General features: G+C 44.6%; 1 protein-coding gene across 1 annotated transcript; it reads left to right on the top strand.

The window, feature by feature from the left end:
- The first annotated feature begins 4,154 nt into the window (after nucleotides 1-4,154).
- On the top strand, nucleotides 4,155-27,339 carry LOC146174180 (phosphatidylinositol phosphatase PTPRQ-like). The gene is made up of 5 exons (XM_084584285.1): nucleotides 4,155-4,580; nucleotides 11,034-11,337; nucleotides 13,644-13,955; nucleotides 19,784-20,077; nucleotides 25,613-27,339. Exons 1-5 carry the CDS (start codon nucleotides 4,377-4,379, stop codon nucleotides 25,726-25,728), a joined length of 1,230 nt encoding a protein of 409 aa, XP_084440411.1. The 5' UTR covers nucleotides 4,155-4,376; the 3' UTR covers nucleotides 25,729-27,339.
- The last annotated feature ends 33,609 nt before the right edge of the window (nucleotides 27,340-60,948 follow it).

The following is a 60,948-nucleotide window of genomic DNA, read 5'->3' as shown; positions in this document are numbered from 1 at the left end:
TAGAACTTGGAAGTAGGTTTGGATTCCGTTCGGGAGCTCAACATAATAGAAACCGTCTTTTGTTAAGTGAAGTAATCGTTTACCAAAGGTCGAACAATGTCAAGCCTTGAAACATGATGATCCATTCTAGTAGTCAGGTGGTTTAGTTAACAAGAGCCAAACATATTCTTCCTTCGATAAATTACCCCTCTAAAGTGCAGTAGGAATAATGTACGATAAAAATGCGAGGACTCAGGCTCTGAGAGACGTCCTTTGAAACAGTCTATTGTGACATTCGGTAAACGACAAACTATTCTTTCCGATAGCTTATTTTGACAGGTAACAAAACGTGCTACAGCACTTTATTCAAGAGGCGGGCAATAATGTGCACCGTGCACAGAATCTGTTATGTGGCGCTCGTCAAAATCAATGCTGCTGAAACTTTTTATAATGCCCTACTAGTGCCGATCTCAAGGAAAGAATGGATAGCCTATGACAATCGCAGGAGTTCATTTCTGTATAAAAATACAGGACGACCGAATGAGGACTGCAGTGGATAAATAGTTGTAACACAATGACTTCCTGGAGTCACACGTGATATGAACTCCTTAGCCATCTTTCGGTAGCCCTCACGGCCATAACATGCGCACGAACTTAGAATGTCGGATTATAGCTAAAACATTGTTTGGGCTCTAGAGATGGGTAATTGAAATCTTCTGTTTTGCTCACTTTTTCATTCATTTCTGCAAGACCCACAGGAAGTTATTCCTTTTAATCATTTTACAAATCATGGCTGTTATGAATTTCTTAATGAGCCGCGTACTGTGGGAATGATATTTACACCATTTTGCAATTTACTTTTTGTGACTGCCATAAGCTATACATTACAACCTATTCAGGCTTTCTCATTGCAGCTGAAAGGTGATACACACTAAATTCATCATGCTTCTGCGGACCCTAACATCATGTTCTGAGTCGTGTCCGATTTGTACAAAACAAATTGTGTAAGAGGTGTTATGAGATATTACTATTTCCTGCTCTCTAGGAGGGCAGTAAAACAATCAGCGCAGGGTGCTAGCTAGTAAAGCTGACCATGTGGCATGTTTAGACATCGTACTGAGATGATGCCATCTTGTAATTGAAGGGCCGCGTACTTTGAATATGCTCTCTGTTTGACATTTTGCGCATAATATTTTGGTTCATATGTGGTTAAGTATTTAGGAGTTCATGCGTTTATGATCTATTTATGCTGAGTTGCAGATGCAGGTGCGAATGCGGTATTTCTGTATCTGTAGAATCTCACACTAATTAAGGTTGGCCCTGCTGTGTCAATTTTATGGGCATAATTAAGTATACCCCGCAAACGTTATGTATGCCCTCTCGGTAAGCAGTGCAGGGACAAGATGTGCTTAACCCGTTTAACTTTGGAGGATAGAATTGTTATCAATGGTGGTGGGGCATCCCATCTTTTTAGACATCTTTTCATGCATGGCATGGAGAAAAAAAGAGTACGGCCTCCCCTCAGATATATATATAATCACTTATCTCCCTATACTGAAATTCTGGGGCAAGCGCACTTAGAGCTAAGGTAGGTTTAACATAGCTGAAGTAAAAGTATAAGGTAGAGATTTTTATGCCATTTTTGGGTGGAAGACAGCCGCAAAAGGTCAAAGGACCGAGGAACCCAGAAAGCACACAGATCTCAGTATTTCTTTCTTATGCGTGGATATCTACAAAAAAATGGTTTACTATCACTGAAACCTACCTATAGATATGTGCGTATCAAGGCCTTCTGAAATTTCAAAAATTTCTTCGAATTATCCAAAAAGTTTGCACTGCCCGGTTAAAAAACACCTGGTTACAGCCTTCACAGTATGTTTTCCTGTTCTAAAAAATGTGTGAATATAGTTTCGAGTCCTCAGGCAGTCACAGCGGAGCACTTCAAACGAAATGATTGCTAAAATTCCAATAGGTTTTAACACAGACCATACAACTAGGTTTAAATGGATTTGAGGGTAAAATACGATGGGTGCTAGCAAAATCTATAACACAGTGCTAATTATGCCATATCCTTGCTTCATTAGCTTTGTTGTTTGGACGTTGCTTGCTAGCTCCTGTTAGAATATAATTCGTTGCCAGAGGGGTGAACTTGTGAAACTGCATGGAGAAATACAGAGGGCATTGTTAGCCATGCCGTGTGCATCATCTTATTTCAGTTTTCACGGTCTTGTAAAGGCGCAAATTTTTCGTTTGGTTTATAGTCTACGTTTTCAAAACGATACTACGGCTATGAGAGATGGCGTAATGTAGGTTTCGGAAATTTAGGCCACCTAAGGCTTTATAACATATAATGATATTGCACAGTACATACTTTTCGCCGCAGGCGAAACACGGTCGTGGTGGCGGGTTTTGATCCTGCGACCTTTGGCGGAAGAGTCGAGCGCTATAACGACTGAACCACCGCGATAACGGGCCCATGTTCTGAGTCACCTGTCCACCATAGTATTGCTAACAGCCGAGCTATCTCGTTGCGTGAAATGGGCTCTTTCAATGATACCAGGCACTTGTGCTCTGCTCTAGACGTGGCTGCTTTAGCCCAGCCAAGGTTGCTATTTTACACGTCCCTCAACGCTTTTAGTCATGTCTTCATTTTCTACGTGCCAGAAGTAACATGTAAGACATGTCACTTCATTTCCGTAAAGCATGCAATAAGACAAATAGTCAACCAATAGAGTGCAGAGACAAGGGTGGCCATACAAGATGCTAATGCTGATCTCGCGATATACGGTTTCTTTCGGAATTCATCGAAAGTACAGTACTTCGTTTTCCCTTGCGTTACTCTTTGCAGGCTAATAGATTTCCCGTACCAGCCTCATCTTATAAGAATGCCAGTTTCCCTAATTACACAGAAATCGACGAATTGGGAATGCTGATAACTACTAAAAAAGAAAATTATAGTTTTTTTTTTGGTAATTGCTGTGGCGACGAAAAGAACGTGCAACGTTCGAGTTCTCTGATTTTGGCTCAGACATTCTTTTGAAGCCATATGTGAATATAATACAATGATATGCAGAGCTCAGTGCACAGGTAAATGATTGCTTGACATGTTTTACCTGAATGCATTTTTATAATAATGCTATAAAATGGTGGGCGTCTAAACCCACACTTACTTCCACATTTTAGTCGTATTTGGTAAGTCATGCCGTTGGTGCTTTCAAATTTTTATTTGCCAAACTTACCCCCTATATACCATCATGATATGTACGTCCTCTTCTTGTTTCAGGGATTGACATGTTGTATTTTGGTTGATTTCGATGGTTGTTTAGCGCTCTTATGCACTAGTGTTCAGTTGCGATCACTGTCATGACAGTAATACAAAGCTCCACTCGCTTGAAGATCCTTTACTACACTAATGTTGCTTGGAATCAAGTGTTATTCATACTGACATATTGTTGTCTTTTCCTTGCCATCGTGCACACTCAGCTAGCGCTGCAGTTCAAAGAACAAATGTGCTTCTTCGTTACAGGGATGCTTCAACAGCTGTGCCAAAACATATGAACACATACACACGCCCAGTATGTTTTTCTAATATGGCGGAAGATCACAAAGCGAGCAGGTACTAAAACTTGAATAAAGGTAGTAGTGGAATAGCTGCAACGAGACCGAGGAGTACTCACCGCGATCCACATCACGAACATGCTAGGATACATAATATTTTCTAAGTTCCTTGTGAACTCAGCTCAAATTAATTTAGCAGATTCTGTCCTTTAATTTATATTTGTTTCAGTAGAGGCCGAATTACCAGGTGAATTCTAAGCAATTTTAAAGTTGTATAGTATAGACGTAGTTCTTTTATGCAACAAGGTTTATGACATGATAGATAATAGGTAGAAAGAATTTAAGGCAATGCGACACGGTTTATTGGAATTCGTATACTTCCGGTCCATATGCAAGGGGTCACATTTGTCGCTTGCGAAAAGCGACCGCTACGGCTCTAGTGGAATATCTCTGGTTTGAGGAGGCAGCGAATAAGGAGTTGCTGTGAGAATCGAAGCAATGTCTGCGCACGCGGCTTGTGGCGCCCCTGCAGAAGCAGATGTTACTTTACACCTACCATGCCTTGCGCAGTTATCCCCATACCAGCGAGTTTTTCCCCTCCGTTGTGCACTCTCTCCCTTGCCCCGATTGCACCACGAGTCTGTGCGAGCGCTGCGCGCTCTACGGCAGCAGTTCCGCACTCATTCATTCCTTTAGGCAGAATCGTCGCCGACGCACTGAACACGGTGGCTGCCCCGTCAAGACGGCTCCAGAGCACTGTCTTGTTGATTGGTGACCTTTTTGTGTAGTGCTTTTACTCAACTTGTCTGTAACATTGGTTTGTAAATTTGATTGCATCAATGGCAGCGAGAAGAGACTATGAGCGTCCCATTTCACTGGCTAAACGTCGCACGGGCAACGAAGACACAGAACAGGCGTCTGATTCTTCAAATGGAAGTTGTATTGAATATTGTGTAACTTGCAAGTGCTTCTGGATAACTTCGTTGATTATCATCGTGGTGGTTGTTCTCGCTATATGTCTATATTTGTGGCTCACTGCAAAGGTAAGTTGAACTTTACTCCTCATTACCACAACCTGAGAAATAACCTATGGTCCCTTTTTCACTCCTCAAACCACAGTGTTAGTTGTAAGTGTCTAAGCAATGCAGGCCAAGCTTTCGCTGATAGCAAACCTTTCGCGGGTACTTTTCGCGCCTTTTCCACTGTGATTCATCTGTAGCCTCGCCTAGTGTTTTCTATGTCAGTGCACAGATGGCAGCACTACATTGCAGCTCAGTTGCACGTTTTTATGGCGCCTCGTGAGATGGCGGCACAAGTCCATCGCATCCCGCATGAAAGCCGGAAATCTACAGGATCAGCTCACGAGAGAGGTCTTTCTTGCCGTAGGGTTTGTCGCCTGGTTGCACACTTATAACGTTATGTGAACGTTCATTGAATTAAAAAATGTATTTTGTGTGAATGCACAAGTGAGGCCTTGTTCCTGGCTCTTAGCATCACACTACAGCCGCCGTTTCTTGCAGGATGTGTTTACTTTTCGAAAGCCAAGGGTATGCACATCGGAACGTGTCGTAACTACCAGGACTCGGTTTGACTGTCTCCAATCAACAGCGTAGGGCGCGAACTTCATAGCAGGATTTCTCTCAATAATTTGAGTGCGCGCGAACAAACTTTTCTATTGTGAGTGACCAGTTATAGGATCGTATGCATAACGAATTTCTATGATGTCCTGTGGATGGTGCATTAGCCGGTCGAGTATTTGTCACCATGCATATAAAGCCTGATGGCCAAGGATAAATATATCTACAGAGTTCAATTCCAGCAGTAATTTGTTAGCTTATCTCAAATGCGTTGCCGCCGGTTTGAATTGTTTTTGTGGCTCCGTTAACAATAAGTAGTGTACACTCTTACTACAATGACGTCGCTTGACGTGACACATATATTCTTGTTCAGCTGTCGTTCGTTTCCGGTCGCAATTAGAAACATGAAGGCTCCAAAAAATACATGAAAACATATTGCCGTCGCCTTTTCATTTATGTAATATGCAAAAGAAGACGTGCTCAGCATAATGCCCATGTGCAACAGTGCAACACCCTACGGAATTGATCTATGTATGCAGTATATTCATGCCTTCTTCACGCGCATAATCTAATCCTGTTCAGAAGGCATAGGTCAGTCCCGTAAACCATATTTTTCCCTCTTCGCTGAATGGTTGTGTGGACAGGGGTATTGAGATGGAAAGCGCGTGAAACTTGTTATTCACCAATGAATGCGGCGCTCTAGTGAATATATGTTTCCATTTACGAGCAGTAACTGCTTTGGATACGCGCCAACCTGTCGCTGTCTGCCAAATTAATGTTGGGCTGTGTATGGGTTCCGTGTGTGCAGAAACCGTTTTGCTGCGAGACACGTTTTAGGCGATAGCGAATTGAGCTCGTTCAGCGTAAACGTCGTCGCCGTACCCTATAAATTGGGATCGCACTCCTGAAACGTGTTTGAAAAATGCGCGAAAAACACCAGTGAACTTGTTTCCATTGAGTTTCGAAACCAGACCCTTCGCATGAAAGCGAAGCATCCAACTCAGAGGCCATGAAAGGGCGTTGGTACCAGGCGTTTTATATGGACTCCTAGGGAACTCGTTAAGGTGCATATGGTTGTGTTTTGTTTCTATACTTATGGAAAATTTTAATATTACTAAATATAGAAACTATTTACACAAGGAGAATAAAGAATTTGGTATGAAAATTCAGGGTGTAAGGGACTACTGGGTATGCTTTTCTGGCCAAGCTTCCCTACCCTTCTTTTTTTTTAGCTTTCTTTTTTGGTGAAAGCTGCAAAAATCTAATTTGCATTAGGCCGCCAGTCCGTCTCGGCAATAAATAGAACTAGCGTCATTAAGGTCCCCTAGTTACAATAGAGCTTGATTCTGTATGTCATATGGTCTCTGTAAATCTGGGTTCTACGGCTAACGACACAAAATATGGCAACTATACTTGAGATGACATCCCTAGACTTCAATCAAATCCAAAAGTACAATTTCCTTCCGGTATTTACTGGCGTTAGTCCCATAACAATACGGTATTGAGTGACTGTTGTTGGCGCATTGTCAACTTAACCCATTAGATGCATTTAATGCTGAAGAGTTGTTAAAACATGATTTGACCGTGGAAATTAAATCAGTGAAATATATTATGCAACTGATCAAGCTTGAAACCTCCTGATTGCGTGTTTATATTTTCGTCGTTCAACTATTTATGCTGTGGTACCTACATCCGATTTGCTGCTTAAGCTTGCTGGACAAATTATTTCTCGCTAACGCCGTCGCGATGAGCCTGAGGCCCGCGCACTGCACAAGCGTAACAAACTTCGAGAACCATCCGAATACCCCTGTCCAGTGTTAGCTGCTGAGACTTCTCCGTCAGCGTTACGAATTTCCTCCATTCACACAATATTCTGCCGCCGACTGGCATGCTTCCCACGTCAACGAGTCCAGTAGACCACCTTCTGCCATCATGGGTTATCTTACCTTCTCATTACGTGCCCTGGCCATGCCAATGCCTTGACAATTTCAAAAAAGAATGTCATTAACACGCGCTTGCTCCCTAACCTACTGTGACTTCTTCCAGTCTCTTAACAATACATCCATTAGTATGTTTGCATAGCTCTCTCGGAAATTTCTTCAATTCAGAGCGAACCCTTTTCTTCAGTGTCTAGGTCCTTTCCCCTAGAATTGTAGCAGTTTCCTGCCCCAGAGGTGAGTACTGTTTAAGACACTTTCTCGTAGCTACGCTATCACATTGCCATTCATTCACTGGAAAGGGGTGCCAAATGCACACCGCCATTTTATTATTGTTTTTATTTTACTGCTCATTTGCGGTCACTATGCACAGTATGTACAGGTATCGTTTTGTCGATTCCTCCTTATCGTTGGGGTATTTTTAAGGACTAATATCTAATACATTTCATCGTTTCTCAGTACATTGGCACAATAGTTTGCCTACAATGGCCGCCTGTAGTCTGATAACTAGTTAAAACCATTTCACTGGAGGGGCTTCTAAGACTGTCGTTCGCAGTTGGACATTAGCACAAGACGCGACATGGGCTGTATTAGAATTGTAGGTTTAGAGGTGCTTCGTTTGTCAAATTGCGCTCGAAGCTTCGTGAGAGCAGGCGATGCGCATCGTGTTTAAGATTGTTAGGAGCCATGGTTATCGCTTTCAAGGCAAAGGGATCTCCAAATAATGCAGAACTGTCTGTGTTTTGCGAACGCCGCGGATACTCTTCGAAAGCAAACTTCATTGCATGTTGCTGCGGTTGACTGTCGGCGGCAATAAATGCCTTCTTCTCTGTATCGGCCCAAGAAAACAATTTGTTGGCTTGTAAAGCATTCCGATACACTCTGCTACAGGTGAACATTTCTTCTGCCGAGATCTGCCAAGACATTTTCGAGTCGCTAGTAATGTGCAGCGATTTTCTATTCTGTGATTTTATTGCGATAGCATACTACGCCAGGTTTCGGCCCGTCGCGTAGTCCCGGAAAAGGACCACATTTGACCTTGAACAGCCGCGAAGAAGACGAAGAAGACTTAAGTGTCCCCAATAATGTAGCACCTTGCACTGATAGGGCGTGCTAGGGGATAATGTACGAGGCAAAAGAAGCTTCCGCCGTTGCTATCGCAATTCAACTAGGGTTAATCAGTGTTAAACCATAATTTTTAGAAAGTTCACGGTCGTCAACGAATCAAATTACTATATGGCATTTTTCATTATTTTTAGAAAGTTCACGGTCGTCAACGAATCAAATTACTATATGGCATTTTTCATTACGCTTCCATGGAGGTGGGCCTAGGAAAATTGTCTGAGTGCTCTTTCTCCCACTCCATGGTCACAGGTGCAAATATGGCAATGGCTTTAGTTTCATCTGATTTATCTCATCAATCTAGGTTGCATTTAATGAAGGTCGTAGGAAATTAACTGAACGATGACTGATAACTGTCGACACAGGGTCAAAATCACTGGTTGCACATGGTGAATGTACACGCGTCCTACAGCTCAAAATTATAGAACACTTAAGCCTCGCTTTAAGTGTATGATATCGCCTTCAACAGAGACTCTGGTCGAATATTTAGGGGAATCCCTCAAGATTGAGTAGATTTGTAATAGGGGAGTAATTACTCACTGACATCCAAAACCATTCTAAATTCGAATTACTGATCACCTTGCTCTCGCCCTACCATCTGATCAGCAGACCATCCTGGTTAGCTCAGTGGATGGAGAGACTGCCCCGGAGAGGCGATGATCCCGGGTTCGATCCCTGGACCAGGACAAATTCTTCTTTAACTACTAAGCTTCTGAGAAAGCTTTACAGCTTTCCTTTTAGCCATATGGCTGCGCTTAGGTGGATGTCAATGAGTAAATACTCCCTTATTACTAACAGAGCTTTTGTACTAAAGGCACTATCGCAAACCTTTTAAGCGCCTTAGTGTTACACGGCTTAACTAGCTTTCGCCTTTGGGAAAAGTAAGGCCCAGCGTCCGTTTCAATTATCGTTTAGTACCTACGCTTAGAACGAACTACATACAATTGGAGGTACCAACGTCGCCGTTAGGAACCCCAATCTCGAACTATCAGCTTCAAACTTGAATACAGTATGGATGCTAATGGGAATCGAAATGTTAGAAGACCAGCCGAACGCTGAGCAAAGAACGGCTGCATCAAAATGTTGATACCACCAAGGTTGACATTTTATCCGGTCCGTTCTTCTCATAACTATAGTATGGCGACAGCGGTGGTGGCGGCAACGCATTTGCGACAGGACGAGTAAGCACCCTTCGCGTAAAATGACCGTTCCATAGAGCAGGAGATGACTAGACGTAAACGGATCGTATCTAAAGAAGCAAGGGGATTTCTTTGTGGATTTGTAGATGTTGTTTCTTTGCAAGGTCAAGTAAACAACAACAGCGTTTCTCAGCGCCTTTTACTGGTGGTCGTCTACGGCAGGCACCCTACGAAGCCGACCTACCCTGCCAAACAGACATCAGCCAATCACCTTGAAGTTCAATCCACGAGAATTTTGAGCGATTTCGGCAAATAATCCTTTCTTGTCGCGTCCCAAACACAATTGAGGAAAACGTTTCTCAGAATCATTGTTTTTCTTGTTATGCCTTTGATGATGTGGGATAAATGCCGTAACACTCCCGGCCACTGAGACCCGTGATTATGCAAGAGAATTTGAAAGCGTTTTAAAATGTTTATGCCCCCTTTTATTAATTTACTGACGGCGGCCATATTAAACGTCCCAAAGGAAGAAGGGTGGGCCATTTCATCCTTATAACAAAGTATCGCAGTTGCCGGAAAGAAACGAATATCTATTTCGCGAAGGTTTAGTGCGCCCATAAGAAGTGTTATCATTTTGCGCCGTAATGTTTTATTGTAACGCTTGGGAGCTGCGTTTTAGTGGCAAAAATAAATTATAATAACAAGGAAAATATTTATTCGAGCACGAACGTAGGTTTTTCTAATGACAAGAGGTGGTTCAGATCAGTTCCCTGACCGAGGCTGTGTGGAGCATACGAAAATTGTTGAACGTTTTTAAGCTCTAGCGGCCCTCTTCCATACCGTGAGTTCGCAGCCGCAATATGAACTGTGCCTGACTGCGCCATACCTAGATTGCGCCCTGGCCATGCGAAACGCACACCAACCACGCAGACAGAAACCTGCTCGGGTGTCTTTCCTTCTCTCTGTTCCTCGCGGGCTCTTCGCCGCTCTCAGCTCTCACCGAACGCGGTGAATGAACAAATCCAGCGCATGCACGCCTCCAGTGTCTCCTCCTGACTCGGGGATCACACTGAGCCGTACAGAGCAATTGGTGTTATTTTTCGTCAAACAGAGTGTTCCATATGCATCCTCAATTTTCTCTATCTTTTGCCTTCTAATGCGTGTGTAAAAACGATGAAAATGTATTTGAGTCTTTATAGCTGCCTGGTATGAATTTCTATAGAATATCACTGCTGGTAGTGAATACTGGCCAGCAATATCACTTTTATTCTCCTTTCGTGACATACAGAGAAAAGATCAGTGCGACGGGGCTTTTATCACAGTGGACCTTTTTCTGAAAAGCTGATTGTTTTGAATTCCCAAATTGCTCCGACTACCCAGTTGAAATAAACTGCAGAAACGTGTCAAAATTTCGACAAAAGTTTGTGTAGTTCTGTTGTATCCGCTAGTGGTACTCTTAACGTTTTCGTTAGTACCCTTTGTAGTCTGCACTTCCATAGTACTGTTCTATTTTAGCTACAGAAAACTATGATGTTCCTACAAAAATTCCTGTTATAACTACAGTTTAACTCTAAAAACCACGCAGGAATGTTATCTTGAGAGTACAAAAGTTTCTGTAGTTTTTTCCGACTGGGTAAAGTTTTCATTATGATACGCAAGGCGCGACGTCACGATAGCAACGCGACTTCAAATGTAGACTCGACTTTTGCCTTTTTTTGCAGACACCCGCAGAAGTGGATCGCTTAACCATAGTTAACATATCAGATCACTCCGTCACATACAACTGGATGAAGCCAGTCAGCGACATCGACGGATACGAGGTGGAATTGAAAATACGTCGACCGAACGCCGGCGGAGCGATCACGCTTTACTCGAGAAGCCTTTCAGCGGAGGAAACAGAATATTCATTCGCACGCTTGGAGCCTTGTTCATACATCACTCTGACTATCAAGACGCATACTGGGGGAGTTTTCCGTAGAACTTCAAAGGGAGTGACGGCCAAAGAAGTTTTCATCCCTTTCCGAGGTATATATGTTGTTTGCATGCATTTGAGGCAGTGTGTTATGGTGTTTGCCTATTTCTATTGAATGCTGGAGAAATGTATCATGACTGCGGTTGTTGAAGGCATCCGTCTTAGGTTAGACGAGAGTTAAGCCCATTGGAAAATAATGGCTCAGTGTGATACACGGTCCGAATATGAGTGAGAATATGCGCACAATATATACAACCTATTTGTATATCTTCGACTGACAACCACAAATATATAATTGAGGGGAAGTATCAGAGGTCGTACAGGTGTTACATTATCAGGGTGCTGAAGAGTCATGTAATTTAAAATTACAGGAAGATACCATCGGGGTTATTTTTAGTGCTTTCAAATTTGCGTTTTTAGAAAACAGGCGACCTCTTTCCAACTTGACTGGCAACCTTGGCTAACATCATGTACATGATAGGGCCTGTGATTGCACAAGGAATAATATAAATAAATGCTGTTGCTGTTAGGAATAAAGAAAGCACACTGGGAAATGAAGACCGTCAACGTCAAAGCTTAACATTGTTTTTCATTTTCTTAGTTATATGTGGTGTGATATTTGGATTGTCAATGTTATTTAAATACAGGTGTGATGCCTTTTTAGCGATATATAGGTGTGAGGGTAAAGATGACATTTACCTGCTTTAGGAATGCGAGCATGATAACGTGCTTCTCGCGGTAACTTAATGTGCACCGAGACCATTTTATACATTTTCCAAGTGGAAACGCACATTCAAAAAACTTCTAAATGGGCATAATGGCGTTCGGTATTTTTCTCTGCCCAACCGTTAAGAATATAAAAGTTCGAATTAGTTTCAGTGCTGATGACCTTAAATTTCGCACATATACTTGTCGATTATGAAAAGAGAATTTGATTTTGCAATTGATATTGTATATTGTATAATGTATAATTGTATTCTATATTGTATATTGTATAATTGTATATTGTATATTGCATTGTATATTGTATAATTGTATAAGTTATGTATATCATGCATATATGATGTCCGCTTCGCTATACAATCCACCTACACTCACCGTAGCGACATATCTATCAGGGTTTCGAATTAAGTTTTTTGAACCCCTACAAGCGCTGCGCAAGCCCTTCATAAATGCAGCAACATATCTTCACTAAGAAAGGACTTCAGACCGGGAGATGGGATCTCTGCGAATACGTTCATAGTGTGTCTACGAGAGGTATTCACAGATATAGACTGCGAAGGGTTAGAGATTTGAGAGAACAAAGAATAGGAATTTAAGATAACCTGCGGGTACACCATTGCTTGCCTTGTAACTCATCAGAACGGGTCGGAAGCGGCAGCTCAATGTCGACTTATGCATCAAAACATGCACAAAAATGCAGAGAAACCGCCAGAATGAACAGGAAAGTTTTGAACAACGTATAAATTGCTGTACGGTATTAGGTATGCTGTAACGACTAGCTGCACAGTATTGTCGAATATATGCCCTGATATATTCTATGTTAAAAAGCCATCAATTCTGGCAGGGCTATATTGACCAACATACGCTGCAATAGATGACATGGTGGGAAGGTAACGCAACAGGTTTGAGAGTCTGAACAAGCCCCGGCGGCAATGTGTAATATTTTGGCAAGCCACCGCGGCTCACAGGATAATTCTCAGTAATTACTTAGCCCAGAAATCAATACCAACGCACCGTATTGACCAAAGTGTGCCATGACAGATGTATGTGGCAAGACACCGCGACTGAAGGGGAAGTCTCGAAGAATGTATTCCAGGTCTATTCGATGTTGCGAGGTCGTCAATACTTACGGAACAATGTTGCCCAATGCAGCTGTAATGACTTCAAAGTTAGCAAGCCATTTCACCCACCTTGGAATGGGCACTGGAACAAAGAACCTTTGTTCGAGCTATTTGGTAGCAGTGTTTGAAAACCTATCGTCTACATATCGTCTACACCTGTGTGATGCGTGTGCATATCTTCCGTGTGATTTCGAACGATTCGTCATTGAGATGTGTCGTATGTATGCCAGTGCTCATTTTCAAAACCTGTATAGACCTGCTTTTAAAAGGACAGAAAGCAGAAAGCAATAGTTTATATCTATTTCAAACAAGGGCGGAATGTGAAGACCATAACAAAAAACGAAGAAGGTGCCGTTAAATACTGGGGTAATATTATTGCTTTTTTAATGGGTAGCGGTATAATCGTAGGCGATAATGAATTTCCTGCGCTCTTAGTGTGTTGTCAATTTTTTTTCCGCCCTCTGAAGCTTTTCTAGAGGAGCTGAGCTTATTTACATCTCTTTCTAATAACTCAGAGCCAGACCCGCCAAGAGACATATCGATTTTGATGAAGTCTGCTTCGCGGACGCTTCTTCAGTGGAAGCCGCCAGCAGTCGCCCATGGAGCTCTCAGCGGATACTCCGTGAGAGTATGCCAGTCCTCAGGTCCTTGTATTGAGAATGCGGAAGCAGACGTTTGCACTGAATTCAACGTGTCCACGACACGGTTAGAGATCCCTACTACTGTGGACACTGGCTACTGCATCACGGTTGAAGCCAAGGAGCTGTGTGGCAACGACGTCTTGTCTAGCCAACATGTGACTCGTCACTTCACAACGCCCGTTTTCGGCAAGTAGAACCTGTTCTTTATTTACAGGGAGGGAGCAAATTTGAAATATTTGAACTTGTATGATCTCTTCGATAGAGAAGGAGGTATAGCAAAGGGGATTTTTCGTTTCTGTAGTTGTACCCTGTAGCTGATCGGGTTTAAAAAGAGCGGGAGCGTTTTAACGGCTGTAAAGCGAACATAGTCATGCGGGTTTGTATCCCATCTGTAACGAAACCGTTCTTTGCACAGGATTGACAGTAGTCTCATAATACTTTGCCTCCGTTTAGCTTCCATCTCCTAGTTAATTTAGAGGTTAGTCCATAATAGTGATTCGAACCTAGACCATACGCATCTTGTATGTCGTTTATCGTAATGATAGGTATCCATCGAAAAGTAGAACAGGTACTGAGTCTTCATTTTCCCAAAAACTCAGTTAAGCAAAACTTTAAAATAATACTGAATGATACGGTAACAGACGCATCGCGTCTACTTAGAATGCGAAGGTTCAGCATCCACTTAATTTTCGTTTAAGGGTATTGGAGATAGGTTTTTTATCTCGCTAGGTGCGTGAATATTAGGAATTATGTTCTTCTGAACCTGTGCAACATCATTACACATTTGCGAAATCAGACTTTCACGAATGGCTTTATTATTTGAGCCTTAATAAGCCGGTCAGTTTGGCCTGAGTGGCTTCATATTTACTTGAAAACGGAAGAGGTTTGAACCACAAAGGAGGTGTGGAAGCTTGTCTGTACAAAGGGATGTTGATTGAAACGGCGCCATGTAATGAACCGGGTGAGAGCGTGTTGCAATCGGCACGTGGTGCGACCGGATGCGACCATATCTAAGACGTCCCGTACTCGCTTCTAAGAAGGAATTCTCGGTCTCCAATTTGGTCCGTTCAACATCTTTTTTTTTTCATCCGTGCTCGGCATATGCAAACCACAAACGTATTGGCTGGGTTTGAGAGTGTGATATAATACATTCGTAGGTAGTTTGCCTGGTTACACAGATGATACAGTGCAAGATAATTGTTTTAAATACCTGCGTCCGAACACGTAGAACATAATTTCGCGAACTGCCAGGCCAATTAGGAGTGAGGCACAACACCATTTGACAAGATTCTTGCTGAGCTCTGCATTCTGTGCGCGTGATTTCTATCTGGTATCAAAGGGTATAGCTCTGTGGCATCTTCGCAAATGCACCCATTTCATTAATAACTCTTCCCCTTTGGCTGGGATGAAAATATTGTGCATTCTTACACTCAATAAACTTTCATTACCGGCTTCTCTCTTTAGGCCTCTATGTCACACGGGACTTTTCGGCGATAAATATTAAATTAATAGTGAACTGTGTAGAGCATTTTGTTTCCATCCGCATTTTCTGGTCAATATTACCCTATATCTTTTCCCTTGTTTTCTTCACTTGCTATCGGTGCTGACACCTTCCGGAGAAAATCATGCAAAGCGAAGTAAATTTTGCTCTCAGTTGTTTCTTACTGACGTTTACACATGCGCTGCTATACGGCTACAAATAAAACTGTACTGCTTCCTCTTAAACTTCTTTTAAGATTCATCCTGTTGCTGGTTTATTTATTAGGGTAATAATTATGTTCTTAGTAAACTTTCTTCTCTAGCCTGAGGCTACCCATGAGCAATATATGTTAATTACTGCAAGCTGAAGAAGCCGAGTGGTCGACATTATCCGGTGCCCTTCAGTACGGCGTCTTCAGAGGATCAGTCACATTTTCATGTTAGCCTTCATAAACCATCGCCACGCCAAAAGCTACTTTGTACAGAAATAACTATCACCCTAATTGTAGAACACGGCTTTAAGGAGATAGCGTTAAAGATACTGTTTACCGAAAATCGGGCTTCGAGAATGTGAGCGAAAAATCAGCAGCATGGTGCTGACAGGCGGAAGTCGCAGCTGACGTGTCCGCGCCATTACTGAATGTAGGGTTGTTGCACGTTACGTTTGGTAGGAGCTGCAAACTAGGGCCTCTTCTTTCACATGAGTGGGTGATATCTGAATCAGCCGGCCGGGACTCTTCAATTCATGCTACCTGTAAGGCCGCACTGGTCCTATATGAAATATTTCGGCACCATCTCCATAGATAGAGGCGCGAACGGAAAGGTCGATAAACGTCCAAAAGCAACCTTAGCTGCTGCATATAGCTGCTGCTTCGCCCCATCGCCACAGGCGAAGAGGCATGGTGGTTTACGCATTTATCCAACTGCATATCCCGGCCTCTTCCCTTAGTGGGAACGTGACGAGGCAGCGTATATTAACCGAGTTTCAAGAAAGTTCCGGTGCTTTCTAGAAGACCGAGGAGGCGGGCCATAGCAGATAGGCGCCGCTGTGTTTGCGCTCCTTCTACACGTCTCGAAGTATCGCTCACGGTTATTTGCGAGCGCACCGTGCAGCAATCGTCATTCCTCGACGAAGCCACGGTAGCTCTAGCAGGCAGGCCCCGGCTAAGACAAAGTCATGAAATGAGAGATATGATATCAAGTGCTACGTAGCTTGGTCGCTTGCGGAGCTGAGCTTAGTTATCAGTCAGCCACTCTTATAATATAGCCGCCTGTCTTTCTTTTGTAAATACTTCTCTGTACTTCGTGTTCTTATTGTCATATAAAGTTCAGCTTCCTGTGGTTGCATCAAGTCATCCTTCGCCTGCTCTGTGCGTGAAGCACACGTCGCCTGCCAAATCAGGGAGCACCGGGATAAGTGGCAGGCGAATTGCGGAACTCAATGAACCTTAACCCTCAGGCCACGCACGAATGTTTATATGGCTTGGTTAAAGCTGGGCCGGCTTGCACGATAAAGTCCGAGCTAAGTCCAGACTTAAATGGTGTCTTTAGAAAGACCAAGCTTATTTAAGACGGCTCGTGTTCTGAACGTCGAACGCTTCGGGTTCATGTTCCCCAGAGTGGCTTCCCAGAACGGCCTCAGCAACCACTTGGGGCATTTTTCCTCGTAACACAATCTTAAGCCGCAAAAAGCAATGGCACGGATTTTACATAACGCAAAATTGACGGAATGTGTACATCTTACAGCAGGGACAGTGCCAGCGCATCCCTGTATTTCCCTAATTTCTCTACTTAGACACCTGGCGTCCTTGTGTCTTAACCAAGACAGCACTAGAGTCGTAATTATACAAGCGACTTATTCAAGTCAGGACTGAAGCCCAGTCTTGACTCCAGTCTTAAGCGGCCGTGCTAGTGGCCTATTCTTTAGACTCCAGTTAAGTCTGGACTTAGCTAAGACAGTCTTAAGATTGTTTTGTGCAAGCGGGCCCTGGTTTTATATGTGCCCAGGTAGCTAACGCCATCGCGGCATACTCTTAAGAGCGGAGCTTAAGCCTATCCAATTATTTTGGTCACCACGTGCATGTTATAGCCATATATTATCAATTACTTTGTAAATTAGCACGTTTGTGTTTTTCCTTAAATTTCTATTTTCGCCTGTCTGACTTATATTGTCCGCGACTACCTCAGATCAAATTCTAGGAAACTTCTTGGAAAGCGGGACTGCACATACTAAGTGCCTAAGTCTCAAAACGCAGACACAGCTTGCCTATATTTCCTCTATCAGTTCATTCTGAGATGTATCCTAATATTACCGTGGCGGCAGCTCTAAAGGCACTCTTTTGTGCCCGTCGTATAGTAGGTATATTGCAATATTAGTGTGCGAAGAGAAATGTTAGAGTGCCAAGCGTAATGCGCTCCCGATCAGTGCTTCTTCCTGAACTCACGTTAGCGTGTTGCGTCTGTACTTTCTCGCGCACAATCCCTCCTCCCTGTGACAGTCCCATGTTTAGCTTAGTAAGGACGATTACAGATAATTCGGTTGAATGAGCACAATGGGGCTGATTAATTACGAAAAGAAAGGTCGTGTTAGTGTGTTTGAAAGTGCTGGGCTACAATGCAAATGTGGCTCGGTGCTCGTTTCTTGAAGTTCCAGTATACAGGCACAAGAAAAAAGACGGAAATGGTACATTTATGCTCCCGGGCGGAGTACGGTATATATCGGTTTATCGCTTATGCGCTGCTTTACCACGCTTTACAGAATGCGGCGTTGCCTATCTCACCGCGTGTAAAATTACGTTTAGCTTTTTTTTCTTTCATCTTTTGAGGTAATCTGAGCTGAGTATGTGGGAAAAGTGCCCTGGTTGAAATGCACTTAAGCAGGCGGTTGCACTAGAAGGAAAATAGGGACAAAAGGGGTTTTGCTGCCTATAGATGACTGATATGCAAACATGGAAACGCAGAGGTCAATCGCTGACAGCTTGGCATGCATTATTTGCGGCAGGATGGCAACAAATTCCAAAGAGTAATAATAACTTTTCCTGTAATGCAGTATCTGATAAAGCCGTATTCAAAATATTCATTGCACATTGAAACCAGTCGTTCTTCGCTTCGAACAAATTACACACTCCATTCATGCATTAAAGCTGCGTTTCAATCTAAAAAAAATGGTTCGGCTTGGCTGCTTCTGTGACCCAAGTTTTTCGCACAATAATTGTTCCAGCATATGTATCTGCGAATATATATCGGACATTTTAGATCTCATCTCTTTTGTTCTACCGAAAAGAATTTGATTTCTGTAAATGTGGGCCTGCAAGCTCTACCTCTAGATGCACCAGATGTGTTAAAGCCAGGCACACATTTATGCATTGACCTAAGCTTCTCTGTAGTTGCGTCCGCTAAATTTTTCGCACCAATTTTCTGCTATAGCGAGCCGATTTGCTGCTGCTGCAGGCATCAATACATGACATTACGTCGCTAAAGAGTTATCTGCCGCGGATATGACCCAATTTAGAACACAACGCATTATAACGTCTAAATCTGTACTTATTAAATCTGTATAAGTGAACTGATTTGCACAGCCTCCAAAGACGCAGTCAATACTTGCCTTTTACATATGAAGCAGGGGTTCGCAGGCTACTAACATTGCTAAAAGTAGCAACTGCTCCACCTCAAAGCTTCCGTTTTGCCCGTGTAGTCTCCACCATTAACCAAGAAGTCCATTGCAGTGGGATGTCTGCAGCGCCATCAAAGCTAGGCTAGCCTTTAAGATGATAATTCAACAGAAGGCGACAAGAAACCAAGTAAATGACAGTTACGGCAGGCGTAGTTCAGTATGTGCCTACTCAAGGGAAGGCATCAATGTCTCTACACATATGCTGTGTTGCTTTGCTCCCTTAAAAAAATATTATATATTGCGACACAAATATGCCCCACATGTGTACATTTTCGCTGAATAGGCCACTTGAGTCATTATAGCTATTCGAAAGTGCACCAAGCCATTATTGCTCAGGCTCATATGACTGTGACGTGATGTGATGTGACATGTCTGTGATCTGACTGTACTAACTTCACCCATCCCTCTCTCACAACTTTTATATCCACTCACCCCTTTCCCCTTGCGCAGAGTAGCAAACCGATTTCTTTTACGGGTTAACCTCCCTGCCTTTGCGCCTCATCTTTCTCCTCCTCCTCGTCACATGTCGCGCGAACTCCATGTGAAAATTATCTGAAAGATGACATCGCAACAGCCCAAGCAGCAGAATCCATTGACAGAATTTTGGTTGTGTGTTGACATTGTACGGTTCAACATAGGATGAATACAACAACAATGCAGTACCAATATTGGGCCATTGGTTTGCGCCGCTTGGTAGTGTCGTTCCCATTGGCGTGGTAGCTCACCCCACTAGAATCTTTACACTGATTTTTACTTGAATCCTTTAATCATTACAATTCATAAAAAGTAATGCACTCATGTAGTTTGTGTGATCAATACTTTGTTGTATTTTCTCTTATTTTTTGGTCGCTCATGTTCACAGCCCCCGGCCCCTTCAAGGTGGATTCTTATCTTATCAACTCTACGTCTGTGGAGATAGTGGTGTTTGCTCCAGAAGAGAAGAATGGACCTCTTGATGTTTGCACCGGCATACTCTGGGGCCTTGATTCCGCACGAACCTTCGATTGCAGCAACCACGAAGATGGGAATTCCACAGTATCCTTAAGAGGTCTTCAGCCTGCGACCAAGTATAATGGCATCGTTGCATTTGCCAATGTGCGGATGGATGGTCAGAACTTGGCCAGCGTTCAGCAAATATCGGTTAAAACTCCCAAAGGTGAGTCTATTTGCGTAATGACTTCTAGCTATAAGAGGTAGGGCACGTCACTCATAATACATGTATCCCTCCTAAATAAGTCCACGGCTGATTTAGATGGTTGATGGTCACCTATTAGCTGTATAAAGGGTACTTTAGATGAGTTGTTTAAAAAAAATTTAAAGAAGGAAAATTTAACTTTGTTAACTTAACAGTGCTTTGTCCTTTTTTCCACGATGAGGTCTTCGGTATATTCTTTACTTCAGATCGGCTCAGCGCTCTGTAGAGCCATCGTTGGTGAAAGAGTTGTGAGTACAATGAACTGCTGCCTTTTAAGAACATGAAGGTGATGCGGGTCCTAAACGAAATTAGCTGGTTGCCTTGTCAGATTCTAGGCACAGTTGATATTTGCAGCTGTCAGCTGTTTTATATTTCGTTTCTGATGACATTAATGTATGTTCAATAATTATACCAGTGTATTGGAGTCACCAGAGTTTGTTCCAGGATTTAAATCAGCATAATTTATAGGAAAATGAGAGCTCATGGAAGCTGAAACTGGCATAACCCCGAACAATGACAGCGAGATATGATGATTATAATTTAAGGCCTGCGCAGCGTGCTTTGTGTACAATGTAGTCGACCTAGAAGGAATAGCTATTTGAAATTATTGTTTCGTTTAATGTACCCAAGCCCACCGCCCGCTCGTTTGTAACAGAAAAGGAATAAATTACGTAACATCTGAATTGCTAGGTGATGCTTGCAAGTGATGATACTTGTTATTCGTCTTTTTTAAAATCTGCAAACCTAACAATCCTAAACTTTACAATAGTGAGCTGCAAGGGGGGTGCATAATCTAATCGTGAGACGGTGCATGTTTGTGTGATCTCCTTAATTTTTCCGCAGTGATGGCTTCTTAGCACACTTCCTTTCGCCCTGCTTAACTAAAAAATAGTTCGGTTGCAGCCTTGCTAACTTCAAAATGCATCTTATTTTTCGCATTCGTGCTGATACATAGGCCCTGGCAATACTAAACGCCCCAGTGTTATGAGCTGTGGAATGCTTGGAGGTAGCCTGTCTGAATGTTTCCTTTTTGGCTGTATGGCTGCGCGTACGTAGATGCAAATGAGTAATTACAACCTACATAAGTACATAAAACAGGTGTTGGCCACCCTGGTGCAGTAATTGGCCACAATCTCTCATTAGTTCCATAAAACCTCGACCCTCAGTCACCAGCGGCTGCGGAACAACTGACCACGGCGGCGGTCAGACCTGTGATGCAGCAGGGGGTGCTAAGAATTCCTGGCTCCACTGGATAGGCCGCCATTGGAAACTGACCCTGGCAACGTTTAGCGCTAGAACCCTAGCTAGTGAAGGTAGTTTAGCAGTGCTGTTAGAGGAACTAGAGGGTATGAAACGGGATGTTATAGAGAGTAGTGAGGTTAGGAGGCCGAATGAGGCATATACTGTACTGAAGGAGGAACATGTACTGTGTTATCAAGGTTTACCGGAGAGGCGAGAATTAGGAGTAGGTTTTCTTGTCAATAAGTATATAGCGGGTAATATAGATGAATTCTTTAGTATTGATGAGAGGGCGGCAGACATCGTAATTAGGCTGAATAAGTGGTATAAACTGAAGGTTGTACAGGCCTATGCACCTTCTTGTAGTTATGATGACCAGGCAGTTGGAAGCTTCTACGAAGATGTAGAATCAGCCATACGAAAAGTAAAGACGCCGTATACTGTACTAATGGGCGACTTCAGTGCCGAGGTAGGGAAAAAGCAGACAAGAGACCAGGCAGTAGGTGACTATGGCATTGTTTCTAGGAATAGCTGGGGGGAATTACTAGTTGAGTTTGCAGAGCGTAATAAGTTAAGAATCATGAATATCTTCTTCAGCAAACGAAAGAACCGGAAATGGACATGGAAAAGTGCTGACGGGGAGACTAAAAATGAAATTGACTTCATACTGTGCTCAACCCCCACCATTATTCATGATGTAGAGGTAATCGGGAAAGTGCGATGCAGTGACCACAGGATGGTGAGGTCCCAAGTTAGCCTAAATCTGAAGAAGGAACTCAACAGATTAGTGAGAAAGACATCCATCAGCGAATTAGAGGTGAGGGGGAGGGCAGAAGAGTTCAGGATCTCACTACAGAATAGATATTCAGCTCTAACCGAGGAAGGCGACATTGCCCTAGAATCAATGAACAATAGTTTCAGAGATATCATTACTGAGTGCGCTGTAGAAGTAGGCGATATGATGGTTGGAGAGGATACCGGTAAGCTGTCTAAGGAGACGAAAGATTTGATGAAGAAACGCCAGAGTATGAAAGCTTCCAATCGAACAGACCAGATAGAATTGGCCGAGATATCAAAGCTCATCAGTAAGCGCAAGGTTGCCGATATAAGGAAGTATAACATGGAGAAACCTGAGCATGCATTAAAACCCGGGATAGCCTTAAAGCGGTAAAGAAGAAATTGGGCATAGGCAAAAACCATATGTATGCGCTAAGGGACAAGGCGGGCACCGTCATCATGAATATGGACAAGATAGTCAAAGTGGCCGAGGAGTTCTATACAGGCCTCTACAGTAGCCAAAGTTGTCAGGACCGTAATGAGATTGGCGGTAGGGAAAACCAGTCAGACGTTCCACCAGTGACGAAGGACGAGGTCAAGAAAGAATTAGAAACTATGAAAAGGGGGAAATCAGCTGGAGAGGATCAGATAACTACAGATTTTCTGAAGGACGGGGAGATATCGTGCTAGAAAAACTGGCCACCCTGCATACGCAGTGCCTGGTGTCATCGACGGCACCGGAAGCATGGAAGAATGCAAACATTATCCTCATTCATGAGAAAGGGGATGCTAAGGACCTTAAAAATTACAGACCAATCAGCTTACTGTCTGTTACGTATAAGGTATTTACTAAGGTAATTGCTAATAAAATCTGGACAACCTGAGACGGCAATCAAGCAAAGGATCAAATAGGTTTTCGGAAACGGTACTCTACTATCGATCATATCCATACCATCCACCAGGTGACAGAAAAATGCTCGGAATATAACCAGCCCTAATACATAGCATTCATTAATTACGAAAAAGCATTTGACTCAGTATAAACCTCGGCGGTGATGGAGTCAATGCGAAATGAGGGGGTAGACGAGCCGTACGTGGCTGCACAGCAACCATAGTTCTGCATAAAGAAAGTAACAAAATTCCCATAAAAAGGTGTTAAGCAAGGATACACGATCTCCCCAGTACTATTCACAGCTTGCTTAGTAGATGTATTCAGACTTGGAATGGGAGCAGTTAGGGATAAGGGTAGATGGAGAATACCTCAGTAATCTGCGATTTGCTGATGACATTGCCTTGCTAGTAACTCGGGGGATGAACTGCAAATAATGATTGATGACCTAGACTGGAAAATTAGAAACGTAGGCTTGAAAATCGATATGCAGAAGACTAAGGTAATGTTTAACAGTCTCGGGAAGGAACAGCAGTTCACGTTAGGTGGCGAAGCACTCGAAGTTGTAGGCGAATATGTGCACTTAGGACAGGTAGCAACCGCTGATCCGGACCATGAAAAGGAAATAACAAGAAGAATAAGAATAGGATGGTGCATATTTGGCAAGCACTCGCAGATTAGGACGAGCAGCTTACCGGCATCGCTCAAGAAGAAAGTATACATCAGTTGCACCTTACCTGTACTCACCTATGGTGCCGAAAGGTGGAAGCTAAAAAAAAGAGTTTTTCTTCAGTTCAGGACAGCGCAGAGGGCGATGGAACGAAAAATGGTAGAGGTAACAGTAAGAGATAAGAAGAGTGCAGATTGGGTCAGAGAAATAACTCAAGTTACTGACATTCTAGTAGAAATCAAGAAGAAAAAATGGGCATGGGCAGGACATGTAGTGCGAAGAGAGGATAGCCGATGGTGGCTTAGGGCAACAAACTGGATTCCAAGGGAAGGAAAGCGTAGCAGGGGGCGGCAGAAAGTTAAGTGGGCGAATGAGGTTAAGAAGTTCGCAGGGGTAAAGTGAATGCCGGTAGCACAGAACAGAGTTAATTGGAGAAATGTGGGAGAGGCCTTCGCCCTGCAGTGGGTATAGTCAGGCTGATGATCATGATATATGTAAATAGCGTTTTTGGAAATTGCCAAATCAAAGTAGGGTTTTTATTCCTTGTAATAAACGTAGCGAAATGCTTCTGGAAGGAGAAGCAGTGGCAGAGAGCGCTTTATACATCACTGAATAGCATTGCTACAGGGTGTTTTACTCTCGGTTCAGCGCTAAAAGCACAATTTCCGACCTGTGCAAGAATAGGAGGATGCTGTTTTTACGCGAAGGATATCGCTTTGTTAAAAGAATACGCACGTTTCTTAACACAAGGGCTGGGGAGCGGAAGAAAGTTTAGGAAAATGGTGATGTACTTTCTTAATCTTGGAAATTCGGCGATAAGACGAAAGGAATCAGGGCACATCACTTCGCCCCAACGTTTGTGCTAACGCCTTCTATTTGTCAAGCACAGTCTGTATCTGTGGCGGCAAGCCAAACGCTAATGTAAATGTCCATATTATTGTAAGAGCAGTTAACTTTAGGAGCATAAACGAAGTATGCTAATTTTTTACGCACACAAGTGTGCTCTTGTTCGGTTGCGTAGAAAATTAATTCCCTAGTTCTTCGTAAACACATGTAGTCAGGTGAATATCTCGTACAATTAAGAATGCCTGAGAACAAAACCGCTGCAGTCATTTCATTCACAGCCCAAGTCGACTTGTTTAAAAGAGGCGTCCCCTTAGAGCAGAGTTCAAGACACATTGCTGATAAATTCAGTTATCAGATACACGCGCCTACAATCGGGCGATGATCACACGAAGCGGACAAAATCAAATACGCTTTTAGACAAAAAAGTGAGTGTACTACACAGCAGCTTTCCTTGGCAACACTGAGAGACAAATGCTGCTCAGGGAATATAACTTTAGTGCAACTAAAAAGATGTGACTACAGGTGTGATACCTCTGACTTCGGACATTTCAAAGTAATGTGCAAATATAGCGGGTGACGTATGTACATACATTTTTTTTCTTCAGAAAAGTATAGCGGAGTGTCTTAATTCTCATCCTATAACGGTGCTCTTTTGCGTCTCTTTTGTATTCGCCGCCACGCATGCATGTAAAATTTTGTCTTCACCTTTCTAGAGCTTCGACATTCTAAAAATGTTTGCAGGAGTGGCGTAGACAGCTTAGAAGCACACCTTTATATTTGCATATTTTGAAAGCAGTACATTGAACAGTATTGAACAGTAACGCCATATCATAATGGTTCCGCTTATTTGCCGGAGTGTAGTGATCGTGTGCCACTCCTCCTGCTTCGACGCACTCACATATTTTTTCTGCCAATCAGCACATCGAAGTTTCACTCTCCTATTGACAAGAGCATGAATCGCTCTAATCCCTGTAAGAGCTTGACAGCTATTCAGCCTCGTTATTTATTCCTTCACATTGATCGCATTAAATATTAGCAGAGTGTAATGATTTTGTTTTTCACTTTTATTACGCAGATATGGGTGGAACTTCATCAGACTCCACCGCCACTTCTCCCTCTAGTTACCAGGCTTTCACCATTATACTGGCGGTGCTCCTAATTCATTGCCTGCTAGGGAGACTGTATGCTTGAAGCCGGTGCTGCTGAAGGCGCCTTGCTTTTCCCTGGACTGCATGTGTATACTAGCGACTTTTCTGTTTTGATCACATGAAAACTGATGTTATGCATGTTATTTACTTATAGCAAAAGTAAGGGTATATTTAAGGTTTGCTTTTTGTATATCATGCGACTGATTTAATGGCATCTGCGTATAGGTTTTGAATGCACATCATCGTTATTGCGCATGGCTGTTGCTACTCCCTTTATCGCCAATTCCTTATGCGCCTCCGTGAGAGCGGAGCTCTTTGTCGCCCGTTCTTTGTCAATTCGCCGTAGTCGTCAGCCTGGTTGGCGTAAAGCCTCACCTCCTAGTAACCGCAGCCTTCGCTGCAGCCCACTGTGTGACGAGCAGTCACCTGGACCACTTGTTTATAATTATTTTTACATTGTCGTTTCCAGACAAAGCTATGAAATTTGATTCAAATGCGCTCTTTATTCTAGCAGAATATAGCCAAAAGTATGTTTCGGGGGTCCTTTAATGTCGCTCACATTTTGCTCTTCCTGGACTCTGTAACATGTGTATACCCTTTTCTTATTTACCTTGAGCAGAGCAGCTAGCGAAATCGAATGCCCCAAATTCCCCCCCCCCCTTTTTTTTTTGTTTACACAGCAGGAATCTTTTCGAAGGTATAATAAACATATGAAGCAAATTGTGACCTAACTATATAATTTGAGGTAGCATACTAGCAGAGCCAGCACACCACCCTTGTTAGCAGATGCCCACAATGGCCGAGTCAAACAATGGCTGCCGGAGAGGCGGAAAACCTGCTGTGGTAATTAAAACTGAGGAAGAGATAACTTAATGCAGGAATCTTTTTCATGATTCTTGCTTTAGGACCATAGGTAATGTACGTTGCGTGACGAATAATATGTACGCAGCTGAAATGTTCTCTTCTTACGCGAAGCTTTAAAGCCGATTGCGAGAAAGCTAGAAGTTAAACCTTTGTATTCTTTCATTCAGGTGACTGCAACGCATATATGGTTAGCACATATATAAAAATACTGCTTTTTCTAGATTTCTGCTGTTCATTTGTGCTGTTCACATGTAGTTTTTGCGAGATTTCACCATTTAGTTTCTTTCACGCAATTCCGTTTGTGGTGGTAGCGCCGAAAGTAGTTTTTCGTTCTGGAGGCGACGATACGCTCGGTATATACAGGGCAAGTTTCTTTCTCAATGCGAAGAAGCCTTAATTCGTGATTCACATATCCCTCACCCTTCTAACCTTAGTGTTGTGCCATATATGACGTGAGGGTGTTCCGTTCCCTAGGAAACACGACAGGACGATGCTTAGGGTTTTTTTTTTCAGTTGGACATTTTCTTATCAAGCCACTATTTACAGATTTTTGGATCAACTAAGAAGCACGGTAAAATTGATTATATAACGTATAAAACACTTAATTCCTGAAATGAAATATTTCCTAGTTAGAAATGAAGAGTGTGTCTGCAATTTATTGCTTGCATATGCTCCGGATAAAATAATCGACTGTCATTTGAAATGCGAAAATTGTGTAAGTACTGGGCAATGCAGGCAGAAATTGTATGCATGTTTTCCGGTCTGTTAAAAAATAAACTACACAGAACGAACAGCACAAAGTGGTTCCTGCCTCTGTTCATATTTATTGCTAAGCTCATTACTGAGCGATGAATTATAATTAATGCGCCTAGAAGCCAGTACAAAAATATTTGTCATTGAAACAGATAAACTCAATTCTCGACAAAAATAATACTATTGAAACAACCCTTTTTGCTATATTTCCAGACGTGTGATTCAGGAGCCATGTAATGATCCCTCACCATTCAGGCCAAAAGATTCCTTACGCTTATCTAACCTGACCCAGCCGCAGTCACTGGATTACTACCTTTACTATCCTCCTTTAGCACGAAGTTGAAAGCCTGCGGCTGAGCATCGCATTTTAGAACTGTATAGTAAAGGGTTCGACAGATTTGGCACAGCTATGTATTAACACCATGGCACATCAAGTCATACTGGGACTTTTCCCGCCAGGTTCGAACAGGATCCTACCGATTGCTCTTCATTCTCTGATGGCACAATTCCCCGCTAATGCCAAATGGTGGTTATAAATTCATGTGGAATTCAAATGACGCGCTGGACTACATTTCCGAGAACATGGTGAGCAAATATATTTAAGAGTGAAGGTTTTGTCGAAGGTTTGACTGCCAGCATTTCATTTACTAAAAAAAGCTTTACCACTATTTCTGGGGGAGCAGTGTCGCGATCCGCATGAAGCTTTTGCAGAAGGGGTGAAACGTACTACATCCCTTCTTTTTGGCAGGTTCTTATGGATGTGAATTAGGCGTTGCATAAAATGCTACCGGACACCATCAGAAGGGGTCCTTTTTACTGCTAACGTTCGGTCTACCAAGTTCACTCCAAGGCTAACAACAAAGGTAATAATGAATGTCGTCGGTGCAGTAACAGCTGTTCCAAATTTTACAACACAATCATGACGCACAAAATGTTACAAATCTGCAAGAGGGCTTCGAAACCACTCATGTACAGTCGTGAGCAAAAGTGGTATGCAACACTCTACTGGTGACAGAGCTCAGGAAAACAGCGTCGAAATGCCATCTAGTGAGAGCGTAAGGGACAGCGACATCGGCACAAGCATGTGGATAAAATGACGCACTGGCACTTTGGTCCCGAGCATGGATAGCTATTGCTATATAAAAATGGCATGCAGATTTCTCGAGCTCCACCGCCGGCTGAGTGTTGTATACCACTTTTTCTCACGACTGTATGTGAACTACACTGCTTATATTTGCTCAGCAGCTGAAAATTCGGTGTGGTTTGTCTCCGGCAACTGATATACATCTTGTGAAAGCGTCCCAAGCTGCACTGGCCATCCACATTTAAGGTCACCCGACCTGAGTCTAGTGACGGGCGAACCAAATATTTAGAGGTGGCCAAATTTATTTTCGTGATGCTCCAAGCCGATTTTAAACTTCATGCGGTCAGTATTCGAACTTCACCAAAACTTGGTGCTGGCCCGCCAACATTTTGAGGGTTGGCCACATTAACCAAACCTTTTCTCACCATTAGCCGTGTGATAGCTTAGAGTTGAGCCGACTGAGTACGGATGGAAGTTGATGAAGGCGACTTCGTGGAATACAAAGAGCAAGAGGGCGGATTCAAACTGCCCTGGTTCAGGATCGACGATCAAGATCGAGGATGAAGATGATTATCAAGAAGCTTGAAGACTTTACAGAGGTTCATTTTAAGGCTTCCGAATTGCGAGGTAAAATTTGGCTGTTTCCTAATCAACCAATCACATCTGTTTACAAAACCCCGCCCAAGATAAGGCGGCGCCTTCACCCTCTCACCGGTCCTCGCATAACGCGGCTGGTCGATTTATGTAACACTACTCCTTGAACTAGAAGTTCTTCGGTGCCGACGAAGGTGATCTATGCTCGTCCGCTGTCAACCCGCTGTCAGCCCATGAGCTTGAGGATCCTAACGGCTGCTTCTCCGCCGACTGTCAATTTATGGGCCTCCTGCTTCCCGGTTTCTAGCCCCACTTATTTGACACAGCCGCCATTTTCCAGCAGAGGTCCGCGAGCAGTGGCTCCAGATCGCAGCGGGCGGTGGCAGTTGCGCTGACTCAAAAAAGGCGCCCTATTCCGGACCGAAAACGTGGGTGCGCAGGCGGTGTCTGGACCGCAAGGATACGGGCCGTCGCCAGGAACATGTGCGCGTGACCGAAACACTTCTCCGAACGGAATGCCGGCGAGTAAACACGCATACGCACTGTCTTGCAGCAACAGGCCGCTATTCCCATAATTCAGTCGGTTTGGCGACAACGTTCCAAATTCCCGACCAGTCGAGCTCAACAATGACCCCGGTCCCACACTACATATCACGAGATACTGCAACACGTCCGCTTGGCGAGGCAAACATTCCTCGCTTCTGCTAATGACTCGATAAATCAGAGGAGTGTCACCCGAGGTGTTCACAACCGTTGTCCTACTACGGCCCAGCTAGACCACACAAAATTATTCCGAGAAGTTTCTCAGTTCAATGCACACTTTGCGGCCAGAAAGCAGAGCTTTACCATTGGTATGGGCTTACAGAGAAAACCAATCCATACCGCAGAACACCTAACGCGGATAGATTGGGAGGTGGCCCTGTCCAGCTCCGACCATGAGTTACAAAGGACCTTGCTTGCGAGGGCTCGGGCAGCAGCACCAGCCAATGATGTCCCGGACTGAGGAACCCGACCAACCTTGCCCTTAACCCATAACCCTTAACTATTTCACAAATAAATGTTTTGTGCTACTACTAACTTGTCACGAGAAAATACTTGTTATATACGTCCGGCTCCAATGTTTGTTTTCGGACCTCGGCAGGGGGTGGTAATCAGGTTAGAGCAACCTTTAGCAGGAAAATTCCTTTATCATCATTTATCGAGCACCTCCAGCTTCCCCCCTCCCCCTCCCCCCTTACGGCCAGTAGGGACAAAGAAACATTTTTTCGAGTTGAAGGCCCTAGGTGGATATAGGGCTGGGCTTGCGGTGCCCCCACAACATCACCAGGGTCCTCCAGACGGCTCAACTCACCACCGTAGCATTAAGCCAGGAAGGCGTCGAACCCTGGTGAGAGCTCTAAAAACGTCATCGATGGCTAATATTTCCTGCAATTAAATATTTGCGAGAAACAATTGTTTTATGTGTGATCACACATGGCTGAGACAAGTGCTATGAGAACCTCTGGGGGTTAAAAGGCGGCGTGCCCGCTGCAGGTGGGACCAGATCTTCCGCAGTTTCGCTAGGAATTCGTGGAGACCTGGAGCCTTTCTACTACATGCGACCGCACAGCTTTGCTGACATATTTCGTAGATTCACTTCGCGAGCAACTTTAGATCAGGTTGACAACTGTAAGAACTGACTACATCTGGAATCTGGAAGTAGCCTGCTACGCAGAAATACACTGTGGGAAGATGGGCACGGAGTCTACTCTACAACTACGTAGTACACAAGTTTGTCGAAAGACGGCTCACGCTAATGGCTTTATCTTGATCAGCAGGAATCCACTGACAAAAGGATACATGTAGCAGGCCCGGCGTTCTTCCAAAACGTCAGCCGCGATATAGCGGCAGCTATGCTGTCACGTTACAAAGGTCCTGATAAACGACATGAGGCGGAAGATTGGGTGCAAGTTACTTGACAATTTTTTTAAGCGCAGCCAAGCTGACATTGATATCCGCCTCCGCCTCACAGAGACACCTAATGTAGCCGGGTGTATGGCGTACAAGGGTGACGGAGAGCCGCACTATGGTACGTAGTAAGAGTATGCGCCATGGGCGAACAGGCGGTGTCGAGTGCTGCCAAAATACGACGTTCGACTGCAAGTGAGGGGCATGTCCGTGCAAGAACTGTAAGTATATATATATATATATATATATATATTCTTTTATAATACCACTGAGGCCCTCCTAGAAAGCTACAGAATGACCACTACATACAGACACATGATATTCTCATTTTCAGGTACAGGCGCGGTCAAAAATACGCGGCCCACGGCTCCGATCGGCGGAGCGGCTGCGCCTCGCGCCAGTTCTGCGAGGATACGGACTGTGACGACAGATTTCTCCCTCGCTCTCGAGCGAACATGTCACGCAGTTGATAAAGTTCAAGTGCGACGTTCAGCTGTTTCGCAGCTTATGGTCACGGCGAAAGAGGGCTCCCGTTTGCATGAAGCGTTATCGCGCTGGTGTCGCCTCGTATGTCGTTTCCCGCGCGTGCGGAACGGCTGCAGCGCGCCCACGCTGAGCCATTCACGAAGCGCACGGCGTCCATCTTTCTAGCATCGTAGCTGGGATGACGCTTCTTGCTGTAAACCGTCGCGGTGGGCCAGTCAGTATGGTGCTCGACTGCTGACCCCCAAAAAAGCTGCTTCAATCCCAGGAGCGGCATTCGCTGCATCTAGGTTGAGGCGAAATGCCAGAGGACCGTGCAATGTGCGTCATCAACACAGGTTTAAAAACCTCAGGCGGTTTAAATTTTAGTAACCTTCCACTATGGCGTCTCTCATAGCCTTAAATGCTTTCGGAGAAAACCTACAAACCAATTTTTATGCTTGCGCGTTGCCCACTTCCGTGAAATCCGCAGCAGTAAAACCACGAAATGACGAAATTTATTACTGATGTATTCACAAGAAGGCTCATTAGTGTCACTTGTTACGTGTATCAGTCATCATCGTCATCAAGATAAAGTTCGAACAATATAACAAAAAAGGATTGAGACGTATGGTGTAACAGGGGCGAGTATTACGGTTTTACGGTAGTGTATCGGCCGCATGAGGTGATAATAGCATTCCTGTTTTTAAAGGTAAATATGGCATTTTAATTGCTTGTTACAAAATGCCGCTGAGTTTAGAGACGCTTGCACCTTTTTCATTTTATAAAGGGAATTTCAATGTATTTTGTGTTTCTCTTTTATCGCGATTATTATTTTGTATATGGTAATAAACTGTGCGCTTCTCCTGCTCGTTTGTATTTAAATATATTGCTGAGGATAAGTTTACACATTTGTAATCTGCCGATGACAATGCCATTTCAGTCCGGAACAAAATCGTAGTTCTTCGTTTACATTGACTCTACGTAATAAATGGTGAGAAATCTGTAGGGCATTAAAAATTTCTTGAGGCATGTGTTTTCAGGGCACTGATGATTGATTGCTGACAGAACAAGAGCATTTGAAAAGTTTAAAGTAGTTATTTTCGCACAATTTTGAGCCATCGAACTTTCGGGCTAACATATGCGAGATTGTTTCTCAACAAGAGCAATCAAATCTCAAGCCTGCATAATTCTTGGTGGACCCGCCCCCCCCCCCCCCCCCTCCTTTTTCTTTTCACCAGCGACCACTTCCATTGCTTCAGTTATCGCACTTCTTTCTATTCCAACCACGGTGTAATAACATTCAGGTGGAGCCAAAGCATAGGCGAGATATTGGACGCAAGTGACCAGTACCAGCTACGCTCCTATGAACCGGGCCGCTGATTGCAGCGTAAGCGTCGATTTAGCAGTGAATCTTTGCCGGAAGAAAAAAAAAATAACACATACTTGAACAACGCCGTCGCGATAGCAAGCTGCTGATATCGCACAAGCCGTTCGCGTGGCCTGAACTGTTGATCTGTCATCGCCAGAAGCATCACCGTAGAACTTTATTCTTAAGCCTTGCCCATTGTATCAGTGCAGAGGCGAAGTCCAAAATAATTTGTTGGTTTGCCAATAAAATTGACGCAATTTATACGCCAACAACGTAGAGAAGAAAATGTTGAAGTTGCACTTTAAGCTGATGCGAAGAAGTGAGAAGCATATCACTCAACATTTCATGGTTATTCAGTCGAAGGTGCTCGAAAATGAGTTTTTCCACTATAGACAGTGTAAATACGGCAGGGAAAGCAAACCCCACATTCGATTGGGCCAACGGGAGTACAATGTAAAACTCATAAGGTATTCCTAACCACTTATTTAACGAAGGAAATTCTACAGCTTCCCATATCACTTATTTCTGACACAAATTACTAAATTGCAAGCGACTGAATGGACGAATGGGATAAGCACGCGAACAAAAGTACGGACTACTTACGTTTACGAATACCACAACAAATGCTGGCGAGCTTTAAGTTCTATTTGCATCAAGCAATCCCAATAGCATCAATATTTACACAAACCCCGACTGCACGAAAGACTGCATGATCCACAACAAGAAAACGAGCAAACAACTGCGCTCGCGATGCCTCCTTTAAATGTCTTGTCAGGGTTGTAGACACATATGGAGACACAGGTAATGACAAAGCGAGTTGGCACGCTGCCAAGTTAACCGCGTGGGCTGCCGCAGATATTTGAGAACGTGATGCATGCACGCTGGCACCAAAACCATGAGCCCGCGGGCGCGGCGGATTACATGGAAGCGGGCAGCGCAGCGCGTAGGCATGAAAATAGGTTTGTAGGTTTTATCCGAAAGTATTTCAGGCTAGGAGAGACACCATAGTGGAGGGGTTCTAAAATTTCAACCGCCTGAGGTTTTTAAACCTCCGGTGATAACGCACATTGCACGGTCCTCTGGCATTTCGCCTCAACCTAGATGCAGCGAATGCCGCTACTGGGATTGAAGCAGCGTTTCTTGGGTCAGCAGTCGAGCACCATACAGACTGGCCCACCGTGGCGGTTTTCATGCAAGAAGCGTCATCCCAACTACGATGCTAGAAAGACGGGCACCATACGCTTCGTGAACAGTTGCTGCTGTCGTTCCGCACACGTGGGAAACGACATACAAGGCGGCACCAGCGCGAAAACACTTCATGCAAACGGGAGCCCTCTTTCGCCGTGACCAAAAGCTGCGAAAAAACTGAACGTCGCACTAAAACGTTATCAACCGCGTGACGTCTCCGCTCGAGAGCGAGGGAGAAATTAGTCATCACAGTGCATACCCTCGCAGCACTGGCGCGAGCGCCGCGGTGCGGCTCGCAGCCGCTCCGCCGATCGGAGCCGTGGGCCGCGTAGTTTTGACCACGCCTGTACATTATACACGTACATAAAGTACGACGTATTGCAAAGTTCTCACACTTGAGGCTCTCAGGTTAGCAAGAAAGCTTTCTAGGTATGGCTAACCCCTACACACTTTGGCAGTTTGTTCCAGCTTACACTTGTGCTGACAAAAAGTGAGTACTTAAACGTATACTCCCAGCTCAATATTCTTGAATAATTTTTCCTCGGTTAAAACGTGTATTTGCTCCGAAAACGTCACTAATGCACCTGTGACTATTGACTTTGATTAGACTAATATAGAGAGAACAAATTCAGTCTAGCATCTGCGCATCTCATCTACAGTGATTCTAACTTAACAAAATTTACCATCGTGCTACAATGCCAGTTCTGTATCACTTGCAATAAATCATACTGAGATGCTTTGCACACCTTCTGCTGTGAATGGTTCTTTTTCTGTAATATTAGCCCTTATACTTAAAATGTAGAATAATTTTAATATAGCTATACTAGGAGTACAACTTTTCATAAGTTTTGAAATATGTTAAAATACATGTACCCTCTAAAGTTCGAATTTTAACGCAGGGTGAAAATGTTCCAACAATAGACTGACAATATGCTTACTAATCATTACTAATGTGCTCAGGTCCTTTTTTTATGCATTTAGGTGTACACACAATGCTTAAGAAGTATACATACAGCATGTTGCTAATAGACTCACAATGCACCAGAAATAGGATTTGCATATGCTTCGAAACGGCAGAAATATACGTGAAATGCGGCAGAAATACTCCTGAATACTCTTAGAAAATACAAATACGCAAAGAATTTTCAGATCTGCATAACAGATCTGCATAACAGGGCTGCTTATTGGGGTATTCACTAATGCCCCAATAAGCAGCCCTTGTCTCCGTTTTCACGCCAATCGCTATCAAGGTTTGCAAAGTTTACACGAGTTGATGCTCATTCATTTTCATGCGAGTGTCAATCTTTGCTGCAGTAGGATGGCAAGTTGGGCTATTTTGGGTATGTTCATCTTGAAGAAATATACAGCGCCAAAAGAGACGACGGACGAGGAAATACAGAACACAAGCGCTGTCACGCAACTAAACTTTGCTCCGAAGGAATACACGTATAAAAACACCCAGAAAAGCAGCGCATATCCAGAAAAAATAACAGATAATTTATGAAGGAATATACAGCATAGGGGGCTATCTGCATGTGATTAGGTACGCCAAGTGTTGTCTAAGAACCGGACCTTAGAATAATGCAATGCAAGGAAGGGCTGACTGTTGCACGTGCTTATCTTTTTTGTTGATGAAGAAAGCTTGCACAATGTCCCTTATGCCCTGATCACGGTGCAGGTACAGTGCCATGGTTTTTCTCAAAAATTGCCTGACATTTTCTTTTTTCTTTCTTTCTGCACTCAGAGCAATGTTTTGGCACATCTGACAATATCTTCTGATGTTCTCTCAGCAGAATATTTAAACACAACACTTTATATGCCTTATGTCATGCAGATAGCCCCCTATACAGTGTAATCCTACGTCGATTATTTTTTATGTTTCCTAATATAAGCTACGTTTCTGGGCGTTTTGTATATGCGTCTTCCTTCGGAATAAATTTTGGTTGGTAGGCAGCGCTTGTGTTATATACTTCCTCGTCCGTTATCTCTGTTCAAGCTGTATATTTCTTCAATATGAATGTCGACCTTTAGCCTTCCTAGATCCGGTCATTTCGCGATAAAGCATCCGTCGGTGCTTGCTTGTGGAACGTTAATCATACATAAAGGATCAATAAGCATCATGCACCAATACACCTAATTCTTGGCGGATGTCAATGTGGCGCTATTTATCAGAATTATGTATCGGATATTTGTTCCTCAAACATTATTAGCGCCAAGTTCCGAGTGCTTACAGAAGATTACTTGTTTAAAGTGACACAAAACTGTTAGTGAAGTCAGACACTACTTGCGAGAGAGACAAGTGCGGAAGGAATAAGTGCACATTCTAAAAATAAGTTTCAGTGTCGAACAAAATTCGAAGTGTATATCACACGAACTAATTTTATGTTCACGAATGCACATTTCAACATATTCATTTACTCTAATCCCGTGTTTTGATTTTTATTTTTATTTGTTGTTTTAATGCCTTGTATATCCACTCCTGCCTGGGCCAAAATATTGGCCTGCAGTATTTTGAAATAAATAAATAAATAAATATTACCAACATGCCAAAACGCGTATGTATTATGCAAGCCGTCAAAGTATGCCTGAAGCGTACTTTCAGGTCCGGCAAGTTAGACAAATTTTAAAAATGCATTTTGAATATCGACCAAGACTAAAAATGCACATCAAAAGAATTCATGTTATGTCGACAAAAAGCACATTTTGAATTTATTTTCCACATGTTAAAACGCATGTATACTTTACATATATGAAATATATTCGAAGCGTGCTTTAAGGTCGACCATTTTCGAAAGATTTTAACAATCCACCTTGAACATCGAGCAAGAATTGAAATGTACTTGAGGCATAATAATTTTATATATACAAAAGTAAATATTTTAATGCATTATCAATATGCTAAAAACTCATATCTACTTTTCACTTATTCGAAATATGCTCACAGTGTACTTTACATAAGGTAGTTTTGACATAGGAAGTATAATTAAAGTGCAATTAAAAATTCGAATTATGTAATAAAATATATAATAAAGTATAATTTAAAACGTATCTGGATGGGCGACCCAGCTTTGTGCTCAGAAGCGTCCTTCAGAAGAGAGTGCACCGGCGTCCTCTTCCGCCAACATTTCACAAGGAAAGCGTTCCTTTACAACGACTGATGACCCAGTATTTTCGACACCGGGGACGCCATCCCATATTCACCATTAGGCTCTGACAACCAAGTGCCTTACGGAGATACCGAATAGATATTCAGGCGTACCTGAACGCAATGTCTTGAAACCAAGAGTTTCCATGGCTTCACGGCCAGGAAGAAGTCGAATACCATTGCTGTGTGGCTCCAGAGTTTGGCTGCTGTGGAGTGTCTGCAAACACATAAGTATATTTCAGTAACAACCGAAGTGTCGGTTCCGGTCCAGGTTTATCTTGTTGATGGTTCCGACCTATAACGCAGTATTGTTTATAACGTAGATGTTGATGAGGACGGATTGCACTTCAGCGTCAGCTCTACTTCTCTACTCTTCGTGTGGTTCAAGCCCATCGCTTGAGAGAGGGGCACTCTTGCATCGCTGGTTTACAAGGCCCTGACTCCCCAACTCGCCTGTTCTATGATGGTTGCATTCTAAGCCCTCAAATAAATAAACCTAGTGTTGTCTACCCATATGCATAGGTCTTGCCATTTTACAATCCCAGATGAAGCTATGCCAGAAGAAGCAGTATCTTACCGGTGCAGACTTTGCAGGGCTAGTGCCCATGAGATCACCTCTCCAACTTTCCCAACAAAACAGAAAGCAACTCAAAAGATATCTTGTGGGAGGCAAAGCAAAATGGGCTCAACATGTTATTAGACCACCGGTTCAGACGGTCAACAGATTTCAGAATCTCCAGGTGGACGGCGATGAATGGCCAAAGACATCTCAGACCGAGCAACTGGAAAACTCTACGCCACATGCTTACAGCGCTAGAGTGCACGACGCCGTCACAAACAAGGTACAACCATGAAGAAAACGTGGGAACCTCCGCATGATGATGTGAGACCAGTTGACGATCAAATTGAACGTCTTTTATTGGAGGTTGCTCCGCAAACATTGTGAACTGCTTGCTCGTTGTATTTCCAGAAAACATAAGAGATCATCGATGTAGGATACCACAGTATAGGAGGCTATCTTGATGTCATAATGCACATAAAGTGTTGTCTAAAAAACCAGATTTTAGAACAATGCAACGCGAGGAAGGGCTGCCTGATGCACGTGCTTTTTTTTTTGTTGATGACGAGAGCTTCCATAATCTTCCTTGTGCGCTGATCCCAATGCACGGCGATCACGGTGAGCAACGGAATCCCAAAGATTATGTCCCATACTCCTGTGTCGTTCACTGATTCGCACAAGTCTCCTGCGGTCCTGCCTGATAAATCTTTGACATTCTTACAAACGTTGATGGTCACTCAGTTATTTAGCCTGACATCCGTGCTTTTGCCATACCTGAACTCATAATCAATGTGGCGACTCGAAGTTATCGCGGTGTGCTTCAGTGGAACTGTAGAGGGCTCTGAACGAATGTCTGAGAGCTCAAGTCTCGTATTCGCATGAACAAGCCCCATGTATGGGTCCTGTTACTACAGGAGACCAGCGCTTTTCCAGCCATTCCTGGTTTCAGTTGTTACGTTTTCTTTCCGTGAGCGACCGACGTGTGCGCACGAATATTCACACGGGAAAGGTGGCTGTGTATGTTGACATACGGTTTGTTCAGGTGCTCCTTCTCTGGAAAATTGGTGTACTCCACATAAGGAGGTAGTTGCAGTGGCAGTCAAGTTTAGTAAGGCAACAGTTGTAGTTGGGTTCATCCTATGACAGACTTATCGGTGCCCCCCCCCCCCCCCCTCCCACATAAATCTGGGATTGTTGTTGAGTGTTAGGCAACAATACCCGGGATGTCCAGTTTTAGTTGGTGATGACTTCAATGCACCTCCCCCGGACTCGGAGAACTCCACTTCAAGTCCTCGCGGCAGGCGAGTGCTATACGCCTTTGCGGACGCTTCGTTTATTCTCCGGAACCATCCTGATACAACGAGGATGGTTGTGCTTCATACTCAAAGTGGAACATACGCTCCAGGTGTTACGTGTTGGTCAGGACCTGGAATTCCATCGTGTTACTTGGAGCCAGACTCCCGGTAGAGTGACTATCATCCTATCATCATCGGCCTCTATCCATCACAGGCTCATTACGCCGCAAGTTTTCCGTTCTCCACTGGGACAATTTCCGCGCCATTCTTCAGTCACTCTGTGGATTCGACACCATTGCTTCTAGACCGCATAGAAAGCGTACTAATAAATCTGCAACCACCACCTAAGTGGTGCTTGGTCGAGCAGCACTAGATGTGCCTCTGCTCAACTTATGGGCTGCTCGTCAGCAAGAGGAATTTACTGCAACTACAGACCCAACTTCTGCACAAGCACGCACAAGACTGAATTACATTACTGTTAAGGCTCTCACGACAGCAATGACATCAGTAGTGCGAGCAGTTCTCCACACATTCATCGAATGCCTATCTCTGGCGAACGTTCCATGCCATGGAGCCCGTTTGTCGCCGTCCTGATCCAGCGGCCACTGCATGCTTTGCAGCAAACTAGTCACCGAATGATTTTGCAAGAAAAGTAGCTCGCAAGTTTTTTCCCAAGTATGACGTGCTGTCTGCACCCGTTACAGGAACTCACTCGTGGGGCATTCCAGCTCATGTCGATAAGCTGCCATCTGCTGTCGACACCAAGGGAAACGGGAGCCCATTGTTAATACCTGAATTGATTGCAGCTACAGATGAATCCAATAAGAAGACAGCACCCGGTTCGGACTCCGGTACGTATGAGGCTTACAGGAGCCTCAGTTGTGATGCACTTCCTCAACTCCTTGACACCTTTAACAAGGTATGGCTAGACGGCGAGTTACCAGAGAGTTGGGAATCGGCAATTGTGGTCCCTATTCCAAAGCCGGGAAAACGCCAAAAGACCTTAGCAACGTTCGACCTAAATCCTTAAAGGTCCACTGAAACGGCCACCAAGAAGCCCCTGATATACGTGTTCAGTGCGTAGAATAAATACTTTTGGGCCTTAACCCAAAGTATAACTCCTTGGAACAACGCCAGCGATTTATTATTAATTAAAAAAAAAGCGTTTTTTGAAATTCGCGGAAGAGTGGTCGTCGCTTGGCTGTGTTGCATGGAACTATTTCCTTAAACCTTGACGTCACGGGTGAGTTGACTGGCAAGGCTTGCTAAAACTGCCATTCGCTGCGGCCACCGCGGCCATGACGTCACGAACACACTTCCGGTATCTGCGAAAGTTGTCTGCTCGTGCGCTGCTCGAAGGATGTGCGGGCTGTAGTTACACAGCTCGCCACTCATCGGTTAGGTGGCCATTGCCTATCAAGTACAACAACCGAAGCGACGCAGTGATCGGCGAAACGAAGCTGCATTTACAAATAGCTTATTTATATAACGTGGTTTCAGGAGTACCGGAGTGTCGTCCGACGAGGCGTCAACAGCACGGTCAAGCACCGCACGATGGCAGCACCTCCTCGACCGCCGTAAACACCGCCGCTGTGGCCCCTCCTCCTGCATGCCGTTCGCGAACAACACGGTGGAGCGTTAGCACCGATGTCCGAAATACAGCGTGCTAAAATTTGTTGGCGTCTGGAATGCTGAGCCGAATATCATGTATGAAGCCCTCGTGAGGCTCGCTGACCAGCAGCAAATTGCTGGTAGTGCGATAGCCGTGATACAAGCAAGTTTCTGCTCGAACCAGCTGTCGTTGGTGCATTTCTGCTCACCCTATCTGCTCGTACTAGCTCTTCGATCACTGCGTCGCCAGAGTTAATCCTATAATTTTTTTATTATGACAGGATAGGACTCACTATAAGGCAGTTTCATAAGTAGACGATTTACGACAGCGTTGATCATGTTCCAAAGTGTCGACCGCCGCGGCTTCGAAGCGAAACAATTTAGGCCCAGCGACGACTAGGGACGGTCACGCACGGCGCCGTCGTTCGCCGCGCTCGCGCGCCCCACCCCCGCGGTAATTGTGTAACGTACCTCAGCCTGCTCGCGGCATCCCGTGCTGCAAGGTTGCAAACTCGCGTACTTTCATAGCTAAGGCCGCGCATTTTTTGACGTTCTGCTCAGCAACAAGCCGTTCAAACGATACTGCAGGCAAGACAAGGATTAAGTACGCAGTCGCTGCGCTGTCGGCCGTAATCGAAGACGTCGGGCGGCACCATATTCTATACATCGGTCTCTAAATGTGATACAGTGGGCAAACGAATAACTTTGTGAAGCAGACCCGCTCGTATGTTTCGTGCACTCGGGCGCCGACGAGTAACTTCCGTCAACAGAAGCCGTCATAACCTCGGTTAAACGACGCAAACCGAGGGCGTCAAGCTCGGTTTGCAATAACCACGGTTAGTGGTGTAACCATGGATTGGCCCGCCGAGTAACATGGGCTAACCACGGGTTCGCGGTTACATTAACAGTCGCTGCGCGAACTGGCGAACTCCTCAGGCATGTGCGAGCGAGGACGGGTTGACGCGAATACGCTAGCGAGCGAGCGCGCGGTAACCGGATCTTCGTCGAAGTGACATATTTATGGGCGAAGCTTTGAACTTGCTAGCATTCTTTATTTTTTTATGTCTCCTTTCAGCGTACGAGTTGAGAGGGAAAATTGGAAGGGTCATTTTTAATCGCCGATATCAGAGGCAATCAGCTGCAGAGGATCAGATAACTACAGATTTGCTAAAGGACGGGGGGGGGGGGGGATATCGTGCTAGAAAAACTGGCCACCCTGTATACGCAGTGTCTGGTGTCATCGATGGTACCGGAAACATGGAAGAATGCAAACATTATCCTCATTCATAAGAAAGGAGACTCTAAGGACCTTAAAAATTACAGACGTATCAGCTTACTGTCTGATACGTATAAGGTATTTACTAGGGTAATCACTAATACAATCAGGACAACCTTAGACTGCAATCAAGCAAAGGATCAAGCAGGTTTTCGGAAACGGTACTCTACTATCGATCATATCCATACCATCAATCAGGTGATAGAAAAATGCTCGGAATATAACCAGCCCTTATACAAAGCATTCATTGATTACGAAAAAGCATTTGACTCAGTTGAAACATCGGCGGTGATGCAGGCATTGCGAAATCAGGGGGTAGACGAGCCATACGTGAAAGTGCTGGTAGATATATATAGTGGCTGCACAGCAACCATAGTTCTGCATAAAGAAAGTAAGAAAATTCCCATAAAGAAAGGTGTTAGGCAAGGAGACACAAACTCCCCAGTACCTTCCACAGCTTGCTTAGAGGAGGTATTCAGAGACTTGGAATGGGAGCAGTTAGGGATAAGGGTAGATGGAGAATACCTCCGTAATCTGTGATTTGCTGATGACATGTCCTTGCTAAGCAACTCGGGGGATGAACTGCAAATAATGATTGATGACCTAGACTGGAAAAGTAGAAAGGTAGGCTTAAAAATCAATATGCAGAAGATTAAGGTAATGTTCAACAACCTCGGGAAACAACTGCAGTTTACATTAGGTAGGTAAGTACTGGAAGTAGCAGGCGATTGTGTCTACTTAGGACAGGTAGTAACTGCAGATCCGGACCATGAAAAGGAAATAACAAGAAGAATAAGATTGGGATGGAGCGCATTTGGCAAACACTCGCAGATTATGACTGGCAGCTTACCGGTATCGCTCAAGAGGAAAGTATACAACAGTTGCATCTTACCTGTACTCACCTATGGGGGTGCAACGTGGAGGCTAACCAAGAGAGTTCTACTTAAGTTGAGGACAACTCAGAGGGCTATGGAACGAAAAATGTTAGGGGTAACATTAAGAGATAGGAAGCGTGCAGAGTGGGTCAGAGAAATAACTCAAGTTACCGACATTCTACTGGAAATTAAGAAGAAGAAATAAGCATGGGCAGGACATGTAGTGCGAAGAGAGGATAACCGATGGTCGCTTAGGGTAACAAACTGGATTCCAAGAGAAGGAAAGCGTAGCAGGGGCGGCAGAAAGTTAGGTGGGCGGATGAGGTTAAGAAGTTCGCGGGGGTCAAGTGGATGCAGCTAGCACAGAACCGGGTTAAGTGGAGAAATAAGGGAGAGGCCTTCGCCCTGCAGTGGGTATAGTCAGGCTGATGATGATGATCTCTGGTGTTGCAGAAGCTCGATCGAAATATTTTGCGGGAGAATGATGGGTGGTTCAATATCTATCAGTGTTATGGCGTTGTTTACCCTTCTTGGTGACCCATTTCAGTGGGCCTTTAACGCCAACAAATTGAATGCTGGCTGAGAAAATGCTCGCCACACTAATCTCTTAGTGGCTTGAACACACGGTTTCTACCATCCAGCCAACATTGGCTTTCGACAATCTAGAAGCACAGAAGTCGACGTGTTTGCTGGCTTGGCTTCCTCAGTCTTATCATCCACCCGCAGCCACAATGTAAGCACCATCTTTTTAATGGATGTCGAAAAGGCTTATGATAATACCAGTCAGGGTGCAATTCTGGACTCAATTGATATACTCCATTTGCAACTTAGAGCGTGCAATTTTGTAAACTCTTTTCTTGAAGGTAGACAATTTCTAATACGCCTAAGTGGCGATGCCCTAAGATCATTTGTACATCTTCGCGGCGTACTCGGGGGATCAGTGTTGTCGCCAACATTATTTAATATAGCGTTTCTCTCCTTTGGATGGCAGTTATATGAAGTTTCTGACGTTAAATCCTTAATATACCCTGATGACATCATGGTGTGGAGCACACACAGCGACCTATTTACTCAATCCGCTGCCCTGCAATAAGCTTAACATATGACGTCTGCATATGCATCTTTCATCGGGCTTGAACTTTCCGCCCGTAAAACTACGTTCATATGAGTCATCAACTACTGGGGGCGCTGTAAACTAGCTGCAACATATATTCGTCTACATCTATCCAGAGCCCCACTGCAGGAAAGTTCAACAGTAAAAATATTGGGTTTAAGAATTCATGAGTCAGGAACTGCAACTTCATAGCTGTCTCGCGCTAAAAAAACAGGCGTTAAAGACTCTTGATCTCATCAGACGCATAGCTCCTAAATCGGGCCGCGCCCGTTCAGATGTCGCACAATAGTTGGTGCGGGCATTTGTGCAACCGCGCCTTGTTTATCAAGCCTAATTTCAGCATTTGACAAGGGCACAATGAGATAGCCCTGGAGTTGTAAGTCGAGAGGTAGTGAGGGTCATCACCTGCCTCCCTCGCATCACACCAATCGTGGCGCTCCAAAAAAACGCACAGATACACCCAATAGATCAACTGGTGCATTAACGACGTGATGCACGCAGGCCTAAGGCCACCCTCTCACGCAACGTGCGCTCTGAGGGCTTATGCATCGTCACATTCACTTCTACCATGGCCACTGCCAGTTCTTCCTCCTTGGCGCTTTGTACAGCTGAGGGATAACAAGTCAACTGATTTACAACGACCGAGGAAACAGAACTCGGCGTCATCACTTCGCGACCGAATTATGGAGCAAGACGCCCGCTTGCTGCAAGGTTCCATTGTAATCTACGTCGACGCAAGCATCCAAGCCTACGAAGTGATTACTGCAGTTTACTGCCTTAGCAAGTCTTCGCTGAACAAGACATCAACGTTTCAATTACAGGAACATCCATTTTTTTATACGCGACTGCTTATTGTGCAAGAGGCGTTTACATTCGCGACCGCCATTCCCATGCTTCTCACGGCCGGCATTGTCATACGCACTGATTCCCTCCAGGTGACAAAGCTACTTTGAAGCATTAGTAGCAGCACAGAAATCTGCCAAAACATACACAGTCTAGCGGCACGCACAACGCAGCCAATTCGTATTGAATGGAGTCCGCGTGACCTTTTAAGTGCTTAAAGCCATGCGAATGCTCTGATCCGCCTTTCCACCTCAAACGTGTCATCGCCAAAACGGACAAAATTAGATAATGCTACCCTACTTATAGCAAGAAAGGAACATCTCCGACGCCGTGCACGTGCTCTCATACCTCTGTGTACGATAAGCCTCCCCCGCGGTCTAACCCGTGCAGAGGAGGATTCGAGTTTGGGGTTGCCCTAATACCTGCAGTGACTCGAAAGTGGCTTTGATTTCGAGATTTATATCCCTACCCTGGGTGCCCCCTCCGTAAGTTGAGAGATACCAAAGCCGACATTCACCACCTGCTTCGGGAATGTCCAGCGCTGAAGCTGACGCTGTTCCGGCACCTGCTGGTAGCATTACATTAGCGAAACTTTTTTAATTTATTCGATGATACCCTTCATCTTTCATTACATTATTTTTATGCCCCGAGGCGACAAACATCACAAAAAAGTATATTTACAATACTGACGAAGAAAGTTTACACATTTTTTAAATATGTCTTGTGCGCATCCCTGAGCAGGAATCATACTCAAAATTCATTGCAAATGTACCGCGTATGTCCCAAACTTAGGAATTTTTGATAAGTGATGCCCAGGTCGGAATGCTGAGGCTGCCCATCTCTCTAGGTAGGTCCGCTAAGCGCGCCTTGCGGCTTTCTAAGGAGGAAAGGGAAATCCCCAAATAAACGCTATTTCCATTTAAAGCGGAGAACGCCAGTCTTTCTCCAGCTAGCGATATATACGGTCCACTTTCTGGGCGCCTCTTCTCGCGTCCTCCGCAAAGCACAATGAGGACCCGTTTAGATGTTCTTGGGTTTCAGGCTTTCTACAAAACACTTTCGCCCTCTAGAAGAAATGAAAACACATCTACATTTTTGAAGGGTAACTAACAGAGAATGCTGCAGATTACTAGCAGAGGGAAAAAGAAGGTTTTTTTGCTTCCGCTGGAGCGAAAGCTTGGGAGTGATGGGTTCTCTACAGGAGCACGGTGCCACTTCTACTCAGCATCAATTCGTTTAGCCAAGGAGATGCTATGATGAGTTTTTCATAGTTAGTTAAAACAACTCACTGAATCTGAGCCTAATTTTATTTCAATGTGTAGCATTGACAATGTATGCTTTTTATCACAGGTAAAAGTGCACGTCTTGGCACATCATCGTCTACGTCGCGTCCTGCGGCGCCCTCGGCGCTCGGAACAATTTGCAAGGAGGATCATTATTGGTAGGACAATGGCAAACAATGCAAAGCCGTTGCAGTCTTCATTCTTTTTGCTTTTACTGTCCTCTTCTTCGCTATTGGCGGCTTGGACAGGAACTGCAAATCGAAATAAACAAAGCAACTCTTAAAAGGTAGGCAAGTGTAACCAAAAATGCGGATATATTATTGCACTTATTGCGAATTTAAGAGAATGTTTGTGCAATTTCACACTGCTGCTGCCTTAGCCAGTATACGAGCTGACACTCTGAAGTTACCATTTTCGTGGACCCACAAAATTTCAAACCAAGCTCAAGACGATTCTTTTCAGCATTTCTCGCTGAATAATGTTCTTAGCTGGTTTACATTTGGTTTTTGCAGCAAATCTTTGCAGCTGTAGGAAACGGCTAAATAGCACTTATATAATGCCGCTGTTTCTATAAAACCATCTTTCCTCAGTTAAAAAACAATTCAGACAAAGAGAAATAGCAGCTGCGATACAATGGCAAAACGAAAACTAGGAACCGTTCCATTCCCACTTAAATACACACATAAACAATCAAGCACGCACGTGTGCGCATATTCTTACCGCTAAATCGCTAAAAAAGAAACAATTCAACAGCAATAATATTGCGACTTGTGCTCCTGTAAGTTAATGAATGACCGCGTTGGAATACTGCCGAACTTCAGAGCAGATCCTCGTCCGACACTCAGCTAATGCTTAGATGTGCCCGAGAGAGAACCTCCCGTGTGTGTGCATCTTAATTATTACAGGTGGCATGTGTTGCTGGCATTCAAGCATGGAGGATGGCTTTGGGGCACATATGAATACGCTCGAACTGCACATGTAATAAAAGACGGCTGTCAGATCAAATATCTTAGCTCATTACAAAGCGAAGCTACCTGCAGAGCTTGGGTCGTTTTTCGCATTTAAGGATATACTCCTAATAGTTTCTCGAATAAATTTATATTCCTATATATGTATTGAAGTGGATTGAAGAGGACTTGTCTTATCTTCGCAGTCTTCCCGCATTAGTAAAAAGAATTCTAATTCAGTCTTTGTAATTACAGACATCAAATAGGGGTCTACGCTTGGCCCGCTATTTTTTCTATATGCATCAATGGTGCGCACTCAAACGCAACATCTAAGATATGTATGTTTGCTGACGACTACGTACTTTGTCTGGTGCAACGACTGGCTAATGAAACCTAACCCACGTAGTTGTAATATTTTGTCTATTAACTGTCGCCGTAATTCTCTTATATTTTCTTAGATAATATATGAAAATTCCGTATAATAACTGATTCACAATAGTCATGCACAATTTGCTGCGATCCTGCCGTTTGCAAGTTATTCACATAACATTGTCTGCAAACAGCAGGTTCAGTATCATAAAAAACAATCTTCATCATGCTCCCCAAATGTTAGTACACTATCCTACAAATCAGTCGTCATGTCTGAACTAGAATTTCCATCGCCCACTAGAAACCCTCGTCAAACTTATCTCATTAGTCCCCTCAAATTTCTTCAACCTTGCGCCGCTCGTTCTAGTCATCCATTGTACTTTTATGACATCGGCGTTTCCTACCTAAAACCATCACCAGGATCACCGCCCTTTCCCTCCGTCGTCGCCTTGCTAGCGTATGATTTTTCGAAACTTTCCCTCAACCACATGCTTATCGCTGCTTATAATTTTCCTCATGCGCGCACATCTTATCACCCCAGCTATCAGCTATAAATTGCACGTTCACATAAATGAACCGCCACGTTGTCGAATTCCTTTATTCGTCTAGAGCTCCAGTTCGAACGCATTTCCAGACAGCGTTGCTACCATCAATTAATCGCATCAGTTTGTTGAAAATCTATAAACGTTTCCTGTCATTGTGATCATGCATTTTTATTATTGCCACCCCTTATGTAACACCACGTTTAGCGGTTTTAAAGAGGGAAAATAAAATGTCACTGTAATCACCAGCGAATGTTTTCTTTTTTGCTATCAACCTTTTCCTAGAAATTGTATGACATCTACATTACATTTAGGGGTGCGAGTAATTCATACGCCTTATTGAATTTTTTCCCCATGGCTTTCTCCTTGGAGTGATACTGGCGCGAACGCAACATTGCGTGCCGTGGGAGTGCATGGAGCGCTGTGTTCCATGATTTAACGACACGAGACCGCTGTTTGCTTATCACAGGTAGTTCTGCAGATTCAACCCTATCCTGCTCGTGCCGTGCATCGATAGCGACCGCCACCAGGTGCCATTTCGATAGCAAGCGTTCCGAGGTATTTCTAAGTAAGCGTCTCCGCCTTGATGGTTTGGTTTGGTTTGCGGGGTTTAATGTCCCAAAGCGACTCAGGCTATGAGAGACGCCGTATTGGAGGACTCCGGAAATTTCGACCACCTGGGTTTCTTTAACGTGCACTGACATCGCACAGCACACGGGCGCCTTGCTTTTCGCCGCCAAGGAAAAGCGGCCGCCGAGGCCGGGATTCGATCCCGCGTCCTTAGGAACAGTAGTCGAGCGCCGTAACCACTGTGCCACCCCGGCGGGGTGTCTCGGCCTTGAAGTAACCTTCATTGTTATCAGTGCAGTTTCGCGAGACATAAATGCATTCAACTTCTGCGCCTGCTCTGGCTTCCTTGTCATTACTTTTCTTGGAAAGATGTATGACCTTGTTACCTCCAATATCTTCCTGCTTCTAGCATGGCGTATAGCTCCACTGACCTGCAGGATATCGCTCTTTTTATGTCAGATGTTGTTGTTGTTGTTGTGGCTGTAGGAAGAAAAAGAAAATGCACGGGCCTGCTACTGGCTCCGTAGCTGAGCCACCTCCGCTGCCTCGTGCAGACAGAAGTGAAAATAGAGAAGAAAGAAAAGGAAGAGGGAAAGTTGTTGTTGTGGCTGTAGGAAGAAAAAGAAAATGCACGGGCCTGCTACTGGCTCCGTAGCTGAGCCACCTCCGCTGCCTCGTGCAGACAGAAGTGAAAATAGAGAAGAAAGAAAAGGAAGAGGGAAAGAAAGACGCGCGCCGCAACAACAGCCGTAGTCCACCACCAAAGCGGGGACGGGTGCAATGACGGCCCACAACAGATAAATATTCGGTGGCAGGATACCCCCCCCCCCCCCCCCCCCCCCCCCCGCCGCTAGCGACGGTGGCCCACCTGCCCCAGCCCCATCATCCCTATGTCAGATGGCCGTTTCCACATAATATAATTGGTTCACAGGAAGGGATTGATTGGTTTGATTGGTTCACAGAAAGGGAAAGGCGCAGTATCTGTCACACGTGTTATGTGGACACCTGAACCGCGCCGTAAGGGAAGGGATGAAGGTGGGAGTGAAAGTGGATAGAGAGAAAGGGGAGCCGTAGTGGAGGGCTACGGAGTAATTTCGACCACCTGGGGATCTTTAACGTGCGCTGACATCGCACAGCACACGGACGCCACTTCGTTTCGCCTCCATCGAAACGCAGCCGCCGTGGTCGGGTTCGAGCCGGGGTGGTGCAGTGGTAAGACGCCCGACTACTGTGCCGGAGTTCCCGGGTTCGAACCCGACCGCGGCGGCTGCGTTTCGATGGAGGCGAAACGAAGTGGCGTCGTGTGCTGTGCGATGTCAGCGCACGTTAAAGATCCCCAGGTGGTCGAAATTACTCCGTAGCCCTCCACTACGGCTCCTCTTTCTCTCTTTCCACTTTCATTCCCACCTTCCTCCCTTCCCTTACGGCGCGGTTCGGGTGTCCACAGAGCAAGTGTGACAGTTACTGCGCCTTTCCCTTCCTGTGAACCAATTTATTATTTATTATTTATTATTATTAGTAGTCGGGCGTCTTACCGCTGCACCACCCCGGCGGGTGAAAGACGCCGTATCTGTCAGACTTGTTTCTATGGACACCTAAACCGCGCCGTAAGGGAAGGAAGGAAGGTGGGAAAAAAATTGGAAAGAGAGAAAGAGGAGCCGTAGCGGGCTGCGGAGTAATTTTCACCACCTGAGGATCTTTAACGTGCGCTGACATCGCGCACCACAGGGACGCCTACTCGTTTCGCCTCCATCGAAATGCAGCCACCGTGGGTCGGAATAGAACCCGCCGTCTCCACATAGCCTACTCTAATTTCCGCCAAACCGCAATTCGCCTGTCCGTTAAGTTAATGCTAGCTTCGGGAACATTGCTTTCGGGACTGCTACCGAGCAATATTTTTCACTGTTTGTTTACATAGAAATCAGTTCGTACATGGTTTATTTCTTCGTTTTCCTCGGTGATAATAAATCCGCTTCCCATGGTAGAAACCTATTAGTTGCCTTTTGTTTTGACTTCTGCCCCCTTTCTCAAGCGTTTTATCCCAGAAAGCCGAGCACCAGGCCAGGAAAAATTGAAAACTGGTGGGTACCCGACGGCACCAGGAATCGCACCTTATACCTCTCAAATGAGAGGGGTGTGCTCTAGCGCGATGCCTTCGCTCCTCTTCTTAATATTTATCTTAACATTAATTTCGATTTGGTTTACTGTTCACGTCGAGAGCTTTGCCATATTTTTTTTTTAACAACGTAGTGTAGCTTACTTATGTATATGAGTTGGTGTTCCCTGTATTCTGCGATGTTTCCTTGAAGAAAAATTATGTAAATTTCCGTGTTTAATCCCTGGTTACTATTCAGAGAGCAGATCTCCAAACTAGCCAGGGGCCGTATTTTTTCTTTTCTACGATTCATTAATCTGTATTACTAGATGGGAAATAAATGCATTTAATTTCATTTGATGGCGCATGTTCCCATACATGAAACAACTGATCGCTAAATTTGAGAGTGTCCAGAGGAGGGAAGTTTATTTATTCATAACAAGCACCGCCGAAAAATGACGGTACTTCAGACCTCATTAATAAAGCTTGGATTCCTTGCCTAAGTTCGCCAACCCATTTTTACTCCAGAAGTTCCGTCATCAACCTTGCAGCGGAGCCCTGAAATTAGACGTTGATCAGTACGTGTGGCCTTCATACGCAAGAAACAGGTGTTACGAAATATAACAGCGCAAAGAACGGGACGAAATACATTCAACTGGCCCGGCATCTTACACTTGTGAAACAGGACTCTGTTCAAAGGACTCTAAACATTCAAAAGCTTTTAGTGTTCACTGTCACATGTTAGGTAGTGGAACGTTTCAACCAATAATACATTTAGCAGCCCGTCATTTGATGTATCTCCACCCTAACTGCAAACTACCTCATCTGTTTTGATTGTTATCAATCCATATCTCCCTTAACTTATTTTGATAAAATCGATAGCTTCTACTAGTTTCCTCCATAGCTTCTTTGCTGTCAGCGCGCGTTTGTCCTTGAACCGAGGGAAAACCACGTGGCAGCTCTGACGTCACTGAGTCGTCACCGCACGCTCGCATCTGCCTAGTCAAGTGAAAAAAATAATGCCACTCAACCGCAGTCATGCTGGAGCCGTGACGGCCCCTCTGCCTGATAGCCTCCGCTGCCTCTTGGCCGGTGCCAACGGATCGGAACAGCTCTCGGCATTTTAACGGCGTCAGTGGTGATGGATGATCCAGACGAGACACTTTGCAAACTATCTGCGTCTCAGAGACTGGGAAGACGACGGGCTGAGTCTGATCATTCAGTGGACGAAGCTCGCCGAGAGGCTGCTGCGAAGAGACGGAGAGAGGAGGCTGGAGCGAAACGGGCCGCCGAGGCCTCAGAAGAACGCGAAGCCTGTTCCGCCAAACGCTGCAATGAAGATGGCGAACACCGCCGGAGACAAGACGAATGAGACGCCTCATCGTCATCTGTATGCGATCATCTAGTGGACGTAGCTCGCCGAGATAAGGCAGCAACAACCAATTCCAGCCAAGCTTTCACAGGCCTAACTTTCTAACTTTCGCTTTGGTTATTTTGTTGTAGGGGGTTAAACCTTTGCATTATATTTTTTCAAGGAACTCTTTACTTTCCAATCTTTTTCTTGTATATACAACTGGAAATATTATAAAGTAATAAATCCTGACATATATTGCCATACCGACACACGAAATGAGCGGTTTTAAGGCCTAAGGGTCTTCGATTTAGCTTGAATTCCTTTGCCTTTTTCCTGTATCGCTTAACGTTCAGTTTTGCACATTATTGTAGCAGCGATTAAAAGGGGCCAACGGCACGAATAAATTAAATAAATAAATATTACACAAATAATTTAATAATACACTATCCGGCTTTGCGATCATAGCAGTTTATCATATTGGCATTCGGAGCCTCGCTACCATTTAGTCTATCGACAGTGAAAACTCAGAGCCATGCCGAGCGCAATACTAAGCAGCAAGTGGAAGCGCATGACTACACGGCATATTCGCTTTCGCGAAATTCACCGCCTTGTGACAGGCAGTACAAGACGATCTCCTTCGGCAAACACCCTCCCCATGCTCAACATAGGCTGTCTCGGTCAACATACTATCGCTGTGTCACCCTATATCGGCTCATATTTATGAACGGCTTGCTTATGATAGGAGTGAGAGTACAGTTGCCGGCGATGGACGGGAAAGCGAGCGTGTGCAATTAGGTGGCGTGAAACGTGGGTGAGCTACACGCTCCCGCGTACGGCAGTATAATGTTGGCGACAGCGCATTACCACATTCATCTTCATTTCTATTACTGAGTTCTGAAAATAATTAGAGGTACGTTTTGAAGTTACAGTTCAATCAGCTTCCCAACGCAGGACGTGAGAGATATGGAGTGGAGGTTGGCCAAGGTTGGTTGTTTGCCAGGCTTGGGGATGGGGACTAGTTTGGCACATTTCCACCCTTGAGGGATGGTACCGCTGGTCCAACACTCTTGAACGTAGTCGGTAAGAGTATGAATGAATGCATCGTCTAGATTCTTATGCATTTTGTTTGAAATGTGGCTGGGCCGGCCGCCGAAGTGGCCTTTAGCCGATTCAGTTCTGCTCGGACCTCCGCAAGAGTGACTGAAGCGTCTAAACCGGGATTGTTTGGTCCCTGATAAAAGGGGAGGTTGATTGGCGGTTTGATGCGGATGTATTTATAATTTCTTGTGTGAGCTCGTCTGGAGTGCCAGGATACTGGTGGAAGACTCACTCGAGCTGTTGGCGTAATGGAGTTTGCCTCCAGCTGCAAGCGCGAGTGACAACGAACTCCACATGAGCTCCGCTGATTTCGTGCCTTCGCTTTAAACAGTAAGATCCGAGCATACGTTCATCAAGATCACCGGTTTCCTGAAGACGAGTGGAATCGCAGGGCACCAACCAGAAGTACGTACTACGAGTTTTGACCACTTTAGGTAGTTTCCCCGCGACCAAGCCGGATACGTCACTAAGCCTACCGTGCCGCGCCGAAGAATACAGAGCTCCGCGTCGTGGTGGCGTTCGCCACGTGCGTCGCAGCAGCGTTCGCCCATTGCGCCGCACCGTAGACCATGCCCACGTGCCGTAGATTACCATGAGGTCACCGCAGAAGGCACCCCCATTTCTCGGGACAAATTGCCAACCAGTGATTGGTAGACTGAAGTTAACAAGCTTCGGGAAGCGCAAACAGCATCAGGGCTATTAGGACCCGATTTCCCTGGAGACTAAGCGGGTTCAAACCACGCCCCCCAAATCAACAATACGCTGCGTGCGAATCCGATGACAAACGGAACGCATGCATCGGCGCCGAGGACGCTTACTAGCCAAGAAATCTATAGATTCGAACTAGACTCACTTACCCAGCAGCGCTCTCAAGCTGATTGTGCGCCCTCGTGGCGGACATGTTACTCTCCAAGATTACAACCTACCAATTATACTGGAAGCGATCTGTACGGCTGCTCACTTCACCGTGCTTCATGAAGACCTAATACAAGCTAACTTGATTCAAAATACTTTCGTGTACTGCACCCCAGTAGTCGAAAGAGCTGAACCGGTCATATGACACAAAGAGATCACCGCCGACAAGCCATATAAGATATGTGTCTACAGCGCTTCAGATGATAGCTCGAGCCGTGGTGTGAATCGCGGCGTTGATGACCGAGTGGATAAAAATACAATTCGAGCAGTGTTACAAGAAAAGCGTAACCAAGCCATTTTGGTCACTCGGCGGCTCAAGAACACCACGACAGTATTCATCGCATTCGCTCAGCCCCAATACCGACCAGGGTCTACTTTTGCAACAGTCGCACAGATGCACCTTATTCAAGAATAACGAGGTCTGCTATAACTGTCGCAAGCTCAGTCGTCGAGCCAACGTTGGCGCAAGCACAACTACCACCTGCAGAGGGTGCGGACTATTTAATCCTTCCAAGGACCACACGTGCAAACCCATATGCCGCCTGTGCGGGAGGTAACATCTCAAGGGCGTTAGTCGCTGCACGGAAGCCTTCAGGACTTTTTATAAAATCAAGGGAAGGAAGTGGGAGAAAATCTAAAACGCTGAGGCAGATAAACTCTAGACCTAAGAGACTGCCAAGCGGAGAACACTCCAGCAGACAAGTCGATGGACCGGCAACGCTCCGATAGCCAGCAGCTGCATAATCGAGAACGCTCGAGCTGTTTTCCACCGCTACGAGTCTCCCGCTCCACAGAGGGGATCTCAGAATGCCTCATGGACTAGACTCGGGCTACCTGCAGTCATCCAGCAGACATGGGCCTCTCCTCATCCTTTGCAGCAGCCACATGGGCAACCATCATCTCTATCCGATCAACGAGTGGAACCGGTGAGTATGCAGGAAAGGACTTCAGTATTCAGGATACACACAAAGCGATTATGAAACCTAAAGCAGTCATCCAACAACTGATACTCAGGGTAGAGGTCACGAAGAGCCAATGGCCCCACTCCCTCCATCTCCCCCTATCCGCTTGAATCACTTGAGTCGGTACCTATGGATATCACTCCTCCCAACCAATCCGCACAGAAACGTAAAGCCGCAGCTGACACTGCTCTCCTGAGGATGGTTGGCAGGCGCGTTTCACCAAAGTCGAAGAAAGCTGCGACCTCAGTCAAACTCGCATCAAGGCTTTAAAGCACGCATCAAACGTTCAATCCACACATTCGGCTTACAAGTCACATACCAATTTGAGATTCTGACCAAAGCTGTATAAGCACAAGGCAAACCCCTCGCTCCCGTGGTATCCGCGGAACTGCTGCGACACCCGCTTCAACCCCAGAATTATCCCAGCCTAATCATGGCGAGCAGCTCGGATAACACCACCATCTGGCAGTGAAAGTATCGCGAGGTGGCGCGTAAGCGACCGGTCCTCCAGCGCTTCCTTACTGCGAGTGATCACCCGAACTAATAGCACTCCGGGACTGAGACAAGAACACGCAACTTGCCGGTTCCAGTATATTCCTATAGGAAAGAGTAAAGCCGCGATTAGCCACTCTTGTCAAACGTAATCTTACTGTCTTCCAACATAATTTCGATCAAACTTTTCCAGAAACCATCTTTCCTTAGAAATATTACCTCGACCCTCGCGCAAACATCGCACTATAGTCTGTTTGTAATATCTAAAGCTCTCCCCGAGCCTATAAGGTTATTTACGCTCCTCTGTTCCCAGCAGGTGGCGCAAGGGTAACCCCTCCTCATCATTGGTCACTTCAACGCGCATCACCGGGCTTGGGCTACCACTGGGACTCGGCTAAAGGCCGGCGCATCTGGGATGCCTGGGATACGTGCCAGCTGATCCTAAACATGGAAGTCTCCCACAGAACTAGACTTGGTACGGGTTTACACCGAGATACAACGCCGTATGTTGCTTTCACGAGCTACGCGGTTAAAGCTACTTGTCACACTCGGGAGTGAGTGAGTGAGTGAGTGAGTGAAAAACTTTATTTAGCTCTAGACTGGCTTGTCTTCTGCGATTTTCAGATGGCTTCGTCCATCTTCTAAGACAAACGTCGGTTGCCCTTAGTCCAGGGCTCCACTGGATGCTACTGCCAGTAGTGCGCGCCGAATCAGACCTTCTTGGTCGATTCGGCGATTGCTGGAGAGCACTCCCTCCCATTGCTCCGCACTCGGGTTTGTTATAACGGGTACCACGCTTATCCTCTGGCATGCCCAGGTTATGTGGTACAGCGTGGGTGGTTCTTGGCACCAAGGGCATTTGTCAGTGTACTGTGTGGGAAGATTTCTGGAGTGATCATTTCGTGCTCGAGATCGTAATACACGAGCCCACCAGGTAAGTAAACGGCCGGCTGAGGTGATTGAGTGAGCCTCCTTTCGGACCCACAGGAAATAGCAGGACGCACGTCGCGCTATTACCGACATCAAGGCGTGGACAACCGAATATGTCAAACAAGTCGCTGACGCCACGCAAACCGTCGAGTTAGAGGACACACTATAACACTGTGTCAGCTACTACGCGCCTAGCTGTGGAAGCGCAAGAATTCGCTCCAAGCTCTACTCACCACTCGGTAGTGGGACCACGATATCCGACGTAGACTGGCGCGCGCACATACGGATATCGAGAGCTATGCAGTCGAATTCACTAGACAGAGCTGACACAACTTTCGTGACCAGATCACCAAGACTTCAAGAATCAACACGTGGAACCTCCTTCGACATTTACGCAACCCAGTACAGCCCAGGGCTGCCTTTTCTTTTAAGTTAAGCTTTGGGGAAGAGAAGGCGCAGTATACGTTCAGGGGAATATCATGAAATCATGGACACCCACACTTAATTTGTCAATGTCGTTTGAAGGGCAAATTTAGCGTCACACGAAGGCCTGCTATACCTAGCTTAATGAAAGCTTTGACTCCACTGTAAATTGGTTTAAAAGAAATGAATGGCGCAGTATCTGTCAAGGCCACTTGAAGGAGAAAAAGTGCTATGATGAAGGCTCGAACGCACTACCGGAGTGAAGCTTTCGCTTCAGAATTCCAGCATTCGATTTCTTACTGTGCTTTTCTAAAATATCTGCTGCATGTTCAAGATGATAGCCTTGACTTATAGCTAAGTTGATACAAGACATGACTTCAGCGCTGCCTGATTGATATTAACAAACACTGCATGTCCGTCATGTTTGAGATTATAATGTACACGTTATAGGAGTGCTGCCTACATTGTTGTGTTATAGGCAGGCACAAAATCTTCGATTACAAACTTCTTGGAATGCATTCCTGATAAAGTTTGAATAATTCTTGGTAAGAAATTGTTCACTGTTCTGGCTGTCGGCTGAACACATTTATTTAGTGCTTGCTACTGCCAAGCTGATGTCAATTGTATGTTTCCTGCTCACTATACATAATATATGTCGACTGTTACCATTATGTGTTCGACGCCATATTTGCTCACTATAAAAATTCTGACTTGCACGGCGTTCAAGCATACTAATGATTCTAATAGCGGAAGGCGTTGCTCTTCAGTTGTAGTCTCATTATTAAATAATAAAATTAATAAGTTAAAAAATTAACTTGTGTAAACTCGCTCAGCAACGCCAGACTTGTCATTCGGTGTGAAAGAAAACAGTCCTCACCATCCAGCGTCGTGAAAGAGATGGTCTTCCTGGTGCCTATCTCCCAGCCATTGTGCAAATTGGCGAAAGTGATGCTCAAGTTGTACTCCGTAGCTGGTGTCAGGTCAGTAAGTACAGATACCAGAGCCACTCCATCACTAGTGCCACAGCTGAGGGCGCGGTCGGACTTAGCTCCTTGAATAGTGATGTAGCACCTTTCTAAAGCACCATTCTTCTCTTTCGGCTGGTATGTCACAATCTGCGCCGACGTGGTACCCGTTGCTTTGGCTGAGACATGGAAGCTTCCAGGCGCTGCGAATGCATGAATACATTATATGATTATTTTAATGCATATAAACTCCCCTATCTTCAAGAGAAAGAATACAGTCGAACAATTACCCTCAACACTATTCTGTTCTTTATTAAACCAGCCCTATCCTGTCCTTGACCATGAATGCAACTTAATATACAATCTTTAGTGACGCAATAATTTTGTCCCAACAATTGGGGTGATCGAATTGCTAAAACGAGAGCTTGTCAACTTCGCATGCAGATTGCAAGTACAAATTTGTCGCTTGGGCATATGATATCTGGGGATAAAGAAATGCACAGCCTGCACGCAAACTCTGCAAGTGAAGAAGTATTTGCCTACAACAATGACCTATTTTGCTGAAATACGAAACTTACGAAAAAACTAAAATATTGCATTCCATATAAGCAGACCCAGCAGAGTATAGGGCTACTTAGCGCAATGACATAAATAGAAAATTTTTTACATTTCTTGTATCATTCCCATAAATCGAGCGGTTTTGAGTTAATGGCGGTTGCCTTATTTTTTTACCTATGACATTAATTCGGACTCCTATAGAAAGTGCAGCATGCCGAAAAGTTGTATGGTGTACCATTTCATTGGTGTACCATAACAATTATGATTAAGTGGAAAATGACCCGGAAGCTTAAACGCATGATCTATATTAATAATATATAAAGGAAAGAAGCCAACAGTCGGCGAGGCCAAGCCTCGCCGACTGTTGGCTTCTTTCCTTCATGTATTGTAATGAGCACCCTCATTTCCCCTTAATTGATCTGCTTGTAGCTTACGGGGGTCTCGGTTCTGGCAGTCTTGAAGCCATAGGTAGCGTAAGAGGGTTCTAGCACAGCTTTCGCCCTCGCTCTTGATCACGTTCTACGTGACGCTGGCGGTAACAAAGGACGTTCCACGTTCGCCGCTATGGCTGAGGGTGGCGCTGGTGAACACTCTCAAGGTTCGTATACAGACAACATAAATACCCAAGCAAGTAGCAGGGGGGACAGCGACCGATGTAGCTCAGTTGAAGAGCACCGGACGCAATATTCGGAGGTCGTGGGTTCGGTTCCCACCATCGGCACGTTGTTTTTTCTTCTACTTTGTGTTTAATTATCTTCCTCCAAAAAAGATTACATTACTAATTTCTGTGATTATCCAAGTAAACAATAAAAAAAAAGACATAAAGTACCATCCCCAACGCTTTCCTTGGCCTCGCCGACTGTTGGCTTCTTTCCTTCATGTATTGTAATGAGCACCCTCATTTCCCCTTAATTGACCAATAATATATAAAGTTTTGCAGCATTAGCCGTCATACAGAGCTAACCTTGAGACGTAGCCTGGATGAAGCGATTCGAAGGTCACAGATTAATGCAACCAGGAAAAGAGAATAAAGTAGCCGACAGGTAATAAAAAAATTATAGGGGGAATTTGCGTGTTCCATGAATAACGAAAAACAATAGGCAGCACCTGCAACTTCTTTTCCGAACATTTTCCCTGCTGTGCAGAAAGGAGAGGGGGGGGGGGGGGGTAAAAATGTAGGAAAAACAAAGTACCCTCTCGTCAAGAGACATAGATAAGAAGAATCGAACAGCACTCACAATGACAGAAAGAAAGCAGAAAGAGAGAAAAACAAAAACACTAAAAGGGCCCGCCTTTTAGAAGAAAATAGGTGAAGAAAGAGGAGGTTGCTGCATATCATGGGGGGGGGGGGGCAAGAATATAAATGCAAACGTTTGAATTTTAATCTGCTTAAGTGCGATAACGTCTAGGCGTGCGACGCTTTCTAGTGGCACAAGCAAGTGGAGCCGTGAGGACCCACGACTTGTGGGTCGAGCAGGTTGGTTCTGTGTTACTTGTCGCCCCGGACGCTCTAGCTCAGATGTAAAAGTAGAGCGAGGAGGGGGCTGAGTCATTGTTCTTCCTTTGAATTGCCGAGGCGGGTATATCGCGAAACCACATTCCAAACATTAAGTAGATTGATCCCTCTTCTCTGTGGGGTGACTCGAGGCGACACTCAGGAGTAAGTGATATAATATGATGCTTGTGCAGCCAGCTGTAAAGCAGCCTTGCCCTTTTGATTTGGCTCCTGAACCTGTGCGCTATCAAGGGGTGCACGATTCGTTCCTGTTGTTTCTGTCCAAGCGCTAACAGTAGTGACGTGGTGGTACTCATGTAGTCGTGAGCGGTGAAGGCATGCATAATTTACCCATCTGTAAGTAGCTGATTTATAAAGAAAAGTGCTGAGGAAGAAGACAAAATGAAAAAATCCATAAGAGGTAAATTCAAGTCATTGTTTGGGATGTTTCGCGAAACGAAAAATCGCAATATTGAAATCGTGCGACGTAGACGCGAGCAAGGCTTTTAGTGGGGAGGAAGGTACTCGGGAAAATTGGCAAAGTGTTTCGACATCCTCTTTTCGCTTTTTTTTTAATAATAAATTATTTATTTATTTCAAAAATGACATACAAATACAAGCCTGCCCAAGCCAACAATGGGCTTGTGGGGCAGCTTAGTAGGGGGACAAAAGACGTGAGCATACGCAAACAAGCACGTTGCAAAAATGGAACGTTTATGTGTACAACACAAGAAAGGAAATGTTAATTAAGCAAAACGTTCCCATAATCCGTAATTTATTTCTGACCTTGGTAATAGACACCGAGGTCTGTCAAGAAATCGATATCTTGTTTTTCGCGAAAAGCTCCTTTGCTCGACCTTACATGTGGTAGCACTTGACAACCTCTTGAATCTCATATACGGGCTAAGTGGGGCGGGAGCGCATATATTTATTAATTTAATATTATTAATTTTGTTTACTGGCAAAATACCGCAGACCTTTTTGGTCAAAACATGGAAGGGCATAAGTCAAATACAAGGAAAGTTTACGTTGCATTATAATGACAGCAAGTTACATAAATACACTTATGCTTTAAAAATGACGCATTGAGATAAAAATACTTCGAGTACATCTTCGACAAAAATAAGTGGGAATAAGTCACTTTCAATGGCTAAAAACGTTCTTAATAACCTGTTTGAAATTATCATACTTTAGAACATCCTCGGGTTGTGAGTTGCATTCACAGATTGTTTTTGGAAGAAAAGAGAACTGGTGGGAGTTTGTGCTTGCGAAGTGAGGAGTCA

The sequence above is a fragment of the Amblyomma maculatum genome, chromosome 11 (assembly GCF_055883805.1).
Source record: "Amblyomma maculatum isolate TAMU_Amacu chromosome 11, ASM5588380v1, whole genome shotgun sequence".
Classification (NCBI taxonomy): domain Eukaryota; kingdom Metazoa; phylum Arthropoda; class Arachnida; order Ixodida; family Ixodidae; genus Amblyomma; species Amblyomma maculatum.
Note: the sequence above shows the minus strand (reverse complement) of the source record. Positions and strands in the feature narration are given on the sequence as shown.

Excerpts from the sequence above, each read along its gene's own strand:
- LOC146174180 (XM_084584285.1), top strand. The coding sequence starts at position 4,377 with ATGGCAGCGAGAAGAGACTATGAGCGTCCCATTTCACTGGCTAAACGT. Across the intron at positions 4,581-11,033 it reads ATTTGTGGCTCACTGCAAAG|ACACCCGCAGAAGTGGATCG; the intron begins GTAAGTTGAACT and ends CTTTTTTTGCAG. Across the intron at positions 13,956-19,783 it reads CTTCACAACGCCCGTTTTCG|CCCCCGGCCCCTTCAAGGTG; the intron begins GCAAGTAGAACC and ends TCATGTTCACAG.